The sequence below is a fragment of the Bombina bombina genome, chromosome 5 (genome assembly GCF_027579735.1).
Source record: "Bombina bombina isolate aBomBom1 chromosome 5, aBomBom1.pri, whole genome shotgun sequence".
NCBI classification, from domain to species: Eukaryota; Metazoa; Chordata; class Amphibia; order Anura; family Bombinatoridae; genus Bombina; species Bombina bombina.
In genome coordinates this window covers 762,579,533-762,651,621 of record NC_069503.1, presented here as the reverse complement: position 1 = coordinate 762,651,621, position 72,089 = coordinate 762,579,533, and the positions used below count along the sequence as shown (strand labels likewise).

The 72,089-nt window shown below is 36.2% G+C and overlaps 1 protein-coding gene across 1 annotated transcript; it reads left to right on the top strand.

Moving 5' to 3' along the window:
* Window positions 1–44,189: 44,189 nt before the first annotated feature.
* On the top strand, window positions 44,190–65,295 carry LOC128661615 (eukaryotic translation initiation factor 4E type 3-like). The gene is made up of 2 exons (XM_053715848.1): window positions 44,190–44,241; window positions 64,416–65,295. Exons 1-2 carry the CDS (start codon window positions 44,190–44,192, stop codon window positions 65,009–65,011), a joined length of 648 nt encoding a protein of 215 aa, XP_053571823.1. The 3' UTR covers window positions 65,012–65,295.
* Window positions 65,296–72,089: the final 6,794 nt, after the last annotated feature.

Below are 72,089 nucleotides of genomic sequence, written 5' to 3'. Positions count from 1 at the left end.
ATGTTAAATTCCATTAGCCGTTGTTGCATCAGAGGCCCCAAACTGATGTTAATAAACTGGGGGCCTATTTATACTTATCTATATATTGGGGGCTAGTTATCAAGCCGTCTACTTTTCTGGCTTCGCCGGCCCAATACGTCCGCCTAAGCTCGCCTACCTTCGCCGCCGCGGACCTTGAATACGTTCGCCTAAGTTATCAAATAAAGCTGTCAAAAAGCCGCGGGGCGATGAGCAGCGGACTGTGACAGTTATCACTCATCCGATCTCGCTGCCCTTCGGCTTTTTCCCAGCTTTATTGCTAGCCTGTCACTAAGCACTCACACTAAACTGCACTGTTCTACCCCCTATACCGGCGCCCCCGGAGCCCCCCGCAACTAAATAAAGTTACTAATTCTAAACCGCCGCTCCTAGACACCGCCGCAACTCTTATAAATGTATTAACCCCTAAACCGCCGCTCCTAGACACTGCCGCAACTCTTATAAATGTATTAACCCCTAAACCGCCGCTCCTAGACCCCGCCGCAACTCTTATAAATGTATTAACCCCTAAACCGCCGCTCCTAGACCCCGCCGCAACTCTTATAAATGTATTAACCCCTAAACCGCCGCTCCCGGACACCGCTGCCACCTACAGTATACCTAGTAACCCCTATCCTGCCCCCCCTACACCGTCGCCCTCTATTATAAAATTATTAACCCCTATCCTGCTGATCCCGCACCTCTCCGCAACTAAATAAATAGTTTAACCCCTAAACCGCCGCTCCATGAACCCACCGCAACCTATATTAAACCTATTAACCCCTATCCTGCCCCCCCTACACCGTCGCCACCTATAATAAATTTATTAACCCCTATCCTGCCCCCCACTACGCCGCCGCCACTGTAATAAAATTATTAACCCCTAAACCTAAGTCTAACCCTAACGCCCCCCTAACTTAAATATTAATTAAATAAATCTAAATAAATTAACTCTTATTAACTAAATGAATCCTATTTAAAACTAAATACTTACCTTTAAAATAAACCCTAATATAGCTACAATATAAATAAGAATTATATTCTAGCTATCTTAGGATTTATATTTATTTGACAGGTAACTTTCAATTTATTTTAATCATGTACAATAACTATTAAATAGTTATTAACTATTTAATAGCTTACCTAGCTAAAATAAAGAGAAATGTACCTGTGAAATAAATCCTAACCTAAGTTACAATTACACCTAACACTACACTATACTTTAATAAATTATTCCTATTTAAAAATAAATACTTACCTGTAAAATAAACCCTAAGATAGCTACAATGTAATTAATAATTATATTATAGCTATCTTAGGATTTATATTTATTTTACAGGTAACTTTGTATTTATTTTAGCTAGTTAGAATAGTTATTAAATAGTTATTAACTATTTAATAACTACCTAGCTAAAAGAAATACAAAATTACCTGTAAAATAAATCCTAACCTAAGTTACAATTAAACCTAATACTACACTATCATTAAATTAACTAAATAAACTACCTACAAATAACTACAATTAAATACAATTACATAAACTAACTAAAGTACAAAAAATAAAAAAAGCTAAGTTACAAAAAATAAAAAATTAAGTTACAAACATGTTAAAAATATTACAACAATTTTAAGCTACTTACACCTAATCTAAGCCCCCTAATAAAAAAACAAACCCCCCAAAATAAGAAAAATCCCTACCCTATTCTAAATTAAATAAATTTCAAAGCTCTTTTACCTTACCAGCCCTTAAAAGGGCCATTTGTGGGGGCATGCCCCAAAAAGTTCAGCTCTTTTGCCTGTAAAAGAAAAATACAACCCCCCCCAACATTAAAACCCACCACCCACATACCCCTAATCTAACCCAAACCCCCCTTACAAAAACCTAACACTAATCCCCTGAAGATCATCCTGAAGAAATCTTCCATCCGATGAAGTCATCATCCAGGCGGCGCTGAAGAAGTCTTTGATCCGGCCGATGTCATCTTCCAAGAGGCGCTGAAGATGTCTTCTATCCGGGTGAAGTCATCTTCCAAGCCGGGTCTTGAATCTTCCTTCCGCCGACGCGGAACCACCTTCTTCACCGACGGACTACGACGAATGACGGCTCCTTTAAGGGACGTCATCCAAGATGGCGTCCCCTCAATTCCGATTGGCTGATAGGATTCTATCAGCCAATCGGAATTAAGGTAGGAAAAATCTGATTGAAATCAGCCAATCAGATTGAGCTCGCATTCTATTGGCTGTTCCGATCAGCCAATAGAATGCGAGCTCAATCTGATTGGCTGATTGGATCAGCCAATCGGATTGAACTTGAATCTGATTGGCTGATTCCATCAGCCAATCAGATTTTCCTACCTTAATTCCGATTGGCTGATAGAATCCTATCAGCCAATCGGAATTGAGGGGACGCCATCTTGGATGACGTCCCTTAAAGGAGCAGTCATTCGTCGTAGTCCGTCGGTGAAGAAGGTGGTTCCGCGTCGGCGGAAGGAAGATTCAAGACCCGGCTTGGAAGATGACTTCACCCAGATAGAAGACATCTTCAGCGCCTCTTGGAAGATGACATCGGCCGGATCAAAGACTTCTTCAGCGCCGCCTGGATGATGACTTCATCGGATGGAAGATTTCTTCAGCGCCGCTTGGAGGATTAACTTCTTCCGCTCCGGATGTCCTCTTCAGTTCCATCGGTGGCTCGGCTGAGTGAAGACGACTCAAGGTAGGATGATCTTCAGGGGATTAGTGTTTTGTAAGGGGGGTTTGGGTTAGATTAGGGGTATGTGGGTGGTGGGTTTTAATGTTGGGGGGGTTGTATTTTTCTTTTACAGGCAAAAGAGCTGAACTTTTTGGGGCATGCCCCCACAAATGGCCCTTTTAAGGGCTGGTAAGGTAAAAGAGCTTTGAAATTTATTTAATTTAGAATAGGGTAGGGATTTTTCTTATTTTGGGGGGTTTGTTATTTTATTAGGGGGCTTAGATTAGGTGTAAGTAGCTTAAAATTGTTGTAATATTTTTAACATGTTTGTAACTTATTTTTTTATTTTTTGTAACTTAGCTAAAATAAATACAAAGTTACCTGTAAAATAAATATAAATCCTAAGATAGCTATAATATAATTATTAATTATATTGTAGCTATATTAGGGTTTATTTTAAAGGTAAGTATTTAGTTTTAAATAGGATTCATTTAGTTAATAAGAGTTAATTTATTTAGATTTATTTAATTAATTATTTAAGTTAGGGGGGCGTTAGGGTTAGGGTTAGACTTAGGTTTAGGGGTTAATAATTTTATTACAGTTGCGGCGGTGTAGTGGGGGGCAGGATAGGGGTTAATAAACTTATTATAGGTGGCGACGGTGTAGGGGGGGCAGGATAGGGGTTAATACATTTAATATAGGTTGCGGCGGGTTCAGGGAGCGGCGGTTTAGGGGTTAATACATTTATTATAGTTGCGGTGGGCTCCGGGAGCGGCGGTTTAGGGGGTAATAACTTTATTTAGTTGCGGCGGTGTAGGGGGGGTCAGATTAGCGGTGTTTAGACTCGGGGTAAATGTTAGGGTGTTAGGTGTAGACAGCTCCCATAGGAATCAATGGGATGTCTGTCAGCAGCGAACTTGTACTTTCGCTATGGTCAGACTCCCATTGATTCCTATGGGATCCGCCGCCTCCAGGCTGGCGCTTTGAAAACCAGGTACGCTGGGCCGTAAAAGTGCCGAGCGTACCTGCTAGTTTTTTGATAACTAGCAAAAGTAGTGAGATTGTGCCGTACTTGTGTGCGGAACATCTGGAGTGACGTAAGAATCGATCTGTGTCGGACTGAGTCCGGCGGATCGAAGTTTACGTCACAAAATTCTACTTTTGCCGGTCTCGAGCCTTTGATAACTAAGGCGAATCAGCCTCGCCACAAATACGCTGCGGAATACGCAGCGTATTTGAGGTTGACGGCTTGATAACTAGGCCCCATTATCTGTTGTAAATTATTGTGTCAGTATATTATGTACAGTATCTCACAAAAGTGAGCACACCCCTCACATTTTTGTAAATATTTTATTATATCTTTTCATGTGACAACACTGAATAAATGAAACTTTGCTACAATGTAAAGTAGTAAATATACAGCCTGTATAACAGTGTAAATGTGCTGTCCCCTTAAAATAACTCAACACACAGCCATTAATGTCTAAACCGTTGGCAACAAAAGTGAGTACACCCCTAAGTGGAAATGTCCAAATTGGGCTCAAAGTGTCAATATTTTGTGTGGCCACCATTATTTTCCAGCACTGTCTTAACCCTCTTGGGCATGGAGTTCACCAGAGCTTCACAGGTTGCCACTGGAATCCTTCAGCTCTACACTATAATTTAAAAGTATAGGGTACCATAAATATAATCTTAAACCTTGTGAAGATGATTTAGCTAAAATATTTAACTTGTAATAAGAGATTTGAATAATTCTTAATGTGAGTTTGTGCACCCTGCCCTATTGATTGTGCTCCACTTATAATCTAGCCCATTATATTTAAGATTCAGTTTTGTTTCTAAACATACCAAGCACTTTTAGAAAATAGCTTTAGTTTGTGGAAATATCTAAAATTGTTAAAAAGTCACCACATGAAGTGTCTTTTTATTTTGTGTCATTGTCTACACCAAATATGGAAATTGCCTTCTGTTAAAAATTCACATAAACATTTTAGAAGAAGAAAGATTTTATACAAGGCGCTGCCCACGATACATTTAAAAAAATATATAAAAATACGTGTAAGGTCAATTAAAATACATGTATATATATCTATGGGTATGCATATATATCACTTCCTAAACAAATATAATACCGCAGTATACTTAAAATGAATGTACATACATTTTGTACAATCAAAATGTTTAAAAGTCCTTACAGTTCCTCCAAGACAATTTCAATGCTTTGTTAGTGCTGAATTGTAGTTCTTTTAAGTTTTGTACGGAAAAAATGGCTGCTCCTTAAACAAGTCCCATCACGAACTTTATGCAGAGATCTGAAAAAACAACAAGAGGAAAGGAGCGCCCAAACACATCTAAGTGCAGATTAAATGTATACTTTTAATAGACAAAATAAACAGAATCGCACTCACAATGTTTAAAACAATAGCAAGCAGTGAATATTAGATGTTATAGGATATCACCAACTCCGGTGTGTTCTCTTCCGGTATCCCTGTTTCCTGGAGTGGAATGTCTATGCCCTGGCTGCAAAGGGGTGTGTTGGCGGTTGGACCAATCCGGTGTCTCCTTTAGTGATGAGCCTTCCCACTATAGGTTGCAAAGTGTAGGCATGTATCCGTCGTAGAGTCCATATGAGTCCCTCCTCCACACCGTGACCACTACTAATATACTTGGTCACAATTCTGTAAGTCAGTACACTATACTTATCACAATGCTCAATTTGCTTGTATAACTCCAATCCTCAGCCCGCTAGGTGTTCACAGGTTCACAGGTTTATACACCAATTGCGGCCTCACAGGACCAATTTAAGGAACTCCAACTTAGAAGACTCAGGTTCAAAAGTTCCTATAAAAACTCACAGAGCCCATTAATCTGGGCTTAATTATTGCTCTCTTACCTTGCTAGCCTTGCTCTTAGACTAAACATACCTACCTGGTTCCTGTGTATGCTCACCTTGCTCCTGAGACCAAAGCATACTTACCTGGTACCTATGAATGCTCACCTTGCTCCTGAGACCAAAGCATACTTACCTGGTACCTTTGAATGCTCACCTTGCTCCTGAGACCAAAGCATACTTACCTGATACCTGAGTATGCTCACCTTGCTCCTGAGACCAAAGCATACTTACCTGGTACCTCTGAATGCTCACCTTGCTCCTGAGACCAAAGCATACTTACCTGATATCTGTGTATGCTCACCTTGCTCCTGAGACCAAAGCATACTTACCTGATACCTGAGTATGCTCTCCTTGCTCCTGCGACCAAGCCTAGTTAACTTGCACCTATGTATGTGCGCCTGGTTCCTGAAACTAAAGCATAATAACCTGGTACCTGTGCATGCTCACCTTCTTCCTAAAGCTGTTCCTGCTGTACCTATCTGGTATCCAGTGACAGTCTCGTCAACAGTACCCACATGGTATCCTGTGCCTTCTGAGAAAATTGTGTCTACCATACCAGTGACAACCTTCATTAAACCAGCTGTGCCTGCTTTACCTATCTGGTATTCTATGACAGCCTCAACAACAGTACCCCATGGGTATCCTGTGTCTACCATACCTGTGACAGCATTTTTAAAACCAGAGTGCCATACAACCTAACTCCCTCACAACTGTGAGGGTGGTAATAAAGGGTCTCACAAGGTCTGTGACAGGGAGGGTTCCCCAAACCCAATGGCTATCACCTTGTAGCCACCTGGGCATATGACCTCTCATTTGAGAGAGGAGCCTCATCCCTTTAGATCTTGAATCCTACATAGTATATTAGTTATTAGAATCACCTTCTATCTAGAGGGTTATGAGTTCTCTCATTAAAGGAAGAACAAGGGGTCATGAGCTCAAGCTAAAGGGTAGTAGATTCAGGAGTAATTTGAGGAAGCACTTCTTTACAGAAAGAGTGATTGATTTATGGAATAAACTTCCTCAAGAGGTAGTAGCAACAAACACTGTGGGGGACTTTAAAAATGCATGGGACAAGCATAGGGCTATCCTACGAACTAGATAAGTTTATACTGTTAGGTAAGGTCGGGCAGACTTGCTGGGCCTATGGGTCTTATCTGCCGTCAATATCTATGTTTCTATGTTTCTATGAATACTGTATGAATGTCAACAAAATTATTTTGTGATTCAGACAGAGCATATCATTTTACAAATATTTTTAATTAAATTATTTTATCAAGTTTCCCATGGTATTCTTTGTTGAAGAATTAATGGTGCCATCTAGAGCGCTTGCATATGGATAACAATATTGCAAAACTGCTGCCATATAGTCTTCCAGACACGTGCATGCTCCTATGCCTTTTTTTCCCCTGCGTTTCAACAAAAGATACCAAGAGAAAAAAAAATGATAATAGAAGTTAATTAGAACATTGTTCAAAATTGTATGTTCTATCTAAACCTTTAAAATGAGGATAATCTTCTATAATTATGTTTTGTGTGCATGTAATGTATGATGTCCATCCACAAAGATCATTTGAAGTGACTATCCCAAATACAAGCATGTACATTATGTAGGTGATTCTTATTTTATAGATATATCAATGACAGGAATATAAGGAAACTATTTAGATACACTCACAAACACACACACACACACAAACTATATGGCCACCTGATTATTACATGTGCTTGCTGGACATTCCATTTAAAAACTATTGGCATTGATATTGAGTACCCCCCCCCCCCCCCCACCAGCTATAAGAGCAACCACTCCTCTGGAAAGGATTTTCACAAGATTTTGAGATGTGTCTGTGGGAATATGTGTCCATTCAGCCAAAAGAAAATTTGTGAAGTCAGGTACAGATGTCAGGCAAATAGGTCAGGCTTGCAATCGACATTCCAATTTATCCCAGAGCTGTTCATTAGGGTTAAGATCAGGGCTCTGTGCAGGCTACTCGAGTTCCATAATACCAATTTTTTTTAAATGTTTCTTTATGGCCCTAGCTTTGTGTATAGGTGCACAGTCATGCTGGAAGAGAAAAGGGCCTTCCCCAAACATTTACCACAAATTTGGAAGCATCCATTTGTCTTAAGTGTATTTGTATCCTGTAGCAACCAAATTTTACACTAAGCACTTTGCATCCCATTAGGTAGCTCTCGTCCATAAAAATCTAACCTACCTCCCAAAAATTAAACCAACATGTCAAAATCCCTATATACGCCATCCCCCCACATCGCAATGACTAATAAAAGTATTAAACCCTAAACCATCAACCCCCAACATCGCAATCTACCTAACAAACACCTAGATTACGAGTTTTGCGTTAGAGGCTGTGCAGTGCTAACGAGTTTTCCCTCACAGCTCACTTACCTGCAGCACTGGTATAACGAGTTTTCAGAAACCCGTCGTTAAAAGACAAGAAGTGAGCGTTAAGCAAAATTTTGCTCATTACCGCACTCCAATACCAGCGCTGCTTAAGTCAGCGGTGAGCTGGTGTAACGTGTTCGTGCACGATTTCCCCATAGGAATAAACGGGGAGAGCCGGCTGAGAAAAAGTCTAACACCTGGAAAAAAACAGTGTAAAACTCCTTAACGCAGCCCCATTGATTCCTATGGGGAAATAAAAGTTATGTCTACACCTAACACCCTAACATGAACCCCGAGTCTAAACACCCCTAAGCTTACACTTATTAACCCCTAATATGCCGCCCCCAACATCGTCGACACCTGCATTATATTATTAACCCCTAATCTGCCACTCCGGACACCGTCACCACCTACATTATATGTATTAACCCCTAATCTGCTGTCCTCAACATCGCCGAGACCTACATACTATTTATTAACCCCTAATCTGCCGCCCCCAACGTCGCCACCACTATATTAAAGTTATTAACCCCTAAACCTAAGTTTAACCCTAAACCTAACAGCCACTAACTTAAATATAAATATTCCTATCATTAACTAAATAATTCCTATTTAAAACTAAATACTTACCTGTAAAATAAACGGAAAGCTACCTACAATATAACTAATAGTTACATTGTATCTAGCTAAGGGTTTATCTTTATTTTACAGGCAAGTTTGTATTTATTTTAACTAGGTAGAATAGTTATTAAATAGTTATTAACTATTTAATAACTACCTAGCTAAAATAAATACAAATTTACAAATACAAATAAAACCTAAGCTAAGTTACAATAACACCTAACACTACACTATAATTAAATAAATTTACTAAATTAAATACAATGAAATAAATTACATACAATTAGCTAAATTAAATTAAATTAGTTAAAGTAAAAAAAATCCACTAAATTACAGAAAATAATAAACAAATTACAGAAATTTAAACTAATTACACCTAATCTAATAGCCCTATTAAAATAAAAAAGCCCCCCGAAAATAAAAAAAAACCCTAGCCTAAACTAAACTACCAATAGCCCTTAAAAAAGGACCTTTTGCGGGGCATTGTCCAAAAGTTATCAACTTTTTTACCTGTACAAAAAATACAAACAACCCCCCCAGCAGTAAAACCCAACACCCACACAACCAACCCCCCAAATAAAATACTATCTAAAAAAAACTAAGCTTCTCATTGCCCTGAAAAGGGCATTTGGATGGACATTGCCCTTAAAAGGGCAGTTAGCTCTTTTGCCGCCCAAAGTCCCTAACCTAAAAATAAAACCCACCCAATACACCCTTAAAAAAACCTAACACTAACCCCTGAAGATCGACTTACCAGGAGACGTCTTCATCCAAGCTGGGCCGAAGTCCTCAACGAAGCCATCAGAAGTCTTCATCCAAGCCAGGAGAGTGGTCCTCCAGACAGGTAGAAGTCTTCATCCAGACGGCGGGGGCTAGTTATCAAAGCGTCTAATATGCAGCATGCGCGACGTCAAGTACGCTCGCCATAGTTCGACATACATCGCCGTCGCGGACCGTAATTACGTTCGCCATAGTTATCAAAAAACACGTCCAAAATATGCGCGTCAAGTACGGTGCGAAGAGAAGCGGACTCTTGTGATCGAAGTCTGAGCGATTCGAGCTTTTCCCAACTTTATTTATATATCCTGTAAATTCAATGAACAGAGCATCTACTTTTTCAGCAGATGATATATATAGATATATATATAGATATATATATATAGATATATATAGATATCTAAATATATATATTTATTTTTATTTGTATATTTATCGATATCTATATCCATATCTATGTACATATATATATATATTTTTGCCAATTTTATTTTTATTGTGCTATAGAATAGTAAATATAGCAAGTAGCTAGCTGACCGTTGAGCCTACTATGTATTTCTGTTTGTATTTTTATTCATTGCGATAAGTAAGGTCCAACACTGCACATACTAATTGTTAAAGAGAGGCATACTTGGAGCCTAATTCCTTCAAATAAAAATTTTCATTTCGTATGCTATAACGAATGCATTACATGGCCCGTCCCTAGTGTTTAACGTAATTTCTAATTAACTTCTTTCTTTTGCAGCATCATATAGATAGATAGATATCTATCTGTATTTTTATATATATATATATATATATATATATATATATATATATATATATATATATATATATATATATATATATATATATATGCAGGGTATAGGAAACGACTAATAACTACAACAGTGGGAGCTAGCTTACCATCGAGCCTTTTTTTTTTTATTTCTATAGTAATTAATTGCGACAAGTTCGGTCCCACACTGTGCTCAAAATAGAGAGACACACTTGTAGCCAAATTCATTAAAGGCATTTTTTTCTTTTTATATATTGGATCGAATGCATTTTTTATGTCGACCTCCCCCCCCCCCCCACATTGTGTACATCTAATTTTATAATAGACTTCTGTTTCCTTTGCAACATCATATCTAGATATATAGAGAGCAATACAGAGCGAGAGCAAGAGAGAGAGAGAGATGTCTATCTATCTATTTTTATATATATATTAATATATCTGTATCTATCACTTTATATTTCTCTGTATGTATGTACATATGTTTCTATGTCATTTTAAAATATAATGTTAATGTATGTATGTATGTATATATATATATATGTACATACATACAAAGAGAGAGAGATATGAAGTTATAGATATTAATAGATACTTAAAAAACAAATTCTATATATTTATATTTTTTAATTCATATATACTTTAAATTAATAAATGGAACACCAATATCATAGAATAATTTTTCAAGCGACAATAACAACCTTGAACTCTTCTCAAAGGAAAACCAAGCACATTTATGTACGTTCCAAATTATCATTTAAAATTCCATTTATAATTATTTAAAAAATTAATATTAAACTTTTTAAATAGTGCTTTTGTTACCTTTATTTTAAAAAGAAGGAATCTAGGCTGAGAATCAAGAGAAATTCAATTGAACCACCCTTTAAAATTGAATTTTGAATTGTTGTTTAATCTGCAAGGTCAACTCATGAATGATTGCCAATGGATAATTGAATTGTACTGCCAGTACAGTCAGTTTACCGTTGTCTTTTATGTCTCTAGGTAGGAGGATGAGAGTATAAATTTACTAAGCCTTAAAAAGTGCTGTATTTGATTCAATTTCTAGTGCTTGCCTTATCCTCCCCATTTTCCCCACCATTTATACAATTTATTTCCAAAATATATTTTACCCGTGTTATTGAAGTTTTTGTAATTGTTCAATAAGGGTCTAGCTCCATACTCAAAACTTAATATCTGAAGCATGAACATTAATTTTTCATATTTACTTTCACTTGACTCCTCAGATAACCTATTCTATGTGAAATAGCAATGGAGATGCCATAGTCAATCATATAACAATTCAAATTTTACAAATATCTTGTGGACCTGATACGACAGTGTGGATCAGGTCCGCAAGACCTTGCTGAATATCCTTTCTCTATTCAGCATTGCAACAGCAGGTCTTGTGAGCTCCTGCTGCAACGCCGCACCCTGCAGACTTGAGGATAATTGACGACCAGAAGGTATTGTCAATCAACACGATGGTACTGTATAATTTGTAATTGTTGCGATTACTGTCCGCCTCATAAGATCTGGTGGACAGTGTTATCAATCATCAGTCTTTATACTGCTGCTCCCTATTTTACTATTTCTTGTAATTCTTAATAATTGCCAGAAACACGTCCCCTTATGTGCTTTCATTTATATATATTTGCAGCAATATATTTTTATATACTGCAGCTATATATTTTTATAAATTGTTGCATATTTATACTTATTTACCTTTTTTTTTTCCATGTCACTATCAATTAATATTTAAATCAATACAGTGAGACAGTAATAACTGGAATAAACTAATTTTTTAATGTTTTTTTTTTTAAATTTTTGATCAAAATAAACAAAACCAAAAAAAAATCAAAGATCATGTAGCGCCTGCTGCATCTGACGAACTGCCCTAGCAACTGCACGTAGGGCCTCTGCAAGTTCATCAAACACCGGCTGCAGAAATGGTCCCGTTTGTGTCCCCTGATCTCGATCTAGAAAAATAACCAAATAATGTATGTTAGAGAAATAATTTTTCAATATTGAATTTTGAAAACAGTATATTATTTTCACTTACATTCCACTATAGGCACCTCCTCTTCTTCCTCCCTTGGCAATGCTTCGTCAACCAATAACTCCCCCTCCTCTTCCTCAAAAGGCGGCATCTCCTCCTCCTCCTCCCCCCCCCTAGCCACCTCCACTGCTGGTGGAATTGTCCCCAGTACTTGGTCGTCTGTAAGAGATGAAACATAGTAATGAATAAGTATTAGTCAGATCAATGTCCAATACCAAATTGTACGATTCTTTCATTAACAAAAATGTTCAAAGTCTCCAAACATTTTCAATTTTTTAAATAATTTTATAAATACATAAAATAATTTAAAAAGATAAATTTTCCCTTTCATCTTTTATAAAGAGATTATAAATGTTTTAAATCATGATAGTTTAATTCATTCTTCTCTTTCTAAGAAAAGCATATCTAGATATTCTCCGTAGTTGAAGATTTGTTAATGATCAGAGATGTCTTGATTAAAATCAAAATCCATATGCAATGTGATAACTTCCTCAAATGATAGATATAGAATTAAGTAAATGGATTTAAACTATATTGTCAATGTTTAAAATTATTCAAATGTTTTTAGTAAAATTGCAAAGAATATTTTGGTTTTTATTGTCCTTTCAACATGCTGGCTTTAATAACATTTAAAATCTTACAAATTGTAAAGTTAGATTTTTCAAACATAGTATGATAATTTAAAATTTACCTTGGATATCAGGGACTTCAGCTCTCCCTGAATCCACATGAGGTGCTGTTATATACCTCATCGGCAACGGTGGTGAGGAGTGGTTGCTCCTGGGCGTTGCCATAGATACTGGCCGCATATATCGTGGCACTAGATCACGCCTGCGATCTGTGAAAATATAAATGTTTATGTACACATTAGATACAGGTTAGATATTATTGTTATGTATCTTCAGCATCCATGTATGTAAATTCCCCCCCCCCCAAAAAAAAAATGCGAGATAACTAGCAATATCTTGCTCTCTCTTGTCTCTCCCTGTCTCTCTTGTCTTCCACTCTCTCGTCTTTATCTCTCTCATCTGTCTCTCTTTCTCTCTCTCATCTTATCTCTCTCTCTCTCTCTCTCTGTCTCTTTCTGTCTCTCTCTCTGTCTGTCTCTCTAGATCTAGATATATAGTTCTATATACATATCAATATCTAAATATATATATAGATATATATATATAGAGATATATAGATATATAGATATAGAGATATAGAGATATAGAGATATATAGATATATAGATATATAGATATATAGATATATAGATATATATAGATATATAGATATATAGATATATAGATATATATATAGATATATAGACAAATAAAAAATTATATTCTATATATGTTTAAACTTGAATGTATATGATGGAGCATGAACATTTTTTTTTACATTCTATATTATATATATGGATAATATAGGTAAGGTTGAACTACAAAATAGTATTGCATTGACTCTTAACAATTTTTTTTTGGCAATGAATTTTTGAATTACAGTAAATTAAATACATAGAAAGAAAAAAATGTCAGGATAAAAATTAAATTACATTCTTAAAAAAATGTAATGTAATTCCTGTAACACAGTAAAATAAAAAAATAAAAATATTAATCAATGAAGAATCAATGTAATTGATGATTGCTTGCGTCATTTAAGTATCCCTCATATAAACTTCTGATATACGTACATATACGGACCAGTGCTCTTAACGCTTCATAGCGTTCACGCTCCCGTCGCCGAAGGTCAGAAAACCTTCGCAGGCAGCTGCGACGTGTCCTGGTGATACCGGACACCCTCCTCATCCTCCGCATCATCTCATAGATGATGCGGTCTCTGTCCTCGTGTATCATCCCCCGTACACCGCCTATGCGACGGGGAAAGTACCTATTCATCCCGTACACCAATATCAATAATTCACCCTGGGTGAATGGTACAGACATTGCAATATCAATCCAAAAAAAATTTATGATTTTTTTTATCAAAGTGCGACATATATATATCAATAATAGAGAAATATCATTGGTTGTTGTAAGTGTACATAAAAATATCAATATTTGGTTGGCGGATTATATGTAGCACGTGTTCCTGACTAATAAACATGCAATTGACCTTTTCAAATGATATCATACATGCACCACTAATTACTCTCATGGCAATCACAAACTATAAATGTCAAATACGAGATTTACATAGGATTGTCTTGAATCATAATATTCCTGTTTACTGTCATTTTTGTAATCAAAACTAATTGTGGTATATTGCTGTCGCATTAAAAAATTAAAATATTTTTATTTAAAAATGTCAAGATTCACTAAGGCCTAAATGTTGTTTACAATGAATATCTTTCTCAATAAACATCCAAAAAAATACAACGATGGCGTAATTTAAATAAGTGCAAATTGTAATCCGTCATGATAGTCTGTAGGATGTCATACATGTCTACTAGTATAAATATTTTGATGTATAGAGGATGAACATTCATTCCAAACACAAACGTTAACAATTAGGCCTGAGTGACTATTGACAATATCAACTACAAAAATATCTCATATATTAGTGCGACGGCGATATACAAAATAAAGACTAATTTGATTGGTTCTTGGCTGTAAATACATGATATTCGGTTGGCTAATTGCATGTCTCACGTGTTCATTACTACCGGTTCTAAAAAATATAACAAATATTCGGTACGCTATTTAAATGTTTCACGGGTTCATAACTACTTATAACAAAAACATGCGACAGTATTAAAGCTTAACATAAAAAAATCATGAGTATTAAAGCAAGGCATATACAATTATTTTACTTACGGTTTATTCAAATATCGATTTGTGAGATTGCCTGTATTCATGCGTGTACAAAGTATAAGCAAATATTTAAAGAGATCCCTCTCCTGTCGGATAATAGACAAAAAGTAAAATAAGCTGACCCCTTTTATAGACAAATATGACACACTGTAGACACGTATGACACACTATAGACAAGTATGACACACTGTAGACAAGTATGACGGATTTATCGTCATCAAATAATTAATACTGCGACATCAATCTAATTTAAAACTTTATCGACGATAGATTTGCAGAGACATCAAAAGATTCTTATTATTCGATCATTAAAGTAAACGGGCGTCATAAATGACGAAATTATATTGATATTATTCAATTTGTTATAATTACAATAAGAAATGTCAATTGTTAACTGCTAATTGAAATTTTGGAATCTAAGTCTATAAAAGGAAATCTAAAATGGAGTCAAATCACCTATGCTTTACAAGAGCTGTAGGTGCAAGAGTTACTATTTATTGAGATAGATTATTTATTTATTCATTTATTCTCTTGCTGCTATTTTTATCTTGTGATGTCTGCGCCTGGTAAAACAAAGTCAGGGCGCAGCGTGCAATTTAATTTTGAGCAAAACCGGATTTTAGTGACCCTTGTTTTAGAACATTATGATTTTATTATTGGTTCTAAAGCCCATAAGACCTCGCTCTCCAAAAAATCTGCAATTTGGAGAGCAATCGCCAACAGTGTGTCCGCCGAAGGGAATTATCCCAAAACGGTGGACAACTGTAAGAAGCGATTTTCGGACATCAAAAGACGATTAAAGGCCAAGCTGGCCAGGGAGTTACAGTCTGCACGTCGGACCGGTGGTGGCGAGCCATATGTGGCTGAACTTAGAGACTATGAAGTTCAGCTGCGGGAGAAGCTGGGAGCAAACATGACGCTCGGTCTGGATTTAGTGGGGCATGATACTGACGAGTTAGCAGGTAAGATGATATTTATAGAAATATTCCTGTGGCACATTTTATTTAATGTTCCATCAAAGCTTTTTTAGAGGGACATAACACCAACATTGTTTATTTTATGAATTTGAAATAGAATATAATGTAAAACATCATTTTAAGTTACTTATATTATCTATTATTTGGAATATTTGTTAAAATTATTTGATGAAAAGCATATCTATATATGCTCAATAGCTGCTGATTGGATGCTGCACATAGAAGCATCATGTGATTGGAACACCATTGTGCATTGCTTTTACTTCAAATAAGGAAATTTTAGAAATTGAGAAAAAGAAAATATTAAAGTCAATAGGAATGTGTTTCACATTTATATTATCAATATGAATCATGAAATAAAGAATTGCAGTTTAATGCCCCTTTTAAGATCATTATGTGCAATATTATTCTTAATTTATTTATTTTTTGTTGTTGTTGAAGCATCTACCAGTGCAGCAGCTGCTGTCCCTGCTGATGACACAGATAGTGAAGATGCTGCTGATGGTGATGAAACACTACTATTGCCCGTCAGTATCCACACTGAATCCAGCCACAGCTTCTCCTCGGCCGCCACGCTCCCGGACATTATGTGCAGCACCCCTGATGTAGCAAGCATTGGCCGATCTACAGGTATGTTTACTATTATTAGCTTGATATCATTTTATTTTTAAAGTGGTATGATTGTTCAATTTTCTAAATATGTATATTCATTTTTATTTATCTAGTTGATGTCCGAAGGGCTTTAGGACCACCTCCAAGATCTACGATCTCCTCCTCAGGTAAAAAATATAAAATTAAATAAATTTTTTTTATAAATATTATCTTTCTTTGCAAATCCTGAATGTAAGCTTAAAAGACAGGCCATTGGGGATTTATAACCTGGGTAACGCTTATTGATTGTTGTCTATATGTAAACATCCAATCAAAAAATGGTCTACCTTTTATTGAAATTTTATGTGCCTGCTTGTAATATATTTTTTTTTTAGATTTTCAAGGAAAGACAAAAAGAAAAATAATCATTATAGATAATAGGATTAAATAATAATCTTGCTTAATATGTCATGATCTATCTGAATCATGTAAGTTTAGTTCATACTAGACTATCACTGTAATGATATTTACATATATTTTAATTTACAATTCTCTGCAAATTAAAATGAATGTAAGGTTTGTATAATCACCTGTGTATCGCATGACCATTCTTTGAGGCCTATTTAACAAATGTCTGTCGGACATTATCCAACTGTGCCGATCAGGTCTGACAGACATAGCCGAATGTGAAGAGCAATACATTCTCAGAACTCAGAGCATGTGGACAGGGTTATGGAGCTGTGGTCTTTAGACTGTTGCTTCATAAGTGTTGTTTTCCAAGAGTCTGAATACTCCCAATAAAAACTTTAAAAGCCCTTAAAGCTACTTACGGAGCTTGATAAATGGACCTCTATATCTCTCTCTCTCTTATGTATTAAACAACAAATGGAGTTGTAGCTACAAAGTTTATTGCGAGCATGCAGGATTTAAAGAAAATGCAGTTATAAACAAACGTAGAAAGAATGCTGCTCCATACCCTTGACGCTATTCACCACAATTGAGTCTGATCTTGTTTATTGACCAACACATGCTGACGGCCCATTGTCCGTTACTCTGAAGGGGCCATTCTCTACATTCAGTGAGTTATTGTGGACATGATCTGCACTGTTGGATCATGTCCAACAGAACAAAGAAAAAGACTCCTAGAATATATTCTCTGTGCATCATCATTGTCAATACGCAAACTTATCACACCATTAGTGGTGCTTGTAATCATGTCATTGATTAATCAACAATCTAATCAGATTTTGATATTGTTGAATTTCTACAATTGATGTGTTAACAATGATGTTGTACGGTGAATAATTTATTATAAATTTGAATATGAAATATTTTTGATAATAAGCCCCTTTACAAGTAGAAATGAATATACACATTCTTATTTATTTTCGACATTTAAGATAACATACAATATACAAATCAGTAATGTTAAAATTCTGTGTCTTACAAATTTGATTGTGTTATGATTTATTTAATATATCTGTTTAATATCATATGCATTTAATACTTCCAAATACATTAGTTTAACTAACAATATATTTTAAATATTTTTTTTTTTAGATGCCGAGCGTGCATTACTGACTTCGGAGGAGATCGACTGTTGTCTTCGTGAGCTGAGAGATTTCACACAGGAGTCGTCCCTGGGAGAGACCCTATTTCCAGAATCACAGGATCAGGGAATTTCCCAGGGAACATCAGAAATAGATTCTCTCAGCCGTTCTGCCCCTCCTGACCCCGAACAACCAGCTGCTTTGGACCCTGGTGACCCTCATGCCCCTGTTGGTCATGCCCCATCAGCTCATGGCCGTGCTGATCCTGGCCACCGACTGCCTCGCATCTCTGATGAGGAGGCAGTCGGGGAAATGTTAGATCTGGCCAGGCAGTACCGGGCAGAACACCGTGAGTTGCGTGGGGCATTAAGCTTATCTATTGAGCAACAGGGGCAGGTATTAAATCGGGTCATTCAAGTAGATAGGGAAAGATTAGATATAGAAAGGGAAAGGTGTAGAATAGATACAGCAAGATTAGATCTTGAAAGAGAAAGGTGTAGAGTAGATACAGCTAGATTAGATTTAGAGAGGGAAAGATTTGAATACAAGCGACGTAGGGACAGTTGTAGAATAGAGTTAGAGAGGGATAGATTAAATTATGAAATGCAGAGGGATAGCGATAGATTAAATTTTGATAGGGAAAGATTAGCTTTTGATAGGGCCAGAGCAGCTGAAGAACAGCTAGAACGGCAGCGTCGGGAGAGGGTGGACGAAGACAACAGGGTTTTAAATCGTCAGCTGATTTTAAACTTTGGGAGAAGGGGAACAAGGGAGAGATCACCCCCCCTCTCTCCCTCACCCAAAAGAAAAAAAGATTAGGGTGTTTTAATGTGCTCATTTTATTAGGGTCTTTTATATAATTTTTATTAGGTATGTGTTTATTTTTAATTTTTTTACATTTTAAAAATATGAATAAAATATTTTTTAAAATGTATTGATGTTTTTTTAAACATTTAAAAATATGAATTAAATATTTTTAATGTTTTAAATAAATGTCTTTATGTTTTTCTTATTTTTAATTTAAAAATATGTATTGAATATTTTTAAAATATTTTAAAATGTCGATGTGTTTACTATTTTTAATTTTTAAATATGTAATGAATATTTTAAAATTACATAAATGTCGATGTTTTTATGAATTTTATTTTAAAAATATGATTCAAATATTTTTACAATAATTATTTTTTTTTTTTTTTAATTAAAACATATGATTCCAATATTTGTTTTCAAAATTATTTTTTAATAAAAATATATATCAACATTATTAATAAATGTGTTTGTTATTACTTGATTCACACGTTACAAATGACTGATGTTCTAATCGAATGCAGAAGTAAAATATTAACTACTCTTATTATTAAATGTTAAATGTAATAAACATATTATTTTTTATTTTATATAAGATTTGGAATATTGAGCTTTTGGATAAAAAACTCTATTATAATAAATTGTACTTGAATCAATATTTCTAGTATAAATATTCATTGTATAAATGTGATATTCACATTTGTTCAAATTTTTTATAATTGTCTTAATATCTTTATTTTAAAATTAAAGTCCCTACCCTTCGACAGAACTTTTTTATTGGTTGATGAATGTATACACTAATCAAGAAGAACAACCAAGGTAGTTCAACAAAATGGTTTTGCATCGAAAGTTACACAAATTATATTTATTTTAAAATATATTAATATTGTTTTAAATTTTAAAATATTAATAATTAATATTTTGAATAAAATTGTATGCTCTATATGAATAACACATAAAAAAATTTAGTTCAGTGTCTCTTTATTAGTTATAACATTATAATAAATATATTTATATATAGGAAAATCTTGATAAAGAGAGATATTGAAAGAGAGAGTGTTTGTGTGAGAGAGAGAGAGAGAAAGAGGGGGGATTGTGTGTGAGAGAGAGAGAGAGGGGGGGATTGTATCAGAGAAAGAGTGATTGTGTGAGAGAGCGAGAGAAAGAGGGGGGGATTGAGTGAGAAATAGGGGGGATTGTAAGAGAGAAGGGGATTGTGAGAGAGAGAGAGAGAGAGAGAGAAAGGGGGGGGATTGTGTGAGAGAGTGAGAGGCGGGGGATGGTGTGTGAGAGAGAGAGAGGCGGGGGATGGTGTGAGAGAGAGAGAGAGAGAGAGAGAGAGGGATTGTGAGGGAAGTTTGTGTGAGAGAGAGAGAGAGAGAGAGAGAGAGAGAGAGAGAGAGATAGAGGGGGGAGAGAGAGAGGGAGAGATTGATATTGAGAGTGAGAGAAAGAGAGAGATAGAGAAGAAATGTGATATAGATGAAGACAGACAGTACGAAAAACAACTATATACATTTATAAAACTGTAGTGCACTGCTGCTAGGTCCATTAATGTTAATAAAAAAATTTTTGGCTATTTTATATTATTATAATGTGACCGTTAAAATTAATGTACATAACATTGAGCTCATGACCAATAAAGTGATAATTAACCAATTAATTTGTTGTATTTTTTATGCAGATAGAGCATGACATTTTAATCAAGCTTTTAATTTTCTCCTAATCAACGATGTTCTTCATTATCTTGTTTGATTAATTGTAAATGCAACAATGTAATTATTGATTCTGTGACATTTATGGTGATAAACCGGTTTATTCTAAAATACAAGTATGCCTAAAGAAATGAAATAAAAAGGTCATTTTTATAAAAGGAAATGCAGAATATTAACACATAATAATAAATATTTCTTGTTATAGGCTTACAAATAACAAAAGAGTCAAGTGTAGATCTTCAAAAATGTGTTTAATGAGATTTTATTAAACATGTGTCTCATCAACTTTACATTAAACAATAGCAACATTTGCCAAAATAAACCATTTACAATCAATGCATTTACAATGATATACAATTTCATTCATAGAAACGACAATATTTGCTCAAAGGTAATCCAAAATATAGCAGCTTTTGGATTACAAATAATAATGTAAAGAAAAACACAAATAAAAACTGTATGTTGCACAATCAACCTTCTTGCCCAAAAACCCCCTGGATATAGACTGATCGAGCTTGGACACCCAGAGCATTGTGCTCCAGGTCTGGGTCGATGAATTCACCATATTCATTGTCCAAGCTCTCCATATCTATATCCGGGATTTGTAGGGCAATATTGTGCAACATACAGCAAACCAAAAAAATTAAGGAGACTTTGGAGGGGGCGTACTGAAGGACACCACCAGAGATGTCCAAGCAGCGGAAACGGCTCTTCAGCACGCCAAAGGTGCGCTCAATCACAGATCTTGTTGCCTTGTGTGCACGGTTGTAGCGCACCTCTTCCACTCCGTTGGGGTTTTGGACGGGTGTGAACAGCCACGGAAGACACGGATACCCAGAATCACCTTTAAAAAAAAAAAAAAATGACATTAGCAATAGTAATGATTAAAATATTTCATATACATATGGTTAAAGCATTGTTTTTAAACCGATGGGCCGTGGCACACTAGTGTGCCATGTCAGAGATCCTCAGGTGTGCTGTGGCTGACAACAGTGCGGTTGTGTACCTCTTTCAAAACTCTAAATATTGGTAGGTATTTGAGGGGATCATCAGGCATCATTTACAACCATGACATTAACATTCATTCACAGACAATCACTATGATTGCTTGTGAATGAGTGTAAATATGTCATGTATATTTTGTAGGAGGCATGGCATGACAGCACAGTACAGTGTGTGTGTGTGTGTGTGAATATATATATATATATATATATATATAAACATATATATATATAAACACATATATATCAATATAAATAAATAAATATATATATATATATATATATATATATATATATATATATATAAACACACATATATATATATATCCTGTATAAGGCTACAATGTATGATTTTGTAACATTTTTCAATGTAATCAAGTGTGCCACGGTCAATAAAAGGTTTCAAATCACTGGGTTAGAGTATGTAATAGATATTTACCTATCAAGATTCCCTCTGGCATTTGGCCCTCCTGGAACCGATGGTAGATGGCAGAATTCCGGAGGATGAAGGAATCGTGATTGCAGCCAGGGAGTCCAGATCGAACACTCATCACCCTCAACCTGGCGTCACAGATGACCTGGATATTCAGCGAGTGATTGGATTTCCTATCCCGGTAGGGCTCTTGTTCATCCCTGGTAGGCTGCACTAGGATGTGAGTGCAGTCAATGGCCCCCAATACCCTTGGCAATCCAGCTCGATGGTAGAACTGGAGCTTGACAGCATGCCACTCCTCCGGTGTGTTTGGGAAGTGGACATGATGGACTAGGCGTCGGTGCAAAGCATCCAGGACAACCTTCAGATGACGTGAGAAGGTTGTCTGGCTCATACCAACGCCTAGACCTGTCACAGCCTGGAATGACCCAGTTGCCAAGAAATAGAGGACCGCAAGAAGCTTTACCATCCCAGGGATTGCCCTCGTTCTTCTAGTGAGTGGCTCGAGAGAGTCCGCGATCTCGACATAGAGCCTCTCAATAGAGGCCCTATCCAGTCGAAATCGACGGATCACCTCTCGGTCACTGAGGGCATGGAGCCCAATCCTTGGGTAGAAAACCCTTGGCACTCGCCGGCGTCTTCCATGTTGTATTGCAGCCATCAACACCCGTCTTGCCCTGCGTCTCCTTAATAAAAGCACAAAATTGACAACATTGAGGATGTCCATCCTCAAACCAAGAACCAAACAATAATAATGAAAAGCAGTGATTGAACAGCCCCTTTTATAATGCCTAGTTTCACAGATGTGAACGTTTTCAGTAATTAACTACATTGGTGCAGCAATCATTACCTAAGACATGGCTTGCACATTTTGTTAAGTATCGCGTCATATAACGCTCAATTAAAGTGACTAATTGATAAACTACGAAATACTAGTGACGTATATGTCTTTTTTAACGCGTCATTTGACGAGCACAATACGATGTTCATAAACGTATCTTATTGAGCCATTCAGGTGTGTTTCACCTGTAAGAAATGCAGGTGTCTGTTTAATTATGAAAATTATTTATTCAAAACACATGAGTATGTTGCTCTAGTTTCAATGTTATTTAATATTTTTCTGTTTGGATGGCAGCATTATGAAGGTGAAAAAGGTCAGTGATTACTGTGTTTTACTATTAAATATTAGAGAATTAAGAATTTTCTATCCTAAGTAACAAAAAGAATGCTGTGTTGAACATTATGTGAAATATTGGGTTATTCTGGATGTGATTCCTAAGAACATTTTCAAATCAAATGTATTTTGAAAGTGCAGTTAAACATTGACATGAAGCTGACATTTATAATTGCATTGTAGCTACAAAAAGGTATCCTAGCAAATGACTGAACTCATTTCAATTTATTTTTAAAGTACAAAGTTACACAGTGACATCAATCCATGAAATTTATAAATGCATTGTATCTCCAAAAAGGGATACTAGCAACTGACTTCAAAACATTATCAAACATTATCCTAATGATTTACCTTAGCCTCAACGATGCTGCCATCCAAACCAAATCAGAATTCATATAATGCCGATGTAAATTTGCATGTGTTTTGGATAATTGATTGATAGTCTAATTTGTATTGTGTGTAATTAAATAATAGGCTCTTTTGTATTGTGTATAATTAATTAATAGCATTATTGATGTGCATTGTTTCGAATATTTTGCTATCCTTTGTGTTCATGTGTTTTTCATTTTCAAAATGGAACAATTGCTGTGCATTGTTTTCATTCTTTGCCTATCCTTTGTGTGCATGTGTTTTTCATTTTCAAAATGGAACAATTGCTGTGCATTGTTTTCATTCTTTGCCTATCCTTTGTGTTCATGTGTTTTTCATTTTCAAAATGGAACATTTGCTGTGCATTGTTTTCATTCTTTGCCTATCCTTTGTGTGCATGTGTTTTTCATTTTCAAAATGGAACAATTGCTGTGCATTGTTTTCATTCTTTGCCTATCCTTTGTGTTCATGTGTTTTTCATTTTCAAAATGGAACATTTGCTGTGCATTGTTTTCATTCTTTGCCTATCCTTTGTGTGCATGTGTTTTTCATTTTCAAAATGGAACAATTGCTGTGCATTGTTTTCATTCTTTGCCTATCCTTTGTGTGCATGTGTTTTTCATGTTCAAAATTATAACATTTGCTGTGCATTGTTTTCATTCTTTGCCTATCCTTTGTGTGCATGTGTTTTTCAGTTCCATAAACTCTAACAAGTGGCAACAAAAAAAATATATTTTCCATTGTTTTATTAGGTGACATGATCGACTCGAGCCCATTGACTACTATAGGATCCGCGACCTCTGAGGCGGCGCATTGAAAATGAGGTACGCTGCGTCGGATACGACGCGAGCGTAAGTGGTCATTTTTTGATAACTATCAGAAAGCTTCTAATTCTGTTGAATAGCAGGGCGAAAGCATTGGAATCCGCAAGTTTTCCAGAGGTTTTCTATTCGAATCGATCTGTGTCGAATTGAGAGCGCCGAATCGTATGTTACGTCACCAAAAATCAACTTCGGACGATTTAGACACTTTGATAACTGAGGCGAAGCCAGTTCGCGACGTGTACGACGCGGATTTTCGGCCGATTTCAAGTAGACATTTTGATAACTACCCCCCGGCATCTTCTATCTTCATCCATTCGGCACGGAGGGGGTCCATCTTCATGACATACGACGCGGAGCATCCTCTTCTGACGACGAACTAACGACGAAGGAAGGTACCTTTAAGTGACGTCATCCAAGATGGCATCCCTTAGATTCTGATTGGCTGATAGAATTCTATCAGCCAATCAGAATTAAGGTAGAAAAAATCATATCGGCTGTTGCAATCAACCAAAAGGATTGAAGTTCAATCCTATTGGCTGTTCCAATCAGCCAATAGGATTGAGCTGGCATTCTATTGGCTGTTCCAATCAGCCAATAGAATGCCAATTCAATCCTATTGGTTGATTGCATCAGCCAATAGGATTTTTCTACCTTAATTCTGATTGGCTGATAGAATTCTATCAGCCAATTGGAATCTAAGGAACGCCATCTTGGATGAAGTCACTTAAAGTTACCTTCATTCGTCGTTAGTCCATCGGCAGAAGAGGATGCTCCACGTTGGATGTCTTGAAGATGGACCCGCTCTGTGCCGGATGGATGAAGATAGAAGATGCCGTCTGGATGAAGACTTCTGCCCGTCTGGAGGACCACTTCGCCCGGCTTGGATGAAGACTTCTCCCGGCTTCGTTGAGGACTTCGGCCCGGCTTGGATGAAGGTGTCTTCAGGTAAGTCAATCTTCAGGGGGTTAGTGTTAGATTTTTTTAAGGGGGTATTGGGTCGGTTTTATTTTTAGGTTAGGGACTTTGGGTGGCAAAAGAGCTAACAGCCCTTTTAAGGGCAATGCCCATCCAAATGACCTTTTCAGAGCAATGGGGAGCATAGGTTTTTTTTAGATAGTATTTTATTTGGGGGGTTGGTTGTGTGGGTATTTTATTTGGGGGTTGGTTGTGTGGGTGGTGGGTTTTACTGTTGGGGGATTGTTTGTATTTTTTTTTACAGGTAAAAGAGCTGATTACTTTGGGGCAATGCCCCGCAAAAGGCCCTTTTAAGGGCTATTGATAGTTTAGTTTAGGCTAGTTTTTTTTTATTGGGGGGGGGGGCTTTTTTTGTTTTAATAGGGCTATTAGATTAGGTGTAATTAGTTTAAATTTCTGTAATTAGTTTATTATTTTCTGTAATTTAGTGGGTTTTTTTGTACTTTAGCTAATTTAATTTAATTTAGGTAATTGTATTTAATTTAGTTAATTTATTTAATTATACAGGGAGTGCAGAATTATTAGGCAAATGAGTATTTTGACCACATCATCCTCTTTATGCATGTTGTCTTACTCCAAGCTGTATAGGCTCGAAAGCCTACTACCAATTATTAAGCATATTAGGTGATGTGCATCTCTGTAATGAGAAGGGGTGTGGTCTAATGACATCAACACCCTATATCAGGTGTGCATAATTATTAGGCAACTTCCTTTCCTTTGGCAAAATGGGTCAAAAGAAGGACTTGACAGGCTCAGAAAAGTCAAAAATAGTGAGATATCTTGCAGAGGGATGCAGCACTCTAAAAATTGCAAAGCTTCTGAAGCGTGATCATCGAACAATCAAGCGTTTCATTCAAAATAGTCAACAGGGTCGCAAGAAGCGTGTGGAAAAACCAAGGCGCAAAATAACTGCCCATGAACTGAGAAAAGTCAAGCGTGCAGCTGCCAAGATGCCACTTGCCACCAGTTTGGCCATATTTCAGAGCTGCAACATCACTGGAGTGCCCAAAAGCACAAGGTGTGCAATACTCAGAGACATGGCCAAGGTAAGAAAGGCTGAAAGACGACCACCACTGAACAAGACACACAAGCTGAAACGTCAAGACTGGGCCAAGAAATATCTCAAGACTGATTTTTCTAAGGTTTTATGGACTGATGAAATGAGAGTGAGTCTTGATGGGCCAGATGGATGGGCCTGTGGCTGGATTGGTAAAGGGCAGAGAGCTCCAGTCCGACTCAGACGCCAGCAAGGTGGAGGTGGAGTACTGGTTTGGGCTGGTATCATCAAAGATGAGCTTGTGGGGCCTTTTCAGGTTGAGGATGGAGTCAAGCTCAACTCCCAGTCCTACTGCCAGTTTCTGGAAGACACCTTCTTCAAGCAGTGGTACAGGAAGAAGTCTGCATCCTTCAAGAAAAACATGATTTTCATGCAGGACAATGCTCCATCACACGCTTCCAAGTACTCCACAGCGTGGCTGGCAAAAAAGGGTATAAAAGAAGAAAATCTAATGACATGGCCTCCTTGTTCAACTGATCTGAACCCCATTGAGAACCTGTGGTCCATCATCAAATGTGAGATTTACAAGGAGGGAAAACAGTACACCTCTCCGAACAGTGTCTGGGAGGCTGTGGTTGCTGCTGCACGCAATGTTGATGGTGAACAGATCAAAACACTGACAGAATCCATGGATGGCAGGCTTTTGAGTGTGCTTGCAAAGAAAGGTGGCTATATTGGTCACTGATTTGTTTTTGTTTTGTTTTTGAATGTCAGAAATGTATATTTGTGAATGTTGAGATGTTATATTGGTTTCACTGGTAAAAATAAATAATTGAAATGGGTATATATTTGTTTTTTGTTAAGTTGCCTAATAATTATGCACAGTAATAGTCACCTGCACACACAGATATCCCCCTAAAATAGCTAAAACTAAATACAAACTAAAAACTACTTCCAAAAATATTCAGCTTTGATATTAAGGAGTTTTTTGGGTTCATTGAGAACATGGTTGTTGTTCAATAATAAAATGAATCCTCAAAAATACAACTTGCCTAATAATTCTGCACTCCCTGTAGTGTAGTGTTAGGTGTAAGTGTGGTTTTATTTTACATGTACATTTGTATTTATTTTAGCTAGGTAGTTATTAAATAGTTAATAACTATTTAATAACTATTCTACCTAGTTAAAATAAATACAAACTTGCCTGTAAAATAAAAATAAATCCTAAACTAGCTACAATGTGGCTATTAGTTATATTGTAGCTAGCTTAGGGTTTATTTTACAGGTAAGTATTTAGTTTTAAATAGGAATAATTTAGTTAATGATAGGAATATTTATTTAGATTTAGTTAGTGGGTGTTAGGTTTAGGGTTAGACTTAGGTTTAGGGGTTAATAACTTTAATATAGTGGCAGCGACGTTGGGTGCGGCAGATTAGGGGTTAATTAATGTAGGTAGGTGGTGGCGATGTTAGGGATGGCAGACTAGGGGTTAATAATATTTAACTAATGTTTGCGAGGCGGGAGTGTGGCGGTTTAGGAGCGGCAAATTAGGGGTTAACATTTTTATTTTACTATTTGCGTTGTGGGAGGGCCTCGGTTTAGGGGTTAATAGGTAGTTTATGGGTGTTAGTGTACTTTTTAGCACTTTAGTTATGAGTTTTATGCTACGACGTTGTACCATAAAACTCTTAACTACTGACTTTTAAATGCGTTAGGACTCTTGACAGGGTAGGGTGTACCGCTCACTTTTTGGCCTCCCAGGACAGACTCGTAATACCGGCGCTATGGAAGTCCCATAGAAAAAAGACTTTACTAAGTTTTCGTAAATCGTTTTGCGATAATGCCAAAAAAGTGTGCGGTGCCCTTAAACCTTCAAGACTCGTAATACCAGTGGGCATAAAAAAGCAGCGTTAGGATCTCTTAACGCTGCTTTTTTACCCTAACGCACAACTCGTAATCTAGATGAAATTTATTAACCCATAATCCACCAACCCTCATATCGCAATCTACCTAATAAAGTTATTAACCCTAATCCGCCAACCCCCCACATTGTAAAGTACTAATTACACTATTAACCCCTAATCCGCCAAACCTCTGCAATGCAAAGTACCTAATAAAAGTATTAACACCTAAATTGTCAACCCCCCACAACACAAGCTAACTAATGACACAATTAACCCCTAATCTGCCAACCCCCCACAATTAAACTAATACATTAGTCCCTTAACCTAACCCCCTATGTTAACCCCAATTACAATACACTAACATAAAATAAAAAAATACTAATTACATAAAAAATAATAAACATTTACAAAAAATAAAAAAACAAAAAATTACTTTAAAAACCCTAACATTGCTTAAAATAAAATTCCTACCCTTACTCAAAATAAAATAAAAAAACAGTACACTTAAAAAAAACACTAAAATAAAAAAACAAACAAAAAAAAAACAACTAAATTATCCAAAATAAAAAATTTATTTCTTTTCTAATACCCACTTAAAACTAAAAAGCCACCCCAAAATAAAAACATCCCCTAATCTAACAATAAACTACCAATAGCCTTTAAAGGGGCCTTTTGTAGGGCATTGTCCTAAAGAAATCAGCTCTTTAAAAAAAAAAAAATACAAAGTTCCCCCTAACAGTACAACGCCCTACCCACTAAACCCCCAAAATAAAAAAGACCTAAAAAAGGGGTTGGCGGAATAGGGGTTAATACATTTTAATAGTTATTGCGGTGGGGGAATGGCGGATTAGGGGTGGATATTGCGCATGTTAAGACTTCTAGGAAGTTACGGTACTTTCATACTCAGCGCAAGACTTGCTTCACCTGCCTATGTGTGGCTAGGTTAAAATTGATTAAAATTTCTCCAGTCCTTGCGCTGAATATGTGATACCGATTTGCAACGCCGGTTCTATGTTAGTTTAGGGGAGTAAAATCAGCAGGCGGCGGTTGAAATATACACGCCAAACTTGTTTGCGGCGCCGTATATGTGATGACTCAATCCAACTAAAAATAGGCAACGCCGGGTTTTGCTCCCAACGACGCATATGTGATCAGGCCCCTGGTGTATACCACACCCAGATTCTTCCATCAGACTGCCAGATTGGGAAGCTGGATTCATTACTCCAGAGAATAAGTTTCTACTGGTCCACATTGCCATGGCAGTGTGCATTAAACATCTACAGGAGATTCTTGGCATTACGTGTGTTAATATGAGGCTTGTGTACAGCTGCTCTGCCATGAAAACCCATTTCATGAAGCTCCAGGCAAATGATTCTTGTGCTAATGTTGCTTCCACAGGCAAATTGAAACTCTTTTGTGATTGTTGAAACAGATTATAGATGATTAGTTAGTACTCTGCAGCAACCCCCTCTGTGATTTTGTGTGGTCTACCACTTTATGGCTGGGCTGATGTTGTTCCTAGATGCTTCATAATAATAGCACTTACAGTTCACCAGGGAAATCTATTAGGGTAGAGATTTTACAAACTGACTTGTGACAAAAGTGTCATCCTTTAGTAAATTTAGACACTTAAAAAGTAACTGTGCTCTTCGGTATGACACATTGTACTGTCCATGTTGGTTTATGGAGATTTCATAGTTACAGTATCTCACAAAAGTGAGTACACCCCTGACATTTGTGTAAATATTTTATTTTCTCTTTTTACATGACAACACTAAAGAAATTAAACTTGTACTTGTGATTGTACCCTCTGTATAACAGTGTAAATTTGCTGTCCCCTCAAAATAACTAAAAACACAGCCATTAATGTTTAAACCTTTGGCAACCAATGTGAATACACCCCTAAGTTGAAATGTCCATATTCGGCCCAAAGTATCAATATTTTGTGTGGCCACCATTATTTTGCAGCACTGCCTTAACCCCCTTGGGTACTGAGTTCACCAGATCTTTCCAGGTTAACACTGGAGTCCTCTTCCACTCCCCCTGACTACATTACAGAGCTGGTGGATGTTAGATACCTTGTGCTCCCCCACTTTCTATTTGAGGATGCCTCACAGATGATCAATAGGGTTTAGGTCTGGAGACATGCTTGGCCAGTCCATCACATTTACCCTCAACTTCTTTAGCAAGGCAGTGGTCGTCTTCATGTTGGAATAGTGCCCTGCGGCCCAGTCTCAGAAGGGAGGGGATCATGCTCTGCTTCAGTATGTCACAGTACATGTTGGCATTCATGGTTCCCTCAATGAACTGTAGCTCCCCAGTGCCGGCAGCACTCATGCAGGCCCAGACCATGACACTCCCACCACCATGCTTGACTGTAGGCAAGACACACTTTTCTTTGCACTCCTCACCTGGTTGCCGCAACACATGTTTGACACCATCTGAACCAAGTAAGTTTATCTTCCAGTAATCTATATCCTTAGTCTGCTAATCTTCAGCAAAATGTTTGCGGGGTTTCTTGGGCATCATCTTTAGAAGAGGCTTCTTTCTGGGACGACAGCCATGCAGACCAATTAAATGCAGTGCACGGCGTATGGTCTGAGCACTGACAGGCTGACCCCCACCGATTCAACCTCAGCAGCCATGCTGGCAGCACTCAAACGTCTATTTCCCAAAGACAACCTCTGGATATGACGCTGAGCATGTGCATTCAACTTCTTTGGTTGATCATGGAGAGGCCTGTTCTGAGTGGAACCTGTCCTGCAAAACCGCTGTATGGTCTTGCCCACCATGCTGCAGCTCAGTTTCAGGGTCTTAGCAATCTTCTTATAGCCTAGGCCATCTTTATGTAGAGCAACAATTATTTTTTTCAGATCCTCAGAGAGTTCTTTGCCATGAGGTGCGATGTTGAACTTCCAGTGACCAGTATGAGAGAGTGTGAGAGCGATAACACCAAATTTAACACACCTGCTCCCCATTCACACCTGAGATCTTGTAACTTTTATGAGTCACATGACACCGGGGAGGGAAAATTGCTAAATTGGGCCCAATTTGGACATTTCCACTTAGGGGTGTACTCACTTTTGTTGCGAATGGTTTAGACCAGGGGTGTCCAAACTTTGCTCTCCAGAGGTTTTGGAACTACATTTCACATGATGCTCAGCTAGATAAAATGCTGGCTGAGCATCATCGGAAATGTAGTTCCAAAACGTCTGGAGAGCAAAGTTTGGACACCCCTGGTTTAGACATTAATGGCTCTGTGTTGAATTATTTTGAGAGGACAGTAAATTTACACTGGTATACAGGCTGTACACTCACTACTTTACATTGTAGCAAAGTGTAATTTCTTCAGTGTTGTCACATGAAAATATATAATAAAATATTTACAAAAATGTGAGGGGTGTGATCACTTTTGTGAGATACTGTATGTGCTGGATTTTATCTACCCGTTAGCAATAGGTGTGGCTAGTACAGTGCAAAAACTAAATAAGCAACTGGTTACTACAATGATAGTCAGTTGACAGCTACATGAAACTCTTTTTTTCAGTACTGTAAATTCCTCTTACAAATGAATGTTTTTTAATTATTTATATATATATATATATATATATATATATATATATATATATATTGTGCAGGCTTCTAAAAATATAAAACAATGATTACAAATGATTAAACATATTGTTTATAATATTCTATGGATTATTTAGAATGTGTTACAGTATGTTTAGTAGTTTTGAATAATTTTTATTACTTTTTAAAAAATATTTTATATGTAATATTTCAATAATGCGCCTTAAGAATACTAAGTTTCATGTGTGCTAACACAACTGCATTAAAACCTAAATTACAAAAAACTATGCACAAAGCACATATTGTATCTGTCTATGTTCTTCACGTAGAAAATAATGTACTTTTTTTATTAAATATATATTTATATATATATATATATCTGATACTGTTCATTAGTGATGTCGCGAACCTAAAATTTTGCGTTCGCGAACGGAGAACGCGAACTTCCGCAAAAGTTTGCGAACCGGCGAACCAGGCGAACCGCCATAGACTTCAATAGGCAGGCGAATTTTAAAACCCACAGGGACTCTTTCTGGCCACAAAAGTGATGGAAAAGTTGTTTCAAGGGGACTAACACCTGGACTGTGGTATGCCGGAGGGGGATCCATGGCAAACTCCCATGGAAAATTACATAGTTGATGCAGAGTCTGGTTTTAATCCATAAAGGGCATAAATCACCTAACATTCCTAAATTGTTTGGAGTAACGTGCTTTAAAACATCAAGTATGATGTTGTATCGTTCAGGTAGTGTAAGGGTTTTTTGTTTTTTTTAAATGTACACTACTGTTTTAGTAGATATGACTTGCACTGGTGTGACACTGTGCCCTGGCAGGACCTGGAGCGCACACATGTGAGGGAAACTGACTGCTATTATTTCACAATAAAAAAGGTTTTTTTTTTTTTTAAATGTATGTACACTACTGTTTTAGCAGATATGACTTGCACTGGTGTGACACTGTGCCCTGGCAGGACCTGGAACGCACACTTTTAAGTGAAACTTACTGCTATTATTTCACAGTAAAAAAGGTTTTTTGTTTTTTTTTAAATGTATGTACACTACTGTTTTAGTAGATATGACTTGCACTGGTGTGACACTGTGCCCTGGCAGGACCTGGAACGCACACGTGTGAAGGAAACTGACTGCTATTATTTCACAGTAAAAAAGGGTTGTTTTTTTTTTTTTTTTAAATGTACACTACTGTTTTAGCAGATATGACTTGCACTGGTGTCACACTGTGCCCTGGCAGGACCTCAAATGCACACGTGTGAAGGAAAATGACTGCTATTATTTCAAATTAAAAAAAGTTTTTTTGTTTTTTTTTTAAATGTACACTACTGTAACACCAGATATGAGTGGTGGCACTGGGCAAGTGGGCACAGTATACGCTGTGAGCCTAAGCTGGCAGGCAGGCTGCAATTAGATTACACAGGGAAAAAAAAAAAAAAAAAGCAGACTGATGTTCTAGCCCTAAAAAGGGCTTTTTGGGGTGCTCTTCTTACAGCAGAGATCAAATGAGTCCTTCAGGACTGTAGTGGACACTGAATACACTAGACTAGCTATCGATTTCCCTATTAAATCAGCAGCAGCTACACTGTCCCTCCTCTCACTAAGAATGCAGGCTCCGAATGAATCTAAAATGGATGCTGTCCAGGAGGTGGGAGGGTCTGGGAGGGAGTGTCTGCTGCTGATTGGCTGGAATGTGTCTTGTGACTGTGAGCTACAGGGTCAAAGTTTACTCAATGATGATGAATAGAGGGTGGATCGAACATCGCATATGTTCACCGTCCGCTGCAAACACGAACATGCTATGTTCGCTGCGAACTATTCACGGCAGAACTGTTCGCGACATCACTACTGTTCATGTGAAATATATATATACCTATATATCTATAGAAAAAGATATACATTTAAAGGTATATACATATATATACACAAATACATATGAATATAGAAATATGTATTTAAGAATAAATAGAACATATTCTGTTTAAAGAACATTGGAATGTGAAATATTAATATTTGATGTTGGGTTTTATCACTCTTGAATATATGCTGTCAGGTTAGCATGCAAGTATGGGTGTTAGGTTTTTTGCAGTTTTCGTGCTTTATTGACTTCTATGGGAGAAGAACTTAAGGCAGTTGAAATATTTTTTTTCTGTGCGTCGGGTTTATGCTTGCAAGCAAACTTTTTCTTTCAACTAGTAATTCAAGCGGAACCCGACATGGGCTAAAAGCCTCCATCTAACAAAGCTTAACTAGCGAGCGGGAATGCTAATTTGCGCTCCACTCATAGGCTGACATTTAACAATGTCACGCTCCAGCAAAACTCTCCTACTGGTATTGCAGCCAGCGGGCAGCAATACGCTGACCGCATTTATCATTGCGCCTTCAGTTAGGATTTCAGAAAAGTTTGGAATATTTGTATCTTTTATATGGACAGTTTTAAGTGGAGATGGAACTGAATGTAAATAACAATATCTTATGTTATTTAGGCAATATTTACATTCAGCTTCCATATGCAACCTAAAGGTAGTTTTATATACTTTTTATTACTTTTGTATACAAAAAAGATGGAACAGTATTGTAATCAGAAAGGTAATATTTGTTGTTTTAAATAAATATAGCCCAAGACACAGGCAGAGAAGAGTGTGACTTACAGGAAGGGAAAAATAATAATGTTTGATCATTTTATTTTTATAAAAGAATTTCAGAATAAGTTTGGATTTTGGAATTCCAGATTTGTACAATATCATTAAAATAAACTGTAAATGGATTTAAACCATCAATTTGCCAAGAAGTGCATGGATGTCATTCCTGTGTTGCAAGTAACTCACAGTGATTTAATCCACATACTGCCATTAAAACAAACAGAAGAGCGATTGACCCCCTTATTACCAGCAACACATACAGGAAAAGGTTTTGTCCCCCATATTGGCAGAATCACACAAAACACTGATATAATGTTCAGGTTAAAACAATAATAATGTTCAGGTTGACAGTGATAAAGAAAGAACAGAGTTTTAACCTCATATTTACAGTAACACATTGTGCAATAAATTAGCCACTTGCAGTCAGAAACACATATTTTTAACCAGGCACAAACATTTAGTACATTTGAGGCCAGTTTTCTAGGGAGGGTAAATTATTCCTTTATGCACCCTTAAGCACTTCTACACATGGCTGTATGCCTCATAAAAGGAAAACATCAAGGAGCATACGGACAAATCATGAGGTCCTCCCCAAAGCAAGAAACATGTATTTATAGGTAGAGAAAAGTTGTCTATGCTCAGTAGCATTTGGGGTCTCAAAATTTGCCCTACCAAAAAAATCTGCAACTCTATGCACAGATCTTCTCTCCCCAGGTATTTAAGCCTATGAGTTTGCAGACATTGTTAATGTGTATTGTAAATATGATGCCAAAAATATAACATAATATATTATAATATATAAAACATCTTAAATTGATTTAGGTAATTCAGATAAAAAAGGGTAATCTTTTCTAATGATAAAATCATTTTGGATAGCAGAGGAGACAGCACTACATTTATTTATAATCTTTTCTAGCACCCAATAAGTTAATTTTAACAATTACATTGCAATTGTTTCATAAATGCTCTCACTTTTTTATAATTCATATAGGTCAGCTAAGACAAAGAATAGTGTTAAAATGAACACTTGAGATGTTTACTGGGTTCAGTAAATAATATACAACAAACTAAACCTGACATTGAAATTTGTATTTGATCATTTAAACAGAATATGAAAATGTACATAATATCTATGGTTGATTTTTCATAAAGTTGCTAACTATACAAATTGTAGTAAGATTGAAATGTAAAAGTACTTGTCATGACTTTCATTTTTTCTAATGAATTGTAATTATTAGAGTTGTCAATATTTTATAAATGGATTACTCATAGATGTGGGAAATGTAAACTGGTGCTTCCAAAGAAAGCTGGAGAGGATATGTTAACAGTATTATAAGTGTAATAAATATAACTGTGAAAAATCATTTTTTAAAATATTGTATAATAAATGTTAAAAACAAGTATTCCCACATTTTCAAAATCAATAGCTACAATGTTTGTTTATGCTATCTAAATGACTATTAGAGACAGATACGTGAATAAAATTACTTATGGCAATCATGCAACAATCTGAATGTCCAAAAAAAAAATGAGTATAAAATATGACTATCTATGACCGAGGTGCACCTCTATATATTACTACAGGTTTACCAGATATACTATATATGATTGTTTATGCTCAGAAAAGGAGTTAGGAGCATATAGAAATGTCCTTAAATAATTGAAATCCTGTGGCACATAATTGAAAAAGTAATTACTACTTCAATCATAAGTGCGACAGGATTTCCATTATATAAGAAGATTTATATATGTTTAGCATTTTAGCTATTAATTTTGAAAATTTGGGATTACTTTTTTTAATATTTATTAAAACTATATTTAAAAAAAAAGATTTTTCACAGATATTATATTTATACACTTATTACATTGTTAACAGATCCACTCCAGCTATCTTTTGAAGAGCCAGTTTACATTTCCCACATCTAAGAGTACTCCAATTTCTAGTAAGCCTTTACAGAGTGGCTGACCAGTATACTTGACAGTGACTTAGAGGGAAGTGCAAGGTATTATTTTCCTTTCAAATATTTTTTTAAATGGACATTATTTCAAACTAGACTTTCTCAAACTTAGTTCAGCCTTAACAAAACCTTGACTGGAATATACACGTATATACATGTTTTTATTGTATTCATCTAAACACTGTAGTCTCCCTAAATATACTGTTTTAAAAACAAAAATAAATAAAAAGCAAAGATAATACAAGCAATGATAACTTGTATTTCTCTTCCTTTTCATATTACTAAAATATATTACAATGTCATAGTTTGTTAATTTTATCATTCATTTTGGAATGTTTGTTTAGAACAAATTGGATTTTTAAAGAACAAATATTTTTTTTAAATATTTACTTTACTGTATATTTTTTCTGCTACATAAAGATTTAAGGATTAGTTAACAACATAAATATAAGAATAATTTGAAGTAACAGCCTGCCAAAAAAAAAAAAAAAAAAACTGTTTAGTTCCTTATTTAGTTCCTTTGAGAGAATTAGGATCTAAGTAGTGTAGTTGTCTTAGTAGTCTGTTTTCCAAAAATAAAAAAAACGGGAAAAAGTAAGGAAAATCATATTTACTTTAAATAGAATAAATTATAAGTAAACCTTTTTTTGTATAATTTTACATAAAATCTTTTTAAACATGAAAACACAATTCTTTCTATGCATGCCATTTTCCAGACATTACTATTTCCCTTACCATTTTACATCCAGAAGGGGTTACCTTAAACATATATGTTGAACTTGAGATCTAAACACCACAAATGAACATGTATTGAGCTACTAGTCTGTATTCTACAAATGTATGATATATGAATAATAATAACTATTGTTCAAGCATTTTATTTGTAATGTCAGTACGTATTGTTTTTCAAAAGTATCCTAACATACAGTTAAATGACATATACACTTCATAATTTCCTAATCTAGAACAATTCTGAATAAATAAACACATATGTCATATCTATTAAATGTCATATATATTAAAATGTCTTATGCATGTTTTTATTAACATATATTTGTTTTTGTAATTCAGATCACTAGATGGCAGTATATCATTCCAAATACAAACATGCATCAAAGCTTTGTTGCAAGGTTTTTTTCTTCTTTCATGCAAATAAAATCATTATTCTTTTTTTTTTCTTTCTTTCTTTTTAAAAAAAAAACAAAAGTACAAAATCCAAGACATAAATAGTTCATAGTTCAAAGTTCAAAAGAATATATATATATATATAAATAAAAAAAAAATTAAAAAAAATAAATAAAAAAAATATATATATATATATATATATATATATATATATATATATATATATATATATATATATATATATATATATATAGTTTCTCTCAAGTTGGCAAGATTGCACTTTTTGATTATACAACACTTAATGGCATAAATTAATATAGAGATATTGTTAATATTAAATAAAATAGCCAAGGTCATTTTTAAGTAAAATGTCTCATTACACATTATATATATATATATATATATATATATATATATATATATATATATATATATATATATATATATGTATGTGTGTGTGTGTCATGTGTATATATTCTATTTCATTATAGGTATTTCATTATGAATGTGAATAGCAGCTGTTTATTGTGATAACTACTCTTTTTTTTGTAACATAAATGGTTAAGTAAAAGTTGTACTTTTGTACAACTGAGCCATGGGTAACTAGTGAATAAGGGCAACACCTTAAAAACATGTTTTATTTAGCACTGGGACATTGATTTTTTTTTTTTTAAACCTATAGCACTCTAATACATTTTTATATATTCTGTTTCATATAGAATAAAGAAAACAATTAAGTCTAACGTCTCTTTATTTGTATTTTTTACTAATGTTTTGTGAAGAATTTCAAAGAAGCTTGCCAAATGATGTTTTAAGGGTATGTGCATACTTATAGACATAACACCAAGAATACAGTGCACGGACAAAAAGTCTGGACTGCCCACCCATAATCAGAGACATAGTAAAAAAGGGGAAAAAAAAGGAAATTTGAGCATCAAATCTTGACCTTTTGGAACCTAATGATTATTAAAAAGTAGAAACTAAGAAAAAATTAAAAAACAATTGCAGGTTTTATAATTCCACATTTATCATTTACTATAGGGTATAGTTTGACTACATGCAAAATGTAACATCAATTGATAGCATTGGTGCACTTTTGAGCTAAAAATATTTTTTTAAGCTATTTAAATAAAGCCTTTACGACCACCCACTAAAAAAAAGAATGCTGGAAACCTGGTCGTTGCAGCCAAGTGCTAAACCAATCAAATTATGAGACTCTAGGGAATAGGTTAGCTGAGTTGCAGATTTAGCAAATGCAATTGTTTGCCTCCATAGTTAGCAGGGTATACACCAAGCTTCAGAACACATACACAGTACAGGTTTTATAAGGGGTGGACTGGAAAGTTAACCCTTTGGCTTGCAAAGAGAACAGCAACAAATTGTTTTCTGATAGCAAGAGTGTACTTTTATACAGAGCAGTATAAATGTACCATTTCATACTTTCTGCCCTTAAAAAATGAGTGTTGGAATTATTCCTAGTGTAACGTTACACAGGGAAACTGCTGAACAGATCTAATATGCTCTCATAAAAAAAACAGGTCATTTAAAACAGCTGTAATGGCCCCTCCTCTAATTTATATAGACACTAATGTTTTAGGTGGGGTATAAGATCCACATTTACATATCTAACAGTGTATTTGTCTGTCTTAAAGGGACAGAAAAGTCAAAATTAAACTTTCATGATTTAGATAGAGCATGTGATTTTAAACAACTTTCCAATGCACTTATATTATCAAATTTGCTTTATTCTTTTGTTATTCTTTGTTGAAGACCAGCAATGAACTGCAGGGAGCTAGCTTGGTGAATCAAATACAAGAAAGGGTCTATTAATTATTGTTTATAATGAAATGTCCTTGATAACAATTTTGAGTGCAGGTCCTCACAATCAATTCTTATATATATTGTTTATTGATTAATATATAGTGCTCAGTAAATATATAATAATGAGTAAATTCACACACACATATAAAGAAAAACATTTTGAAATACTGAAAAACAAATGTGCTAAAGAAAATAAAATGTTCTGCCTAGCCAGTCACTAGCTTACAAGGTGCCTAAATACTATTAACTGGTCCTTATATATATAAAAAACTAAATTACTAAATTAAAAAATCCTATCATTATGAAAAAACAAACAAAAAACCTAACATTACAAAAAATTACAAAGTCTAAAATTACGAAAAATAAAAAAAAAATCTTAGATTACAAAAATAATAAATGAAATTATCCAAAATAAAAAAAATAAACCTAATCTAATACCCCAATAAAAACAAAAAAGCCACCCCAAAATAAAAACACCCCCTAGTCTAACAATAAACTACCAATAGCCCTTAAAAATGTATTTTGTAGGGTATTGGCCTAAGTTTAACAGCTCTCTTACATTAAAAAATACAAATAACCCCCTAACAGTAAAACTATTTTGTAGGGTATTGGCCTAAGTTTAACAGCTCTCTTACATTAAAAAATACCAAAAACCCACCCAACCAACCCCCTAAAATAATAAAGACCTAACTCTAAAAATACTAAGCTACCCGTTGCTCCTAAAGGGGAATTTGTATGGGCATTGCCCTTAAAAGGCAATCTGCTCTTTAGTACCCATTAAAAAATAATAAAAAAAACCTTCCTCCCCAACAAATAAAAAACTAGCACTAACCCCGAAATAGGTACTCACCATCCCTGAAGTCCAGCGGTGAAGGTCTTCTTCCAGGCGGCTCCATCTTCATCCAGTGCGGTGCCATCTTCTTTCTTCATCCCGGTGGAGCGGAGTGAAAGCAGCGCGGAACTGAAACATCGGCCACGCAGACATCCAGCGTGGACGATCCTCTTCATGCGATCGTCTGCCGAACGCTTAAGATTTAATGCAAAGTACCCGTTTTATATTGGGTACCTTGCATTCCTATTGGCTGAAATGTTAAAATCAACCAATAGAATGAGAGCTACTTAAATCCTATTGGCTGATTTAAACAGCCAATAAGGTTTCAGTAGCTCTCATTCTATTGGCTGATTTGAACATTTCAGCCAATAGGAAAGGGATACCTTGCATTCAACCTCAGTGTGCGGCGGACGATTGCATGAAGAGGACCTTCCATATCGGATGTCTGCATGGCCTCCATTCCTGCTCTGCTCCGTGCCACCTTTGCACCGTGCCACCGGGATGAAAATGAAAGATGGTGCCGACCTGGAAGAAGATCTTTGCCGCCTGGATGAAAACTTTGCTCTGCCTGGAAGAAGATTAATATCCAGACTTCAGGAATGGTGATAAATAGGTAGGTAGATAGATAGATAAATAGATAGAAAATAGATATGTAGATAGATAGATAGATAGATGATAGATAGATAGATTCCTCTGAAGACTGTACAGTTAATTTACAAACTTTAAACACCTTATGTTTATAAAAACCTGTGCACTTATACCTTTGAATATAAATAATACAATTTGAACAAATGTGCCCTTTGCAATTGGTTATACATATATAATCAACATAAATAAGCCTTGGATTGAGAATATCCCAAATGTATGGTCTGAGTTAATATACTAGTATAGTATAATCCAATTACTGGTGTTATATGGAATATCACTAAAGTGAGTGACATGTTAATCAAATATGCTTCATCCTTTGAATACATTGAACAACAATAATTATATGCTCAGCATTAAATAAAGTAGAACTGCACACTAAACAAATGTATAATAAAGAGACAATGCAATAACAATACGCAGTAGATTGTTTTCTGTTAAATTTCAAATTTCTTAAAATTTCTCTCTCCCCTGTATCATGTGACATCCATCAACCAATCACAGAGTCATATGTACACTGTGAACTAGACATGTGCATTTGTAATTAAACACATTTAGAAAATAAACTAATATTGTGTTTTCGTTAAGTTGTTTATTAACAAATAACTAATCAGGTATTGACTGAATAAATTAATGTTGCATGTTTTTTGGTTTCACCTAAAGGTAAAAAAAAACATTTATCTTGCTGTTTTGCAATAATGGATATAATAATAAGTTATATACATTGTGTTCGTTTTTGCAAATCATATCTTGCTAAGGAAACGTTGTACTTATTATTAACTCTTTTTTGTATCATATGTACATATGCAATTATTCTGTAGCAGAGGGTATTAATATTAAAATTGCGTTTATATACATGTAATTTCGATATAGGTAAACTTAGACACGTCACTTAGAGGTGTGTTCTGTATTAGAACTTTTAACCATTGCCAATAGGGGTCAAGTACACCCTTTTTAAACTTGTATGTGAACCTTAATTCTTTAGCAGTAGTGAGTACGGCGCTTAGCCGAAACGCGTATACTGTTTTTCCTTCTGTGTACCTATGTTCCTCCATGGACTTTTTACCTTTTGATCAAATAAATGCTACGTTTTATATAAGCGGCTGCTTTCCTCTACTTTTTGGGTTTATATAATAATAACAACAACAAGCTTTTAAACTTTGTCAATACATATGTCAAACGTTATGACTTCCTTAATCCCTGTGAAGAGAAATGTTGTCTTTAAGTTTTAAACCCAGCTGTAGATTTAGTAAGAGGAAATGACTACAAATTCAATGTTCAATATATAGTACATTTTTATATTGTGGGAGAGATGTTGTCCCTGGATCTAGGCTGTATAAATGATATTAAGAACCATTCATAGGAATCAACATATCTACCGTTGTTATTAGGTAAGATTCAATGTTCATATAATCCTATGACCATAAGGTGGCAGCATTTTATGGCAAGGATATATAACACATTAGTTACCGGTAACAGGTAGTTATAATTACACATACGTATGGTTAACAAAATATAATAATGATTATTACCCGTGATAATGTTAACCCTAACATAGGTTAGAAAGGCTGAAACAGACCTTGTCTTTCAGGTGGGATCCGGAGATAAGTGGGATCAGCGAGCAGTTCAGTAGCAGCGGCTGTAACACCGAGGCGGAAGGATCAGCTGAGATGGCGTGTGACATCACCGCTAGAGACAGGCTTCCGATGTGGCAGTGAAGGAGAGGAACAGCTGAATGAGAGAACTCAGAGGTCTGGAGTCCAAAGTAACTAAATACTTCCACGGAAGCTAAGCTGATAAAACTTAGCAAGGCTGACGGAATATTTCACAGGATAAATCATGTACAAGTGCTTAAGCATTAAACACGGTAGAGTCGACTAAAATTCAGTTGGGGAATATCAGATGAACATTACCAAGCAATGAGATGCTAGTGGGAGGAGGCTTTATACAGGTGAGCAATTAGAAGACGCTCACCTTAAAGGTGCAGTATTTAGCTAAGAGGGTATTTGATATGACAGAACGACCTCCCCTAGGATCCACTCAGGGATCAAGGCTTCAGTCTGTCAGGGTGTCTTTGATGGAATAAAGACACCAGACGTTGAGCCGAAAGATTTGAAGCAGATTCCCAGGAATCGTCCTCATCTGAATAGCCCTTCCAGTGTACAAGGTATTGTAGGCATCCTCCTCTTCATCTGGAATCTTTGATGGAAGCAACCTCGTATTCCTGATACAGGTCTTGGAGATCCTTGACGGGTTGCTTTGCAGTGCCCAGATCACAAGTGGGGTTGAATGACTTCAGTAGGGACACATGAAAAGTCGGATGTATACGAAACCCCTCAGGAAGAGAGAGGGAAACAGCTTTACGATTTACGATAGCCTTAATTGTATAGGGTCCGATAAACAATGAAGATAATTTTCTGGATGGAAAGGGTAACCTTAGATGACGCGTTGAAAGCCATACCTTGTCGCCGATTTTGTATATTGGAGCTGATATTCTCTTTTTATCATAATAGTATTTGTGATATTTCTTAGATTTGTCAATGTTGTCTTTTACCAAAGTGAAAGTCTCCGAAATCATGTTTACCAGATCATTTACTAGAGGACATGAGCTATCTTGTAGATTTTCTTGGTGGAAGGTGGGATGGAACCCGTAATTGATATAAAAAGGAGATAACTTAGTGGTACTATGTACTGAATTATTGTATGCGCGAGATGACCAGTTATCTTGTTGTGTATTGATGAAACATCGTAGGAATTGCTCCAACCACTGATTTGTCCTCTCTGTATGTCCATTGGACTGTGGGTGAAAAGAGCTGCTTAAACAGCGTTGTATATTAAGTATTTTGCATAATTCAGTCCAAAATTTGATTGTGAATTGGCTTCTACGGTCTGACGTTATACTGAGAGGTAACCCATGATATTTGATAACATTTTTTATGAGTAGATGTGCAGTTTCGGAAGCAGTGGGTAACTTGCTAGTAGGAATAAAATGTGCCATTTTAGTGAAAATGTCAACAACAACCAATATGGTTGTATGATTAGATGACTTTGGTAGTTTGACTATATAGTCTAATGCAATGTCAGTCCAGGGTCTTGAGGGTGTAGGTAAAGGTAGCAAATGTCCAAAAGGGCGTTGGTTTTGGTTCTTGGAAACTGTACAGGTTTAACAAGAACTTACATACTGTCTGATGTCAGCTTTCATGGTGGGCCACCAGAAGTGTCTTAGAGTTAAGTCAATGGTTTTTGCTATACCAGGATGTCCTGCTAACGGAGTATCATGGTTATTGTGTAAGATTTTGCTTCTTAGAGATAAGGGGACATATACAAGGTTATCATGATAGTAAAGCCCATCAGATCCTAGAACTACTTGTGCTATGGGTAGGTCTGGATCTGATTCCTGGTGTAATTTTAACTGAGAATGGATATCTTCAGTGAGTCCTATTATATGATCATGGGGTATAACAGCATGTTGACTAATGTGTGATATGGGTTTGTATGGAATTCTGGAGAGCGCATCAGCCTTTTGATTTTTGTTGGAGGGTCTGTAAGTAATGAGATAGTTGAATCTTTTGAAAAATAGGTTCCAACGTACCTGACGAGTTCTATTTGTTTTTAGGTATTGTAGGTTCCTGTGGTCAGTGTATATTAAAATGGGGATAGAGGTTCCTTCTAGGAGATGCCTCCAGTGTTCAAAGGAAGCTTTGATAGCTAACAGTTCTTTTTCTCCTATTGCGTAATTGATTTCTGAGTCAGTCATTACACGGGAATAGTATGCTATAGGATCTAGTGGATGATTAAGACTTTGTCTTTGTGATAGGACTGCACCTATTGCATAATCTGATGTATCTACTTCGATCACGTATTGGAGTGATGGATTAGGATAAGAAAGTATAGGAGCTGTAGTGAATCTATGTTTTAATTCATCAAATGCTTTTTTTGTGCTTGTTCTGACCAAACAAATTTAACATTATTTTTTGTGAGGTTGGTGAGAGGTTTAGCAAGAAGAGCGCAATTTTTAACAAACTTCCTGTAAAAATTTGCAAATCCCATGAACCTTTGTATTTGTTTTTTGGAATTGGGTTTAGGCCAGTCTATGATGGCTTGTATTTTACTATTTTCCATATCTATCCATTCAGGGGTAATAACATAACATAGAGATGATTTCCAAGATATTGTTGGATCATGAAGGTTTAACCATGAGTATCCTAATACTAATGGTTATAGAGGGGATGAGATAACATCAAAAGAGATATATTCCATATGAGTAGCAGCTATGGAAACCTGTAATGGAATTGTTTGATGTGATAGGACCAGATGATATCTGACTACCATCAATAACTCTTACCAACACTGGATTTGTCTTTTTTATAAGTGGTATTTTATTTGCTAAACAGAAATTCAAATCGATGTAGTTTGTGCTGGCTCCGGAGTCAATAATCGCCTTGGAAAGTACTTGTTGATTCTCCCACTGTAAAACAAGTGTGAGTGAGCAATTGATAGAATTAGTAACATGTACATTGTAACAGGTATCTAGGGAATAATTCTTACCCTTTTTCTGGCGGTTTAATATCGGACACTCTTTAACTGTGTGTTGTGAGGCTCCACAATACATGCACAGATTATTCTGTCTTATTCTGAGCTTTTCTTAGGAGTTAAGTGGACCTTTTATAAAACCAATATCCATGGCTTCAGATGTGCTATGTGGTTGAGCTCTATTGGTTAGGAGTGTGGGAGTGTTGGGATGTCTGAATGAACTACGTTCACTTCTACGTTCTATTAAATGCCTGTCAAGGCTGATGGACAAGTTAATTAACCCTTCCAAGGTCTGGGGCATTTCTACTCTTGCCAGCTCATCCTTAAGTGGATCTGATAGTCCTAATCTAAACTGATTTTTTTAGTGATAACTCATTCCATCTACTATCTTTGGAAAATCTCTTGAAGTCTGTTATATATTCTTCCACTGGCTTTTTTAGTTGCCTTAGTGCTCTCATACTGTTTTCTGCTGTTAGCTGTTTATATGGATCGTCATATAATTGGGACATTGCAGAAAAAAAAAGACTTGAGGGAATGTAAAATGGGATCATTATTCTCAAAAAAAGTATTTGCCCATATGCGTGGTTCTCCCATGAGATAGGAGATGGTTGTGAGGACCTTAACTTGGTCAGTGGGATAAGTAAGTGGTTTGAGTGTGAAAAGTAGATAACATGCATTTTTAAATTCCCTAAAAAGCTTCCTGTCACCCTGAAAGTACTCGGGTGGACCAACATTTGGTTCTGTGATATGTGCAGTTTTTTGCTTGTCTGCAATGTCTTTTATATAAGACTTAAGTGAGGCATTTTCATGTTGCAGAGTGTTTAGTGCCTGTGTAATAGACTCCACTTTATCAGTCAATGCCTGTACGTGTGTGACTAAATCTACTGAATTAATGTCTTTGTGGGCTTGCTAATATTGTCAAGACATTATGACTTCCTTAATCCCTGTGAAGAGAAATGTTGTCTTTAAGTTTTAAACCCAGCTGTAGATTTAGTAAGAGGAAATGACTACGAATTCAATGTTCAATATATAGTACATTTTTATATTGTGGGAGTGATGTTGTTCCTGGATCTAGGCTGTATAAATGATATTAAGAACCATTCATAGGAATCAACATATCTACCGTTGTCTTTAGGTAAGATTAAATGTTCATATAATCCTATGACCATAAGGTGGCAGCATTGTATGGCAAGGATATATAACACATTAGTTACCGGTAACAGGTAGTTATAATTACACAAACGTATGGTTAACAAAATATAATTATGATTATTACCCGTGATAATGTTAACCCTATCATAGGTTAGAAAGGCTGAAACAGACCTTGTCTTGCAGGTGGGATCCGGAGGTAAGTGGGAAAAGCGAGCAGTTCAGTAGCAGCGGTTGTAACACTGAGGCAGACGGATCAGCTGAGATGGCGTGTGACGTCACCGCTAGAGACAGGCTTCCGATGCGGCAGTGAAGGAGAGGAACAGCTGAATGAGAGAACTCAGAGGTCTGGAGTCCAAAGTAAGTAAATACTTCCACGGAAGCTAAGCTGATAAAACTTAGCAAGGCTGACAGAATATTTCACAGGATAAATCAGGTACAAGTGCTTAAGCATTAAACACGGTATAGCCGAGTAAAATTCAGTTGGGGAATATCAGATGAACATTACCAAGCAATGAGATGCTAGTGGGATGAGGCTTTATACAGGTGAGCAATAGTGATGTCCCCAACTGTTCGTCCGCGAACAGTTCACCGCGAACTTAGCTTGTTCGCATTCGCCGCTACGGACGAACATATGTGATGTTCGATCCGCCCCCTATGTGTCATCATTGAGGAAACTTTGACCCTGTATGTCACAGCCTTCTGTCACATTAGAGCCAATCAACATCAGACACTCCCTCACAGACCCTCCCAGCTTCTTGGCAGCAGCCATTTTAGACTCATTACGACCTTGCTTTCTTAGTGAGAGGAGCTTTTGTGTTGCTGCTGCTGACATTATTGGGAAATAGATAGCTAGGCTAGTGTATTTAGTGTCCACTACAGTCCTGAAGGACTCATCTCATCTCTGCTGCAAGGACAGCACCCCAAAAAGCCCTTTTTAGGGCTATAACTTCAGTCGTTTTTTTTTTTTTTTTTATTTGTATTTTTATTTGCATTTGCCTGGCTTTCAGCCTGTGTGTGAGGCTCACAGCATATGCTGTGATTAGTGCCACCACTGATATCTGCTTAACATTAGTTTAAATTTAACCAACAAAAATTTGATATTATTTTGCTAGTGTAATTTATTTTCATTTTCTATCAGGCCTGTGTCTCAGGCTCACACAGCATAAACTGTGGTTCATTGCTCTGTGCCAGCCACCACTCATATCTGCTTATAACATTATTTTAAATTAAATAAAAAACCTTTAACCTCTTAAGGACATATGACGGAATTTTTCCGTCATTAAACAATTGAACAAACTGAAAGCTGTGTCCTTAAAGGGTTAAATCATTTTGCTAGTGTAATCTAATTTTATTTTCTATCAAGCCTGTGTATATCTGACTTACAGAGCCTACTGTGGTTAATTGCTGCCCTACCAAGGCTAGCAGCCGGCCCACGACTCATATGTGCTTAACCTTTTCCTTTAAATTAAAAAAAAAAACACCTTTAAATCATTTTGCTAGTGTAATCTAATTTTATTTTCTATCAGGCCTGTGTGTATCTGACTTACAGAGCCTACTGTGGTTAATTGATGCCCTTCCAAGGCTAGCAGCCACGACTCATATGTGCTTAACCTTTTTCTTTAAATTAAAAAAAAAACAAAAAACCTTTAAATCATTTTGCTAGTGTAATCTATTTTTATTTTCTATCAGGCCTGTGTGTTTTGCTGACTTACAGAGCATACTGTGTTTAATTGCTGCCCTCCCTAGTCTATCAGCCACGACTCATATGTGCTTAACCTTTTATTAAATTCCAAAAAAAAAACCTTTAAATTATTTTGCTAGTGTAATCTAATTTCATTTTCTATCAGGCCTGTGTCTTTCTCACTTACACAGCATACTGTGTTAAATTGAAGCCCTACCTACCAGCCACGACTCATATCTGCTTTACATTATTTTAAAGTTAAAAAAAAAAAAAAAAAAATCATTTTGCTAGTGTAATTTAATTTCTTTTTCCAGCAGGCCTGTATGTTTCTGGCTCACATCATATAGTGTGACACAGATTAATTTTTTTTTTCCACCACTTATATCTGGTATAACAACATTAGTGTAAATTTTATGTAAAAATTTTTTTTACATCAGTCCTCTTCTAGTGTTATTTAATTTTAGTTGCCAGGACAGCCAGGCTGCCATTAGTGCCAGCCTGTGTGTCAGGCTACCATCATATACTGTGCCTACTTCTATCCTCAGTGCCAGTCCACGACTCCTATCTGGTGTAACATAATATTAAATTTTGTAAAAAAAAAAACTTTTACATCACTCTTCGAGTGTTATTTAATCTTAGTTCATAGGCCAGCCTGCCACCACTAGTGCCAGCCTGTGTGTCAGGCTGCCAGCACATACTGTGCCTAGTTCTATCCTGAGGGCCATTACTCCTATCTGTTGTAACATTTTTGTAACTTTTGTAAAAACAAACTGTTACATCACTCAGCTATTGTTATTTAATTGCAGTTGCCTGCCTGCCAGTGTGTGTGCCAGGCCCACTTGCCAACTAGTTACACCAATCATATTTGTTATAACAGTAGTGTAAATATTTAAAATAAAATATTTTTTGACTGTGAATCATCGGCCTGCTAGTGCAATTGAATTGCAGTTGCCTGCCAGCCATCGTGTGTGCCAGGCCCACTTGCCAACTGGTGCCACCAATCATATTTGTTATAACAGTAGTTTAAATATTAAAAATAATACATTTTTGACTCTGAAAGATCAGTCTGCTAGTGTAGTCCAATTGCAGTTGCCTGTCTGCCAGCGTGTGTGCCAGACCCACTTGCTGCCAACTATTCCCACCAATCATATTTGTTATAACAGTATAGTAAATATTTAGAATAAATATTTTTTTGCCTGTGAATCATCAGTCTGCTAGTGCCTTTGAATTGCAGTTGCCTGCCTGCCAGCGTGTGTGCCAGGCCACTTGCCAACTAGTTACACCAATCATATTTGTTCTAACAGTATTATAAATATTTAAAATAATAAATTCTTAGATTGTGAATCATCAGTCTGCTAGTGCCATTGAATTGCAGTTTCCTGCCTGCCAGCGTGTGTGCCAGGCCCACTAGCCAACTAGTGCCACCAATCATATTTCTTGTAACAGTATTGAAACATTTTTAAATCATAACTTTTTTGACTGTGAATCTTCAGTCTCCTAGTGCCATTGAATTGCAGTTGCCTGCCTGCCAGCCTGTGTGCCAGGCCCACTTGCCAACTAGTTACACCAATCATATTTGTTGTAACAGTATTGTTAATATTTAAAATAAAAAAATTGTTAGATTGTGAATCATCAGTTTGCTAGTGCCATTGAATTGCACTATTGTTATACTCTGTCAGGGAAATTATATATATTTCAAATCTATCTATTTATCTATCAAATCGATCTAACTATCAAATGTATCTATCAAATGTATATTGCATCTATTGATCGATGTAATTCGTATCTATAGAATGTATATTACATCTTTTGGTTGATGTAATTCGTATCTATCAAATGTATATTGCATCTTTGGATCGATAACATTCGTATCTATCAAATGGATATTGCATCTATTGATCGATGTAATTCGTATCTATCAAATGTATATTGCATCTATTGATCTATGTAATTTGTATCGATCATATGTATATTGCATTGATTGAGCTATGTAATCTATGTATCTATCTATCAAATCTATCTATCTCGTGGTTGTGCAAATGGACTGTTTGCGGTTGTTTGCGGTGCGTTACACTTGGAGTTTGCTCTGTCACTGTGAAGCGGCCATAACACTTACACTACCTGATAGATACGACATCCTAACTGACAATTTGGGAATGTTAGATGATTTAGGCCCTTTATGGGTTAAAAGCAGACTCTGCATCAACTATGTAATTTTCCATGGGAGTTTTGACATGGATCGCCCTCCAGCATGCCACAGTCCCAGTGTTAGTCCCCTTGAAACAACTTGTCCATCACTATTGTGGCCGGAAAGAGTCCTTGTAGGTTTTAAAGTTCGCCTGCCTATTGAAGTCAATGGCGGTTTGTGTGGTTTGCGCAGTTCGCCGGTTCACGAACAATACCGGAAGTTCGAGTCCGCCGTTCGCAAACCGAAATTTTTAAGTTCGCGACATCACTAGTGAGCAATTAGAAGACGCACACCTTAAAGGGACAGTATACACTCATTTTTTATATAACTGCATGTAATAGACACTACTATAAAGAATAAGATGCACAGATACCAATATAAAAATCCAGTATAAAACTGTTTAAAAACTTACTTAGAAGCTCTCAGTTTAGCTTTGTTGAAAAGGTAGCTGGAAAGCCCACTGCAAGTGGGAAATAAGACACTTTCCACCCTCCCCCTTCTTTCGCATATGAAAAACCCTTTACACAAACAGGAGCAAGCTGGAGAAGGTAGCTAACGGTATTCACATAAAACTTTGGGGCTTGGTTAGGACTCTGAAAATCAGAGCAATTTTATTTAAAAATAAGCAAAACTAAACATTTTTTTAAAAAAAAAAAAACTTCATGGACTATATAAATAGATCATCTACAAAACATTTATGCAAAGAAAAAATGACTGTATAATGTCCCTTTAAAGGTTCAGTATTTAGCTAAGAGGCTATTTGATATGACACCATATGTTACCCCAGACTATGGCATAGTGAATAATTATTTTATATTTGGTTTATATAAATAAAAAATATACACACATTGAACAACGCTTAAGGCTTTACACAATTTAGAATTTTGCCCCTAAATATCCTTAAGCTACTCTGAACTTTGTCCCTGCTATTTACCAGCTCTTTCAGTTATTTTTTTAAGGCTAGATTACAAGTGGAGCGCTAACGCTTTTGCTAGAGCGTTATCTGGGCTAGCAGTAAACCTTTTGCACAAATCAGGTTGCACTGGTATTACGAGTTGAAAGTAAAATGTTATAAATCCAAAGTTAACTTGACTCCAAAGTTAACTTGACTCACGCAAAATGTCGAACTTACAATATCACTGCCATGATAATCTACTGCCCCATTAAAGTCATTGGAGCAAAAAAAGTTTTTTTTTAAAAAACTATCACCCTACATGCGTGCTAACCTGAATAACCATAAGCCCCTACTGTAATATCCCCTAAACCACCACATAGCCAACCGCAAAGTCCCCACTTCAATATCTTCCACACCCCCACATTACAAAATAAACATCTACACTAATAACCCCTAAACTGCCAACCCATCACATCGCAAACAAACAAATCTATACTATTAACCTCTAAACCGCAACACCCCCATATTGCAAACTAAACATCTACACTATCAACCCCTAAACCGCCAACCAACTATTGCAAAGAAAAACACAAACATCTAAACCCCCTAACCTAACACCCCCTAACTTAACCCAAAATAAACTACCTCTACCTTTACCAAAAAACCCTAACTACCTAAAAAAATAAAAACTTATCTGTGAAATAAAAAAACAACTAATTCTACCTTTTAAAATAAAAATTCCTATCACCTAGATTACGAGAATTGCGCTAAACAGGGTGCGAAACTAACACCAATTTGCGTTATTGCACCCTCCGTAGCACTGCCATTACGAGTAACTGAAATGCCTCCTTGTGCTGTGCGTTATGGTGCGTTAAGCTCCATATCGCAAAAAAGCCAAGGGCTGATTTTACGTACTCGTGCATGCTTTTCCCCATAGACATCAAAGGGGAGAAAGTGTTAGAAAAAAACTAACACCTGAAGTGCGGAATTGGAAATCACCATAACGCAACCCCGAAGATGTCTATGGAGAAAAGAAAGTTACATTTAAACCTAGCACGCTAACATAAACCCCGTCTAAACACCCCTAATCCGGCATCCCCGACATCGCCGACAATAATAACAGTAATTAACCCCTAATCCGCCACTCCCAACACTAATACAATTTATTAACCCCTAATCCTCTGCTCCTCGACATCAAATATAATTATTAACCCCTATTCTGCCGTTCCCCAACATCGCCGATACTAAATATAATTATTAACACCTATTCCGCCACTCCCCAACATCACCGACACTACATATATAATTAATAACCCCTATTCCACCACTCCCCGACATCGCAGACACTAATAAAAGTTATTAACCCCTAATCTGCTGCTCCCCGACACTAAATATAATTATGAAATTAAAATAAATAAAAAATTACCTGTGATATAATAAAACCCTAAGTTCAAACTATAAATTAACCTAACATAACTATTCTAATAACATTTTAAAAAAACTAACAATTAAAAAAATCTAAATTACAAATTTAAAAAACCTAACACTACAAAAAAATTTAAAAATCTAAAATTACAAAAAAATAATAAACACTAAATTACAAAAATAATAATAAGCGAAATTATTAAAAATAAAGACAATCACACCTAATCTAATAGCCCTACTGGGATGAGAGCTACTGAAATCCTATTGGCGGATTTGAACAGTCAATAGGATTTCAGTAGCTCTCATCCTATTGGCTGTTTTGAACAGCCAATAGGATTTCAAAAGCTTTCATCCTATTGGCTGTTTTGAACAGCCAATAGGATTTCAGAAGCTCTCATTCTATTGGCTGATTTGAATTTGAAGAATCAAATCAGCCAATAGGAATGCAACGTATGCCACTTTGAAACGGCTACCTCGCATTCAACTTCAGTGTAAGGCGGTGACCTTATGAAGAGGTTGCTCCACGCAGTATGTCATCACCGGTCCAGGATAGCTCCACTCCACTCCGCCGGATGAAGATAGAAGAAGCCCTCACGATGGATGAAGAAGATGTCGCTGCCTGGATGAAGACTTGTCGCCACCTGGATAAAGATTTCTTGCTGCCTGGATGGAGATGGATGTCCGGACTTCACGAACCTTGAGTAGATATTCTAGGGTTAGTGTTAGGGATTTTTTTTATTTTTTGGGGTATTTTTTTCAGATTAAGGCTTTGGGCAAAGTGTAAAAGAGCTGAATGCCCTTTTAAGGGCAATGCCAATACAAATGCCCCTTTAGGGGCTATGGTTAACTTAGGTTTTTTTAAAGTTCGTTTTTTTATTTTGGGGGTTGGTTGAGTGGTTGAGTTGAGTGGTTGGGGGGACTGTTTTTTGCCAGATAAAAAAGCTGTTTAACTTAGGGCAATGCCCTACAAAAGATCCTTTTAAGGGCTATTGGTAGTTTATTGTAGGTTAGGGGGTGTTTTTATTTTGGGGAGGCTTTTTATTTTTATAGGGCTATTAGATTAGGTGTAATTGTTTTTATTTTTGAAAATTTCATTTAATATTTTTTGTAATCTTAGTGTTTTTATTTTTCGTAATTTTAGTGTTTATTACGTTTAGTAATCTTAGATTTTTAAAAAAAAAAACTTGTAGGATTATTTTTTTTTTTAATTTGTAGTTTAAGTTTTCAATTTTTTCGTAGTGTTAGATTTTTTCAATTGGAATTTAGGTTTTTTAATTTGTATTTTTTTTATTTTACTAGAATAGTAATTTTAGGTTAATTTATAGTTTAATGTTAGGTTTATTTTTATTTCACAGGTAAGTTTTTATTTATTTAAATATTATTGTATTATAATTTTAATTTAAAGTTAGGGGGTGTTAGGTTTAGGGGTTAATAGTTTCAATTAATGTTTTGCAATGTGGGGGGCCAGTGGTTTAGGGGTTAATAGGTTTATTTAGTGGCGGCAATGTCGGGGAGCGCCGGTTTAGGGGTTAATATATTTAAATAGTGTTGGCGATGTGGGTGGCAGATTAGGGGTTAATAACTTTATTTAATGGTTGCAATGTGGGTGAGCGGCAGATATGGGGTTAATAGGTTTAATATAGTGCTTGCGATGTGGGAGGGTGGTGGTTTAGGGGTTAATATGTAGTTTATGAGTGTTAGGGTACTTTGTAACAATTTAGTTATGAGTTTTGTGAAACATTTTTGTTTTGAAAATCCATAACTACTGCTCTCAGATGGTGGCATGAATAGTTTAAACACCCCTAATCCGGCATCCCCCACATCGCCGACACTAATAACAGTAATTAACCCCTAATCCGCCACCCCCAACACTAATACAATTTATTAACCCCTAATCCGCTGCTCCTCGACATCAAATATAATTATTAACCACTATTCCGCCGCTCCCCGACATCGCTGATACTAAATATAATTATTAACACCTATTCCGTCACTCCCCAGCATCACCGACACTACATATATAATTATTAACCCCTATTCCGCCGCTCCCCAATATCGCAGACACTTATAAAAGTTATTAACCCCTAATCTGCTCCTCCCCAACAGTAAATATAATTATGAAATTAAAATAAATAAAAAATTACCTGAGAAATAATACAACTCTAAGTTCAAACTAAAAATTAACCTAACATAACTATTCTAATAACATTTTTTTTTAAAAACTAACAATTAAAAAAATGTAAATTACAAATTTAAAAAACCTAACACTACAAAAATTTTTAAAAAATCTAAAATTTCAAAAAATAATAAACACTAAATTACAAAAAAATAATAATAAGCGAAATTATCAAAAATAAAGACAATCACACCTAATTTAATAGCCCTACTGGGATGAGAGCTACTGAAATCCTATTGGCGGATTTGAACAGCCAATAGGATTTCAGTAGCTCTCATCCTATTGGCTGTTTTGAACAGCCAATAGGATTTCAGCAGCTCTCATTCTATTGGCTGATTTGAATTTGAAGAATCAAATCAGCCAATAGGAATGCAACGTATGCCACTTTGAAACGGCTACCTTGCATTCAACTTCAAATCATTCTATTGTACTACTCACTCAATTTTATATTTAATCATCGAAATATAGTAAGGCTGCTTTACTTCTATCAGATCTCCCCTTGACACAACATATATAACACCATATATAAGAGTTTAAATATGGTCGCGATAGAATGAATATATATCTGTGCACGCCTGGCGATTTTGTGCACTACATGTCAATATCAGGTATCCGTTATATAACATCACATAGTATCATCCTAATATCCCCTTTTACACAATATATCCAACTAATGTACTTATATATATTTCACCATTAAAAGAAAGGGCTTGACAATTATAGCGGAATATCCGTAACTAGTGCCGAGACGCAATATCGTCTTAACACTAGTTACCAAGACAACAAGACGCAATCTCCTTAACAACGGAGTAATAACATGCACACTCAAAATAGGAGCCGATCGGTCACAAATATCTATAGCCACTGATTGTTATTTATTTTTAACAAAGAAGTACTTAGGCTTAATAGATACCAATAGCTCTGGAACGATGAGACGGAATCTCATAGTATAGAGTAAATAAGGGACATACTTTGTGCCACATAAACTCGGGGAACCGGAAGTGATGTAAGTGTGTGTATCACTTCCGATTCGCCACGCTCAAGTGATAGAGAAAGTAACCATCAATGTCACTAACAATTAGAATAATCTAACCGCATGAAACCGGAAGTGACGAATGCAAATCCCAGTAAGTCGCGGTATCAATTTTGAAAGGAAAAGCAATTATAATAATGTTAGAAACAACTAGAAAGGCAAAAACGATACCCAATAAAGAACTGTAATGACATTAGAGGTGGGTAAATGCTCATTCTTATAGGTTGGATAACAATAGGGACAATATCTATTTATGACATCACATCCGCCCATACCTCACACAATAGGAAGGGGGAAACGCTCATGTGAGAGGCTGCATAACCAGAGGGACACTATGAACTCATGACATCACTTCTGCCCATACTATCAACTCATGACATCACTTCTGCCCATACTTCACACAATAGGAAGGGGAAGAGTTATATGGGACGCAGGAAGTTAACAGATACTTTTGGCGCCAAAATAACACAGGAAGGACCAATTAACATACTAGGACAAACACTATATAAGGCTTAGAGGCATTACCATACACTAGTCTTGATAAAGGCCTATGACAGAAGGCCGAAACGCATCGATAGTATTGGTAAGCCTTATTTCAATTTGTTTTATTGGATCACTAGCAATATTGCACTATGTTATATTATTTTCCACAGGTATTTGAAGAAGATTAGAAGATCCTATACACCAAAGGAACAACTAACCACACTTTTTTGTTCTCCATTTGGTTTTTTACATTTTTTCTGTACACTTTTTTCATTTTTTTACACATTTTGAAGGTTCAACATTGTTTTATATATTTTTATATTTTTGTATTTTCACATTTTTGATTTTTATTTTTTACTTTTTGCACACCCACTGGATTACTCACGAACACACATCGGAGCCACTCATCACTTTATTCACTTCTTGGACACAATTGACATTGTAACTCTTTGACTTTGTTTATGGATTATACGGAATAGGACTTGTCTCCGCCTTTACCTATAGACGGTACTCTATACATCTTTAGGTGCACCTAATTTTATTGTTTTATCTTATCTGGTTTGTTTTATTTTTGCATATACTGTTTAATGCGTTATTTACTGTGACTGTGTTTGGATATATCCCCAGTTGGTCAGATAGACCACATGTTTTTATATTTGATTTTATATTAAATCCTTTATATTTTCCTATTGGCGCTTTACACGTTGTTTATTTGATCCACATTACGACTTATAGGTGAGCTAGAACACCTCTGTGTAGAGCGACTTTAGGTATACCCCAAGCGCTTGGTTTGATCGTCCCACATTCAACTTCAGTGTAAGGCGGTGACCTTATGAAGAGGTCACTCCGCGCAGTTTGTCATCGCTGGTCCAGGATAGCTCATCTCCACTCCGCCGGGATGATATTCTAGGGTAAGTGTTAGGGATTTTTGGGGAATTTTTTTCCGATTAAGGCTTTGGGCAAAGTGTCAAAGAGCTGAATGCCCTTTTAAGGGCAATGCCAATACAAATGCCCCTTTAGGGGCTATGGTTAGCTTAGGTTTTTTTAATGTTCGTTTTTTTTATTTTGGGGGTTGGTTGAGTGGTTGAGTTGAGTGGTTGGGGGGACTTAGTGTTTTTTGCCAGATAAAGAAGCTGATTAACTTAGGGCAATGCCCTACAAAAGATCCTTTAAAGGGCTATTGGTAGTTTATTGTAGGTTAGGGGGCTTTTTATTTTTATAGGGCTACTAGATTAGGTATAATTGTTTTTATTTTTGAAAATTTCATTTAATATTTTTTGTAATCTTACGCCTAGATTTAGAGTTCTGCGTTAGCCGTCAAAACCAGCGTTAGGGGCTCCTAACGCTGGTTTTGGCCGCCCGCTGGTATTTAGAGTCAGTCAGGAAAGGGTCTAACGCTCACTTTCCAGCCGGGACTTTTCCATACCGCAGATCCCCCTACGCCATTTGCGTATCCTATCTTTTCAATGGGATCTTTCTAACACTGGTATTTAGAGTCTTGGCTGAAGTGAGCGTTAGAACTCTAACGACAAGACTCCAGCCGCAGATAAAAGCCAGGAGTTAAGAGCTTTCTGGGCTAGCGCCAGTTTATAAAGCTCTTAACTACTGTGCTCTAAAGTACACTAACACCCATAAACTACCTATGTACCCCTAAACCGAGGCCCCCCCACATTGCCGCCACTCTAATAATTTTTTTAACCCCTAATCTGCTGACCGCACACCGCCGCAACCTACGTTATCCCTATGTACCCCTAATCTGCTGCCCCTAACACTGCCGACCCCTATATTATATTTATTAACCCCTAATCTGCTGCCCCCAACGTCGCCGCCACCTACCTACAATTATTAACCCCTAATCTGCCGACTGGACTTCACTGCTACTATAATAAAGTTATTAACCCCTAATCCGCCTCACTCCCGCCTCAATAACCCTATAATAAATAGTATTAACCCCTAATCTGCCCTCCCTAACATCACCAACACCTAACTTCAAGTGTTAACCCCTAATCTGCCGACCGGACCTCACCACTACTCTATTAAATTTATTAACCCCTAAAGCTAAGTCTAACCCTAACACTAACACCCCCCTAAGTTAAATATAATTTTTATCTAACAAAATAAATTAACTCTTATTAAATACATTATTCCTATTTAAAGCTAAATACTTACCTGTAAAATAAACCTTAATATAGCTACAATATAAATTATAATTATTTTGCAGCTATTTTAGGATTTATATTTATTTTACAGGCAACTTTTTATTTATTTTAACCAGGTACAATAGCTATTAAATAGTTAATAACTATTTAATAGCTACCTAATTAAAATAATTACAAAATTACCTGTAAAATAAATCCTAACCTAAGTTACAATTAAACCTAACACTGCACTATCAATAAATTCATTAAATAAAATACCTACAATTATCTACAATTAAACCTAACACTACACTATCAATACATTAATTACATACAAACACCTACAAATAAATACAATTAAATAAACTAACTAAAGTACAAAAAATAAAAAAAGAACTAAGTTACAAAAAATAAAAAAATAATTTACAAACATTATAAAAATATTACAACAATTTTAAGCTAATTACACCTACTCTAAGCCCCCTAATAAAATAACAAAGCCCCCCAAAATAAAAAAATGCCCTACCCTATTCTAAAATAAAAATTGAAAAGCTCTTTAAACTTACCAGCCCTTAAATTTTGTGGGGCATGCCCCAAAGAATTCTGCTCTTTTGCCTGTAAAAAAAACATACAATACCCCCCCCCAACATTACAACCCACCACCCACATACCCCTAATCTAACCCAAACCCCCCTTAAATAAACCTAACACTAAGCCCCTGAAGATCTCCCTACCTTGTCTTCACCATGCCGGGTATCACCGATCCGTCCAGAAGAGGCTCCGAAATCTTCATCCAAGCCCAAGCGGGGGCTGAAGAGGTCCATCATCGGGCTGAAGAGGTCCATCATCGGGATGAGGAGGTCCATCATCCGGCTGAAGAGGTCCATCATCCGGCTGAAGAGGTCCATCATCCGGCTGAAGAGGTCCATCTTCGGGCTGAAGAGATCCATCATTGGGCTGAAAAGGTCCATCATCCGGCTGAAGTCTTCTATCAAGCGGCATCTTCAATCTTCTTTCTTCCGGATCCATCTTCATCCCGCCGACGCGGAACATCCATCCTGGCTGACAACTTCCCGACGAATGACGGTTCCTTTAAATGATGTCATCCAAGATGGCGTCCCTCGAATTCCGATTGGCTGATAGGATTCTATCAGCCAATCGGAATTAAGGTATGAAAATTCTGATTGGCTGATAGAATCAGCCAATCAGATTGAGCTCGCATTCTATTGGCTGAATCAGCCAATCGGATTGAACTTGAATCTGATTGGCTGATTCCATCAGCCAATCAGAATTTTCCTACCTTAATTCCGATTGGCTGATAGAATCCTATCAGCCAATCGGAATTCGAGGGACGCCATCTTGGATGACGTCATTTAAAGGAACCATCATTCGTCAGGAAGTCGTCGGCCAGGATGGATGTTCCGCGTCGGCTGGATGAAGATGGATCCGGAAGAAAGAAGATTGAAGATGCCGCTTGATGGATCTCTTCAGCCCGATGATGGACCTCTTCAGCCGGATGATGGACCTCTTCAGCCGGATGATGGACCTCTTCAGCCCGATGATGGATCTCTTCAGCTGGATGATGGACCTCTTCAGCCCAATGATGGACCTCTTCAGCCCGATGATGGACCTATTCAGCCCCCGCTTGGGCTTGGATGAAGATTTCGGAGCCTCTTCTGAATGGGTCGGTGATACCCGGCGTGGTGAAGACAAGGTAGGGAGATCTTCAGGGGCTTAGTGTTAGGTTTATTTAAGGGGGGTTTGGGTTAGATTAGGGGTAGGGCATTTTTTTATTTTGGGGGGCTTTGTTATTTTATTAGGGGGCTTAGAGTAGGTGTAATTAGCTTAAAATTGTTGTAATATTTTTATAATGTTTGTAAATTATTTTTTTATTTTTTGTACTTTAGTACAATTTATTTAATTGTATTTATTTGTAGGTATTTGTATGTAATTAATTTATTGATAGTGTAGTGTTAGGTTTAATTATAGATAATTGTAGGTATTTTATTTAATTAATTTATTGATAGTGTAGTGTTAGGTTAGGATTTATTTTACAGGTAATTTTGTAATTATTTTAACTAGGTAACTATTAAATAGTTCTTAACTATTTAATAGCTATTGTACCTGGTTAAAATAAATACAAAGTTGCCTGTAAAATAAATATAAATCCTAAAATAGCTACAATATAATTATAATTTATATTGTAGCTATATTAGGGTTTATTTTACAGTTAAGTATTTAGCTTTAAATAGGAATAATGTATTTAATAAGAAATAATTTATTTTGTTAGATAAAAATTATATTTAACTTAGGGGGGTGTTAGTGTTAGGGTTAGACTTAGCTTTAGGGGTTAATAAATATTATGTAGGGGTCGGCGGTGTTAGGGGCAGCAGATTAGGGGTACATAGGGATAATGTAGGTTGCGGCGGTGTATGGAGCGGCAGATTAGGGGTTAATAGTATAATGCAGGTGTCAGCGATAGCGGGGCGGCAGATTAGGGGTTAATAAGTGTAAGGTTAGGGGTGTTTAGTCTCGGGGTACATATTAGGGTGTTAGGTGCAGACTTAGGAAGTGTTTCCCATAGCAAACAACGGGGCTGCGTTAGGAGCTGAACGCTGCTTTTTTGCAGGTGTTAGGTTTTTTTTCAGCTCAAACGGCCCCATTGTTTCCTATGGGGAAGTCGTGCACGAGCACGTTTTTGAAGCTGGCCACGTCCGTAAGCACCGCTGGTATTTAGAGTTGCAGTGGCGGTAAATTATGCTCTACGCTCCCTTTTTGGAGCCTAACGCAGCCCTTCTGCGAACTCTAAATACCAGCGGTATTTAAAAGGTGCAGGGGAAAAAAAGCACGCGTAGCTAACTCACCCCTTTGGCCGCAGAACTCTAAATCTAGCCGTAAGTGTTTTTATTTTTCGTAATTTTAGTGTTTATTATGTTTAGTAATCTTACGCCTAGATTTAGAGTTTGGCGTTATCCGTCAAAACCAGCGTTAGAGGCTCCTTACGCTGGTTTTGGGCTACCGCTGGTATTTAGAGTCGTGTAGGTAAAGGTCTAACGCTCACTTTCCAGCTGCGACTTTTCCAAACCGCAGATCCCCCTACGCCAATTGCGTATCCTACCTTTTCAATGGGATCTTTCTAACGCCGGTATTTAGAGTCTTGGCTGAAGTGAGCGTTAGAAATCTAACGACAAAACTCCAGCCGCAGAAAAAAGCCAGGAGTTAAAAGCTTTCTGGGCTAACGCTGGTTCATAAAACTCTTAACTACTGTGCTCTAAAGTACACTAACACCCATAAACTACCTATGTACCCCTAAACTGAGGCCCCCCCACATCGCCGCCACTCTATTAAATTTTTTTAACCCCTAATCTGCTGACCGCACACCACCGCCACCTACGTTATCCCTATGTACCCCTAATCTGCTGCCCCTAACACCGCCGACCCCTATATTATATTTATTAACCCACAATCTGCTGCCTCCAACGTCGCTGCTACCTTACCTACAATTATTAACCCCTAATCTGCCTCACTAACCCTATAATAAATAGTATTAACCCCTAATCTGCCCTCCCTAACATAACAAAAAATAAAAAAATAATTTACAAACATTAGAAAAATATTACAACAATTTTAAGCTAATTACACCTGATCAGAACAGCCAATAAAATGCGAGCTCAATCTGATTGTCCCTAACATCGTCGTAACCTACATTACTGTTATTAACCCCTAATCTGCTGCCCCAACATCGCCACCACTATACTAAATTTATCAACCCCTAAACCTAACCCTAAGTCTAACCCTAACACCCACTAACTTTAACATAATTAAATAAAATCTAAATAAAATTTACAATTAATACCTAAATAAATCCTATTTCAGACTAAACACTTACCTATAAAATAAAACCTAAGCTAGCTACAATATAACTAATAGTTACATTGTAGCTATCTTAGGTTTTATTTTTATTTCACAGCTAAGTTTGTATTTATTTTAACTAGGTAGACTTGTTAGTAAATAGTTATTAACAATTTACTAACTACCTAGCTAAAATAAATACAAAGTTACCTGTAAAATAAAACCTAACCTGTCTTACACTAACACCTAACCTTACACTACAATTAAATAAATTACATTAATTAAATACAATTAACCAAATTACAAAAAAAACTCACTAAATTACACAAAATAAAAAAGAAATTATCAAATATTTAAACTAATTACACCTAATCTAATAGCCCTATCAAAATAAAAAGCCTCTCCAAAATAAAAAAAACCCTAGCCTAAACTAAACTGCCAATGGCCCTTAAAAGGGTCTTTTGCGGGGCATTGCCCCAACAAAATCAGTTATTTTACCTGTAAAAAAAATACGAACAACCCCCCAACAGTAAAACCCACCAGCCACACAACCAAACCCCCCAAATAAAATTCTATCTAAAAAAAACTAAGCTCCCCATTGCCCTGAAAGGGGCATTTGGATGGGCATTGCCCTTAAAAGGGCATTTAGCTCTTTTTCAGCCCAAACCCTAAGATAAAAATAAAACCCACCCAATAAACCCTTAAAAAACCTAACACTAAGCCCCGAAGATCCACTTACAGTTTTTGAAGACCAGACATCCATCCTCAACGAAGCCGGGAGAAGTCTTCATCCAAGCGGCAAGAAGTCCTCAACAAAGGCGGGAGAAATATGTTCCAATCAGCCAATAGAATGCGAGCTCAATCCTATTGGCTGGTTGAATCAGCCAATAGGATTGAAGCTCAATCCTATTGGCTGATTGCATCAGCCAATAGGATTTTTTTACCTTTAATTCTGATTGGCTGATAGAATTCTATCAGACAATCGGAATCCAAGGGACGCCATCTTGGATGACTTCCCTTAAAGGAACCTTCATTCTTGAAGAGCCGTCGACAGAAGAGGATGCTCCTCGCCGGATCTCTTGAAGAAGGAGCCGCTCCGCGTCAGAAGGTTGAAGATAGAAGATGCCATCTGGATGAAGACTTCTGCCCATCTGGAGGACGACTTCTTGCCGCTTGGATGAAGACTCCTCCCGACTTCGTTGAGGGCTTCTTGCCGCTTGGATGAAGACTTCTACCGGCTTCGTTGAGGATGGATGTCCGGTCTTCAAAAACTGTAAGTGGAACTTCAGGGGTTAGTGTTAAGTTTTTTTTTAAAGGGTTTATTGGGTGGGTTTTATTTTTAGCTCAGGGTTTGAGCTGAAAAAGAGCTAAATGCCCTTTTAAGGACAATGCCCATCCAAATGCCCTTTTCAGGGCAATGGGGAGCTTAGGTTTTTTTAGATAGGATTTTATTTGGGGGGTTTGGTTGGGTTTTACTGTTGGGGGTTGTTTGTATTTTTTTACAGGTAAAAGAGCTGATTTCTTTGGGGCCATTGGCCGTTTAGTTTAGGCTAGGGTTTTTTTTTATTTTGGGGGGCTTTTCATTTTGATAGGGCTATTAGATTAGGTGTAATTAGTTTAAATATTTGATCATTTCTTTTTTATTTTGTGTAATTTAGTGGGGTTTTTGTAATTTAGTTAATTGTATTTAATTAATGTAATTTATTTAATTGTAGTGTAAGGTTAGGTTTTAGTGTAAGACAGGTTAGGTTTAATTTTACAGGTACATTTGTATTTATTTTAGCTAGGTAGTTAGTAAATAGTTAATAACTATTTACTAACTAGTCTACCTAGTTAAAATAAATACAAACTTAGCTGTGAAATTAAAATAAAACCTAAGATAGATACAATGTAACTATTAGTTGAGACCGACAACTAGAAGATCTCAACCACCTGAACCTGCCCCCTGCCGAGGTCACTGGCGGCATCCCGCTGAGCTCGCCCTGGACGTTCTGGCTGGATAGGTCGCTACCGGGAACAACAGCAGCAGAATGTGAATCTAATCTAAAAAAGATATGCACAGTTCAAACTGTGCAGAGCTTCTGGGGTGTGTACAATAATATCCCGGATGTAACAAACCTGCCTCTGAGATGTAGTTACCATTTAATGAGAGGCGAGAGGAAGCCGCTATGGGAAGAAGAAAGCAATGCAAAAGGTGGAGTGTGGAAAATGAAAGTTCCTAAAGATAGTTCAAAGCTGGTTTGGCGAGAATTATTGCTAGCTACTATTGGAGAACAGTTTACAGACAGATGTGCAGTTGATGACGAGGTGATTGGTGTCAGTATGAGCATCCGTGACCGTGAAGATGTAGTTCAGATTTGGAATGGAAATGCTTCTGTTGTTGGAGAAGCCACAGTCTTAGAAAAAATATATGATCTTCTGCCAAACACTGCTTTCAAAGCTGTATTTTATAAACCCCATGAAGAGCATCATGCATTTGAAGGTGGACGTGCCAGACACTAGCAGAAAACCTTGTTTTGTTTCCTATTTATTTAATACCTTTACTTCCAGAGGGTCTTTTAGTACAGTGTTATTAGCCCATCTTCAAGCGTGATTTAGTCTAAGTGGCAGGTCTTAGGCTTTATTTACAGCTCTGCACAATGCTGACTTTAGGATTCATTTTAAGAACTTCAGAATGGTCAATTTTAGTACTCAAAGGGAAAATTATCTTGCCTAAGAAACTTTACTTTTGGCTGATTTTCATATCATTTCTTTGTATGCTTCTATCCATAAATCAATATACCTCTCTTGTAATCTAAATATTTTTGGGGTGAGGTGGGCTAATTTTTTTTTAAATTGGAAATTATCCATTATTTGGCCTACAAGAATTTGCTGTCTCTTACATAGCTGAATTATTGTATTTAACAAATTTAGAAGTGGCTATTTTTTTTTTTCCGATAAAGTACAGAAAAGGCTGCCCATTTCTGTTAATTCAGCACTTTTGTATAGGATTCAAGGATTATCTGTACAGCAAAATGAAAACCCTGTTTATAAATGGATCATGGTAAAGCAGACTTCAATTTTGTTTTTAAAAAGGCCTGCTGTTTAAAAACTAAGTATGCACAATCATGATATGCTGCTTTTTTCAAATGTTGCTGTACTTCTATAAATGTAATCTTTGTTTTTTGATATATATATTCCCCCTTTCCTTTTTTTAGAGGCATTCTTATGCTTGGATTTACCAGGCATAAATATTTGCACAGATCATTGCACTGTTTTAAATAAATGATCTGTTGATGCACTGACCCACAGTACTCGACACCAAGTACAATCTGCTAATTGGTTCAATGTTAATATTTAAATTTAAAATGGTAGTTTTTTTGCAAGTCCGTGGACCCACAAATCCAGTTTGATTAGCAGTATCACAATGGGTCTGTGTGATTCAAAGTCTTTATATTTAATACTGTTTTTGTATATGGAAATAATTTTTAAATATTCGTATAATGTGGGGAATTTTTGGTGGAGGGAACCCACACAGTTGGCAGCGTTATACTGGGCTACACAGAAACCCTACACATTGCTTGTCTTTTCTGTTTAGTTGAGGGGTTAGATATATAGCAGGCCAACTTGTTTGTTTTTTATTTATCTTGGGACACAAACACTTCTTTATATTCTCATCCTACCATTTTTATTATTATTTTTTGTCCCATTAGCACTTTACTTAAATTTTATAAAGATATTTCTTGGCTTTTTAAAATTTTGTTTTTGCAATTTTTCTGTACATCGGGTTATATATGCTAAGCAGCCAACTTATCAGTTTAGCAAACCTAGAATCAGCATTTATTGTACGTTTTGTCTATCTTCAGGAATATCTATTAATGTAGAACCAAAGATTTAATAGTCTTTCTAAGGAATTTTTCATGTAGCCATTTCAGCCCCCCCCCCCTTTTATCCATCACATTAACCCCTCTGCTGCCTGACGCCTGCACCCCAGTATGATGAAGGGCGTTCTGTAAGCACTGCAGTGAATATTGCACTGATGTCACCACGCAGCCATAAAACCGGTTAATTTTTTCCCTCTACCTTTTTTTAATGCTTTTGTCTCTATTTATAAACTGCCTATATATGTGTATTCAGTTGTATTTGTGAATAAAGTTTTTTTTTTTTTTTCTTCTTAAAAAAACAAAAAAACAAAAAACTATTAGTTACATTGTAGCTAGCTTAGGGTTTATTTTATAGTTAAAGGGACACTGAACCCAATTTTTTTTTATTTTGTGATTCAGATAGAGCATGCAATTTTAAGCAACTTTCTAATTTACTCCTATTATCAAAATTTCTTCATTCTCTTGGTATCTTTATTTGAAAAGCAAGAATGTAAGTTTAAGTGCCGGCCCATTTTTGGTGAACTACCTGGGTTGTTCTTGCTGATTGGTGGATTAATTTAACTGACCAATCAGCAAGTGCTGTCCATGGTCTTGAACCAAAAAATAGATTAAATGCCTTCTTTTTCAAATAAAGATAGCAAGAGAAGGAAGAAAAATTGATAATAGGAGTAAATTAGAAAGTTGCTACAAATTGCATGCTCTATCTGAATCACAAAAGAAAAAATTTGGGTCCAGTGTCCCTTTATGTATTTAGTTTTAAATATGAATTATTTAGGTATTAATTGTAATTTTTATTTAGATTTATTTTAATTATGTTCAAGTTAGTGGGTGTTATGGTTAGGGGTTAATAACTTTAGTATAGTGGTGGCGATGATGGGGGCGGAAGATTAGGGGTTAATAAGTGTAATGTAGGTGGTGACGGTGTTAGGGGCGGCAGATTAGGGGTTAATAAGTGTAGGTAGGTGGCGGCGACATTGGGGGCAGCAGATTAGGGGGTTAATAAGTGTAGGTAGGTGGCGGCGATGTGGGGTGCGGCAGATTAGGGGTTAATAAGTGTAGGTAGATGACGGCGACATTGGGGGCAGCAGATTAGGGGTTAATAAGTGTAATGTTGGTGTCAGCAATGTCGGGGGTGGCAGATTAGTGTTTAGACTTGGGGTTTATGTTAGGGTGTTAGGTGTAAACATAAATTTTCTTTCCCCATAGGAATCAATGGGGCTGCGTTACGGATCGTTACGCTCCTTTATTGCAGGTGTTAGGCTTTTTTTTAGCCGGCTCTCCCCATTGATGTCTATGGGGAAATCGTGCACGAGCACGTACAACCAACTCAAAGCAGCGCTGGTATTTGAGTGCGGTATGGAGCTCAATTTTGCTCAACGCTGCAATATTGCCTGCTAACGCCAGGTTATTAAAAAACCTGTAATAGCAGCGCTAGAGGGAGGTGAGCAGTGACAATAACTTGCAAGTTAGTACCGAGCAGCTCATAACGCAAAACTTGTAATCTAGCCAAAAGTAATTACCGAAAATAAAAAAATATTTACGCATATTTTAATACCCCAAAATAAAAACAATAAAACACCAAAAAACAAACTATTCTGTAACTAAACTACAAATAGCACTTAAAAGGGACTTTTGTAGGGCATTGTCCTAAAGCGATTCAGCTCTTTTCCAAATATCCTACAACCCTCTAATAATAAACCCTCACCCCAAAATAACAAAAAATAATAATCTACAAAGTGCCCTTAAAAGGGCATTTGGCTGGACAATGCCCTTAAAGGGACAGTTTACTCAAAAAATTTCTCCCCTTTAATTTGTTCCCAATGATCCACTTTACCTGCTGGAGTGTATTAAATTGTTTACAAGTAGCTACTTTACCCTTATATTGGCATTTGAAATTGTTAATTTAGCATGTGGTATCCCCACCTATTCTGAAAGTTTGTGGCCGCGCGTACCAGCTATAGATAAGCTTTGTAAACACAGCCAGCAGAAGAAATTACACTCCCAGTGTGATAAAGCAGAGATAAGGTAATAAAATGTTGATTTTCCATTGTTCTCTCAAAGTATTGGTGATTGTTTTAAGGACAGATATAAGATAAAGAAGCAGGTATATGTGCACAATGTGATACAGTAATGAGATCTGATTATACCTACAAGCTCAACCTATTTTATTAGGTTGTGGCTTCAAAACACAAAATCAGAGCATTAATATACACAAATAAGCCTTAAAAATCTAATTTTCATACATTTTTTACTCTGCAGTTGGTAAAAAAAGCAATTGTAAACACATTAAGGGAAAAACTATTTTACAGTATACTGTCCCTTTAAAAGGGCATTCAGCTCTTTTGCAGCCCAGATTAAAAACAAATCCTGATCTTAAAAAAATCAAAATAAAAAAAAATCACTTAAAGGGACACTGAACCCAATTTTTTTCTTTTGGGATTCAGCATGAAATTTTAACTTTCTAATTTACTCCTATTATCAAATTGTCTTTATTCTCTTGGTATCTTTATTTGAAATGCAAGAATGTATGTTTAGATGCCGGCCTATTTTCGGTGAACAACCTGGGTTGTCCTTGTGGATTGGTGGATAAATTCATCCACCAATAAAAAAGTGCTGTCCATGTCTGAACCAAAAAAAAGCTTAGATGCCTTCTTTTTCAAAAAAAGATAGCAAGAGAACGAAGAAAAATTGATAATTGGAGTAAATTAGAAAGTTGCTTAAAATTGCATGCTCTATCTGAATCACAAAATAAAAAAAATGAGTTCAGTGTCCCTTTAACCACAAGATGATACTCACCAAAGATGATGACGGCGGCGATCCATCTTCATCCATCGCCGGTCCATCTTTTTATCTTCATCCCAGTGGTGGCTGTGACGGTGGCAATGGTGGTAGCAGTGATCTTATCTTCAGAGCTGTAACACGGAGCTAATCGTTATGTGGTTCCTAGCTATACACTGAATTGTGAATGTGAGGTACTCCTTTTATATAGGAGTACCCTTGCATTCCTATTGGCTGAATTGAATGTTCAAATCAGCGAAAATAATGAAAGGAAAATTGTAAACATTTTTACAAATTTGCTGTTTTTATTAAAAATTTTATTTTATTAAAAATTAGTAAAAATGTAACTTGCATGATTTATATACGGCATACAAAATTGCTTTGTTCGCTTTGCAATCTTTTTTGAAAGCAAAAACATAGGTAGTCTCATACGCTAATTTCTAAGCCATTGAAGGCACTTTCTTATCTCATTTGGACAGTTTTTCACAGCTAGACAGTGCTAGTTCATGTGTGCCATATAGATAACATGGTGCTCACTCCTGCGTATTTATATAGGGGTCAGCACTGATTGGCTTAAATGCAAGTTTGTCACAAGCACTGAGATAAGGGCACAGTCTACATAGACTTAGATACAAGGTAATCACAGAGGTAAAAAGTATATTATAATAACTGTTGGTTATGCAAAACTGGGGAATGGGTAATAAAGGGATTATCTATCTTTTTAAATAATACAAATTCTGGAGTAGACTGTACCTTTAATTAATTGTACACCATTCTTTAAAACTGTTTACCAACTGTATTTTAATCCATCAGAAAACATTATTTGCGTGTGTTTTTAATGTATTGAGTTTTTTTTTAATCTCAAAACTTTTATTAATTCTAGAAAATGCATTTAAATATTTTTGCCACCTTCCCAATTCATTTGAGTTTCTGTGCAAGAATATCATAGTTAACTTCAGTCATTTTTGTATTCCTTTTCTATGGCATTCCAATCCATTAGAACAACAATTGGTTGAAATAATTAATTTCATGTAAAAAAAAAAATCTATTTGGGAAAATAATTGCTGATGGATTGGAATTACCTTAGATTTTAAAACCCTGTGAACCGTGCATGCATTTTTTAAGTCAGTTTTAATTTAACTTATTATTACCTAAAAATCATATGTACATATGCTTAACAGCAATAATACTCAGCTAGGAGTGTTCAGCTAGCTACCAGCAGTGCATTGCCGTTCTGGAGATGACTTTAATTATGAGGTTGATGCGAAATGATTTATCAACAAAAATCCCCATAGTCTTAAATGCTTTTTTTTTGTTTGTTTTTTTAGAAAAACATTAAATGTTGGTAAAGGATTGTGATAGAACTGTATGGGCTAGATCACGAGTGGAGCAGTAGTTTGCGCTAGGAGTAAACATCTTGCCCTCGTTGGGTTGTGTGTCTATTACAAGTTGAAAGTAAAAAGTTTTTGCTTGTGTGCTTACCCAACAAGTACAAAAAGCCGAACTTTGAATATTGAAACCACATTAACATATTCCACCATGGACACCAAATGGATTGCAAAAAGTGGGAAAAAAACAGCCAAGTCATGTAAAATTGATTGCGTTTTCTCAAGTGCGATAACCCAACATAAAATATTCATGTTTCACATTCCAATGTTCTTCACATAGAAGAATATATTCTATTTATTCATAAATACATATTTCTACATTTTATAATTATTATAATTTCTTGAAGGTTGTCTACTTAGCCTGCCTATTATAGGAATATATGGTGTATTGACCAGTCAGTATTTAGGCACCTTGTAAGCTAGTGAACATCTAAGCAGAACATGTTATTTTCTTTAGCACATTTGTTTTCAGTATTTCAAAATGGTTTTCTTTATATTTGTGTGTGAATTTACACATTATTATATATTTAATGAGCACAATATATTAATCAATAAACAATATATATAAGAATTGATTGGGAGTACCTGCACTTGAAATTGGTATCAAGGACATTTAATTATAAACAATAGTTAAAGGGATGGTAAGCTCAAAAAATTCTCTATAACATTGTACAGGGTTGATAATATTAATTTGATCACATACCTTGCACTGCACTTTTTTCTCTGTTCTTTTGCTCTACTGGCTAGAAAGTGTAGGATTTCCAAACCCACCGTGAGTCTCATTTGCATAAGCCAATCATGGTGGGCAACCTACGTTCTCTCTTTTTACTTTAGTTACGGGTATAGCTCAACTGTTTACTCATGCGCTCTAGTGTGCTTGTTGTCTGACATCAATGAATTTCTAGTAAGGTGACCGCAGTGATTCCCTAGTCTGATTGGGAATTGAAGCCTGCGGTGCAGCAACAGCAACAGCAACATTTATTGAAGATTGATAGAGGCATCATACTAAATGCAAGTATCACTACAGGGAGTGCAGAATTATTAGGCAAGTTGTATTTTTGAGGATTAATTTTATTATTGAACAACAACCATGTTCTCAATGAACCCAAAAAACTCATTAATATCAAAGCTGAATATTTTTGGAAGTAGTTTTTAGTTTGTTTTTAGTTTTAGCTATTTTAGGGGGATATCTGTGTGTGCAGGTGACTATTACTGTGCATAATTATTAGGCAACTTAACAAAAAACAAATATATACCCATTTCAATTATTTATTTTTGCCAGTGAAACCAATATAACATCTCAACATTCACATATATACATTTCTGACATTCAAAAACAAAACAAATACAAATCAGTGACCAATATAGCCACCTTTCTTTGCAAGGACACTCAAAAGCCTGCCATCCATGGATTCTGTCAGTGTTTTGATCTGTTCACCATCAACATTGCGTGCAGCAGCAACCACAGCCTCCCAGACACTGTTCAGAGAGGTGTACTGTTTTCCCTCCTTGTAAATCTCACATTTGATGATGGACCACAGGTTTTCAATG

What these genes read in the sequence shown, in the direction of transcription:
- LOC128661615 (XM_053715848.1), top strand. Translation starts at nt 44,190, where the DNA reads ATGGTTTTTGCTATACCAGGATGTCCTGCTAACGGAGTATCATGGTTA. An exon ending in CGGAGTATCATGGTTATTGT is followed by an intron (nt 44,242 to 64,415) that starts GTAAGATTTTGC and finishes CTATTAGTTGAG; the next exon opens with ACCGACAACTAGAAGATCTC.